General features: G+C 51.4%; 6 protein-coding genes across 6 annotated transcripts; 3 read left to right on the forward strand and 3 right to left on the reverse strand.

The window, feature by feature from the left end:
• Window positions 1–10,793: 10,793 nt before the first annotated feature.
• Window positions 10,794–11,186, reverse strand: LOC149278971 (histone H2A type 2-B). Its single transcript, XM_089501600.1, has one exon. The coding sequence runs from the start codon at window positions 11,184–11,186 to the stop codon at window positions 10,794–10,796; it is 393 nt and encodes a 130-aa protein (XP_089357726.1).
• Window positions 11,187–11,522: 336 nt separating this feature from the next.
• LOC149278972 (histone H2B 1.1-like) lies at window positions 11,523–11,903 on the forward strand. The gene has a single exon (XM_089501552.1). It carries the CDS (start codon window positions 11,523–11,525, stop codon window positions 11,901–11,903), a length of 381 nt encoding a protein of 126 aa, XP_089357678.1.
• A 2,052-nt stretch (window positions 11,904–13,955) lies between these two features.
• LOC149278973 (histone H3-like) lies at window positions 13,956–14,726 on the forward strand. Its single transcript, XM_089501582.1, has 2 exons — window positions 13,956–14,352; window positions 14,632–14,726. The coding sequence occupies exons 1-2, from the start codon at window positions 13,956–13,958 to the stop codon at window positions 14,724–14,726; spliced, it is 492 nt and encodes a 163-aa protein (XP_089357708.1).
• Window positions 14,727–14,840: 114 nt separating this feature from the next.
• Window positions 14,841–15,467, reverse strand: LOC149278974 (histone H1.01-like). The gene has a single exon (XM_089501597.1). It carries the CDS (start codon window positions 15,465–15,467, stop codon window positions 14,841–14,843), a length of 627 nt encoding a protein of 208 aa, XP_089357723.1.
• A 14,671-nt stretch (window positions 15,468–30,138) lies between these two features.
• Window positions 30,139–33,235, reverse strand: LOC149278975 (histone H2A type 2-B-like). The gene is made up of 2 exons (XM_089501583.1): window positions 32,847–33,235; window positions 30,139–30,274 (listed from the first exon to the last, which is right to left on the reverse strand). The coding sequence occupies exons 1-2, from the start codon at window positions 33,233–33,235 to the stop codon at window positions 30,139–30,141; spliced, it is 525 nt and encodes a 174-aa protein (XP_089357709.1).
• A 350-nt stretch (window positions 33,236–33,585) lies between these two features.
• Window positions 33,586–33,966, forward strand: LOC149278976 (histone H2B 1.1-like). Its single transcript, XM_089501553.1, has one exon. The coding sequence runs from the start codon at window positions 33,586–33,588 to the stop codon at window positions 33,964–33,966; it is 381 nt and encodes a 126-aa protein (XP_089357679.1).
• The last annotated feature ends 36,343 nt before the right edge of the window (window positions 33,967–70,309 follow it).

Raw genomic sequence — 70,309 nt, forward strand, 5'->3', positions numbered from 1 at the left:
CATAGGTTGGAGGCTTGGGCTGGGATGTGGCAGATGAGGTTCAACACAGATAAATGTAAGGTTATGCACATAGGGAAGAAAAATCCAGGCTGGGAATATGTATTAAATGGGAAAACACTGGGGATGACTGACATGGAAAAGGACTTAGGAGTTTTAGTTAACAGTAAATTTACCTGTAGCGACCAGTGTCAGGCAGCTGCTGCTAAGGCAAATAAAATCATGGGGTGCATCAAAAGGGGCATAGATGCCCACGACAAGGAAATAATTCTACCACTGTACAAGTCACTAGTCAGACCACACATGGAATACTGTGTACAGTACTGGGCACCAGTGTACAAGAAAGATATAGTGGAGCTGGAGAGGGTTCAAAGACAGGCAACCAGAGTAATAAGGGGAATGGGAGGACTACAGTACCCAGAAAGATTATCAGAATTAGGGTTATTTAGTTTGGAAAAAAGACGGCTTAGGGGGGATTTAATAACTATGTATAAATATATAAGGGGACAGTACAGAGATCACTCCCAGGACTGTATCTATAACAAGGGGACATCCTCTACGGCTGGAGGAAAGAAGGTTTCTACACCAGCACAGACGGGGGTTCTTTACAGTAAGAGCGGTGAGATTATGGAACTCTCTGCCAGAGGAAGTGGTAATGGCAAACTCAATAAAAGAGTTCAAAAGGAGCCTGGACGTGTTTCTTGAAAGCAATAATATTACAAGTTATGGATATTAGATTAATAGGGACAGAACGTTGATCCAGGGATTTATTCTGATTGCCATATTTGGAGTCGGGAAGGAATTTTCCCCCTGGTATGGGGCAATTGGCATCTGCTTCATAAGGGTTTTTTTGCCTTCCTCTGGATCAACACAGTAGGGACACAATATGTATATAGGTTGAACTTGATGGACTTTGGTCTTTTTTCAACCTTATGAACTATGTTACTATGTTACTATGTACGGGAGTAACTGCGAAAACCTCCACCACCACCTGATGTTGACCCTGGGCCAGAGGACACCAACAGACACCACTGTCGCAACATACTTCACACCACCTGATGATGGCCCTGGGCCGGAGGGTGTCAACAGACACCACCTTCGCCCCAGGGACAACATACTCCACCACCAAATGATGTTGGCCCTGGAATGAAGGGCGCCAAGAAACACCACCGTCCCCTCAGAGACAACATACTCCACCACCACCTGATGTTTACCCTGGGCCGGAGGGCATCAACAGACACCACCTGTGACGGGACCGACCTGTACCCCAACTGGGTACCCCCGCCAAACGTTGCTTCCTCCTGACGGGACATCAACAAGTAACCCCTTCAGCGCCGGGCACAACCAGCGTTGTAGATAGAAGGGGGGACGTCGCTGCACTGTAGCTGCATTGGCACTGTGGCTATCCGAAGCTTAGCTACACAGCGAGGCTACAGCCCACCCCAAACATCAGGCAACACTCATGTTGAGGTGAAAACAGGACTAATTTATTAAAACCAAAGACAGATCATGTGATATTTGTCTTGCCCCTTTTCTTACTTGTGTATATATAGCTCTAATTACCATGGCGGGAAGGAAGTAATTAGGTCGAATCCTGCAACACAATATCCGGGGGAAGGACAGAATGACATGAGACATAAATAATTACATTAATTGGGGACGTAGACGTGGAATGACGAAAGACATATAATTGGCTTAAAAGAGACAATGGCCAGGACACAGGGATAACAGGAGCTCACAGGATTAACAGCTATCTGTTATGTAATTGATAATTAGGTATGCAGCAGTGACACCTAGTCATACCTACAGGGGGTCTTAAGACAACGGCTAACACACATTAACAGGGGAAACACTTCACACCTATACAATTAACAATGCACAAACAATCAGCCTTCTTCCTACCACAGGATGTCCAGCTGACGTTACAGTTCTGAGACTCTGAGTGCTAAAACATGGGGTACATCAGCAGACTGAACCCCTGTATCCACACACAGAAGTCTCTACAAGGCCCGGGCCCATAGTCGATAGGGAGGAGGCTGGCTCTCAGGCCTCTCCAGGGACCCCAGTGATGGAGGGTTCTGTCACACCACCGTCGTCTCAGAGACAACATACTCCACCACCACCTGATGTTGACCCTGGGCCAGAGGGTGTCTGCAGAAACCACCGTTGCCCCAAGGACAACATACTCCACCACCACCTGATGTTGACCCTGGGCCGGAGAGCGTCAACAGACAACATACTTCACCCCCACCTGATGTTGACCCTGTTCCGGAGGGTGTCAACAGACACCACCATCGCAACATACTTCACACCACCTGATTTTGGCCCTGGGCCGGAGGGTGTCAACAGACACCACCGCCGCTTCAGGGGCAAATACTCCACCCCCACCTGATGTTGACCCTGGGCCAGAGGGCATCAACAGACACCACCGTCACCTCAGGGGCAACATACTCCACCCCCTCCTGATGTTGACCCTGGGCCGGACAACGGCAAGAGACACCACCGTCACCACAGAGGCAACATACTCCACCATCACCCTATGTTGACCCTGGGCCGGAGGGCATCAACAGACACCACCGTCACATCAGGGGCAACATACTCCACCCCCACCTGATGTTGACCCTGGGCCGGACAACGGCAAGAGACACCACCGTCGCCTCAGGGGCAAATACTACACCCCCACCGGATGTTGACCCTGTGCCAGAGGGTGTCAGCAGACACCACCGTCGCCCCTGGGACAACATACTCCACCACCACCTGATGTTGACCCTGGGCCTGAGAGTGCCAACAGACAACATACTCCAACCCCACCTGATGTTGATCCTGTTCCGGAGGGTGTCATCAGACACCCCCGTCTCCTCACGGGCAAAATACTCCACCACCACCTGATGTTGGGGACAGACACCACCTTCACCCCAGGGACAACATACCCCACCACCACTTGATGTTGGCCCTGGGATGAAGGGCGCAAAGAGACACCACCGTCGCCTCAGAGACAACATACTCCACCACCACCTGATGTTGACACTGGGCCGGAGGGCATCAACAGGACGAGACATTGTAGAGGACGGATATGCAGAAGCGCCCATGCCATGGCAGGCCTTGTAGAAACCATCAGTCCAAGAAGTCGCATGATAAGCCGTAGACTGGAAAGACGTCTGGAAAGAATCAAGCTGGTAAGGCTGATAATGTTCTGAATTTTGTTCTCCGGCAGAAAAATCTTCTGGAATTATTGTCCTGAAGGGAGAAGTCGCTCTTGGCGGAGAGGGAGAACCTGAGGTCCCTGGTCGGTCCGTCACACCGACACTAGCGGAGCAGGGCTCACGAGCTGGTCCAGTGACCCTAGCTTCACGGCACCGCAGCCCGCTGAGGCCTAGCTGAGTACAGTGCCGTAATTGTCCTGAAAAGGACAATTAGTGATCCAGCGGGTCCCTGAAGCATTAGACGAAACTAACGTTCCATGGAAGTAACAGACTTTTTTGGGGAAACACACAGGCTTATATACAGGTTAGGTGATAAAAAGGTCATAAATCAGGCACACATCTTCCCTCCCTGCCCAGACGGTCCGGCACCACGCTTAGGCAACCGAGCCTCGCAATATCCGTAGGGACCCCGAGCGGCAGCAAATCGAAGTTTCCCCGGGACAGCCGGCATTTGTACGATAGCCGCACCGCCTGATCGCCACCAGTGACAAGGGATCCCCAGTCTCTGCGGGGGTGTCTGGGCTACGAGAGCCGAAGTCCATGGGTAGGGCAGGAGATACATGGATGAGGTAGGACGGTAAGGGACAGCCGGCGTGGGTCCGATAGCCGCGCCGGGGCAGTTATGGTTAATGAGGGTCTTCAGGGTTAATTTAGGGGCAGTAATGGTTAATGGGGTGTTTAGGGTTAATTTAATGCTGAGGACTGAGGGTTAATTTAATAAAGTTAATTAAAGGTGCAGTTAGAGGTAAAACAATCTAAAGGTGGGCAATCTAAGGGGAATCTAAATCCTGGGGGCAGTGAAAATTATTAATGTATTTATTTATAAAAGTGTGGTGTCAGTGATATTCTCTGAATGGTTCGAATCTCTGAACGATTCTCTGCCTTCAGTGACATCGCTAGAGTAGGCAGGCAGGCAGGAGGGTTCATTGACCCTAATGAAAGGGGCAGGGACAATCGTTAGTTTGACTGCAGGGAGGGACTGGGGAAACACTAACTCCTATGAGTCACACTGAGTGACCCGAAGATTCGGATCATGAATCGGATCATTTCAATGAATGACTCGAAATGATCCGATTCACTTTACTGATCTGAACTTCGCATCACTACTTTGGGGTATATGAAGGGTTAATCCCTTCTTAGCAATTAAGCTTTCAGAGGCAAGGGAGATGTCTACAATGGAGCTACTCACGGGTCTCTCTCACAGTGATTATCAAATTCATTAATACGCTCCCCAGACCATTTGCCAGCTACACGATCATCACACAGCTGAGGGATTCCCCGGCTTCTGCCACTTTAATCTGCGGTAAACCACAATTTCCTATGCAATGCTGCCACCGTGTGGTCGCACTTGCCCACCCACCTTTCTTGAGAACCATATTTATCCATTTAAGTGCTGGCAGCTTTGCCTCGAATTTTATAGCAAGACAGGAGGCTTCGTATTTTGCATTAACCTTCTTTACTGTTAACCTCCAGCAGCAAAACAGTTAACAGAAACAATAAAAACAACCAATAAGAACACAGTAACAAGTCTATAAAAGTCTGCACATCTTGGCACTCCTCCTCTTTCTTTGCTGCTTAACCTCCAGGTGAGAACATTCCAGTATCTTCTATTTACATTACTTAGTTGTTTTTTTCTTATCGCCACTACCCTTATCCTTATTATTATTGTTTTTTATATTTCCATTACCTGCGCTTGTGTTTCTCGCGTTTGTTCCTCCTCCCTGCCCTGGTGCGTCGGCCTTTTGTTGGCCACGTGCCCCAGGGCTCCTTTACTCCCGGGCGGATCGCTGCCCGTGGGTTATTTATCTGCCTGCCGCGAGGTGGTTCTTCCCCTCGCGAGCGGTGTGCTGCCGCGTTTCAACCGCGCGGCGGCCCGCCATTTTCGGCTGCGTTCGTCCTCTTACCTGTGGCGGTTCGACTCCTTCCGTTGCGGCGGGCTCGCCCCCTGTGGCGGCTGGTCGTCCTTTCCGCGGCGGTTTTATTTTACCGCGCTCTGTCCCGCCTCTTGGCGCCGCAGTCCTCGCGGCTCTTTCGCCCCGCGGCCGGTCTCCGTCGCCGTGCCAGGGGAGCTCGGGCCGCGTTGCGGCCCATCTCGTCTCCATTCCGCGGCCTTCATTCTTGCCGTGGGACGTCCTATTTTTCTTTGAACGGCGGCCTCGTTCATCGCGGGGCCTCTGTTCCCGGTGTCCCGCGGCGTGGTGGCGGCTCTGGTGTTTTCCGGCGGCCTTCACCACGCTGCGCATCCTTTATTCATTATTTCTTTTGTATTTGGGCCTTGTCGGCCGCATTGTGTGCAAATTTTCTTTTCCTACAGGTGTAGCTTCACACCACAGATTTCTTTTAAAGTCGTTTTTCTTTTATTGTGGCCCAATACTCCCACGTTGGATTTTAACCCTTCAGTATTTCTGGGTGAACCCCCTGCTGCCTAGGGCCTCCTCATTGCCCTCTATTTGCCATAGGGTAACCCCCTTTCGGCCTTACGGTGACCCCACCGCTTATATCAAGGGTAAACCCCTGCGGTTATCATTTGTGGTGAACCCCACTCTGCCACCACGTTACGGACTGTATTCAGCCTCTCCCAGGGGTGACCCCCTGTTCAGCGCTTACTGCCATATTGGGTGAACCCCAGTTTACTGCCGACATCCGAACTCGGATTTTACTCACTCCTGTTATTTTTTGTGTTCCCATAGACACATTTGGAGTGCAATGGCTGACGAATCTCAAACTCAAATTCCTGCCGCTGTCCAAGCCTGGCTTCGCTCCGCCCTGGCTGCGTCTTTCCCTACTGCGTTGGAGGAACGCCATTCTGCTCGCCCTTCCTCGCCTCCCGCTTCCCCTGTTGAGGTGGAGGATTCTGACACTGGCGGCCTTGCATCCCCTGCGGCTACGGCAGTTTCTCACAAGCGCACTTGGGACGAATTGCCCTCCACATCTGGGAAGGGAAAAGCTCCGCTGAAGAAACCCCGCAGTTCAACCTTTCCTATGGTTTCCCCTACTGAAGACCTCACCGACTATGAGGTTCTAGATGAATATTGTGCTGGCTCCTCCGGTCCAGCCTCCCCATTGCGGAACCAGGACTTCGCTCCAGATCCTCCGAAGGTCTCTTTCAACCCGTCTCACGCTCCGGATCAACCTTTTGAGGTCACGGATGATCTGGGTACCCCGCTGTTCGACCCCAGGGCTCTGCGCCATCCTCGTTCCTCGGAATGGACACCATCTGCCCACATTGCAGAGTTCCTGAGGTTCTGGATTCGTCGCCCCCTGGATAAAGAGGTGCGCCAGAGGCTCCGCTCGGAATGTCCTAGACCCACGGTCCGGGACAAAGTTCTCAATACGCCCGAGTTTGATCAGACCTTTGTGACTTTTGTAACCAAGAATGGCAAAGACCCTCGTAAGGGCATTGAACTGGGCTTGCGCTCGGCACAGGATAAGCTCCTCGACGTAGCGGGCCCCTTGACCCAGGTGTTCCAAATGGCCGACGAGGCCATCTCTGACGGCTCTCCCCTGGATCCCCATCTGGTCCGTGACTGGACCCAGAGAGCTTTATGTTTGCTGGGCAACGCCAACTGTGCGATATCGTCTGAACGACGTAAGGCAGCCCTATTTAAATTGGATGCCAAGTTGGCCGAATTAGGTCCCAAGGAACTGGGCGCTGACGCCAAGGGTCTACTCTTCGGTGAGAAGTTCATCAAGGACCTCAGTCAGCACGTCAATCTGTTCACCTCGCTCAACAAGGCCCAGAGTAACATGAGACGTGTCTTTCGCACGGGAACTCGTTTTTCCCCCAGTGCTGGTCGGCAGAGGGGTCGTGCCGCCAGCAGAATGGCCTCGCTGGCCTCTAGACCCCGCTTTCCAGACGCCTCCACCACCTACCGTTCCCAGTTTCGAGTCCCATTCTCCAGAGGTGGATACCGAGGCAGAGGCTACACGTCCACCAGAGGAAGATCAGCCTCAGGTAAGACTGATTCATATATTTCCTCATATTCCTGTCGGGGGTCGGCTCGCCCATTTTTTCCATGCTTGGTCTCGCCTTACGTCAGATCCCTGGGTCCTTCAAACTGTAGTGGGTTTTCGTCTGGAGTTCCTTTCCACTCCTTGTCAGAGTTCTCCACCTCCACTCCCCAGGTTGTCTCTCGATGCGGCCTCCTTGGTCCACGCCGAGCTCTCTTCCCTTCTATGGAAGGGTGCCATAGAACGGGCGCTCTCCCCTCCGTGTTTCGTCAGCAATATCTTCCTGGTGCGCAAGAAATCGGGGGAGTTCCGCCCCGTCATCAACCTTCGGTCTCTCAACAGACATGTGATGTATCGTCACTTCAAGATGGAGGGTATTCATCTCCTCCGCGACCTGCTAAGGGAGAACGACTGGTTCTCCCGCCTCGACCTCAAGGATGCCTACCTTTCTGTCCCTATCCATCTCGACGATCGGAGATTTCTTCAATTTCGCTGGCAAGGCCTCCTCTGGCAATTCACCTGCCTTCCGTTCGGACTCAGCTCCGCCCCATGGTGCTTCACCAAACTCCTGAAGCCCGTCATGGAGTTCCTTCGAGCGCGCGGGATTCGCTCCATAATTTACTTGGACGACATCCTTCTCATGGCCCAGGACGTCGAGTCCCTTCGTCGCGATACCTACCTTGCGGTTCATCTGCTTCAGGACTTGGGCTTCGTTATCAACGAGGCCAAGTCGGTCTTGGTTCCGACGCAGTCTATCCAGTTCCTCGGTTTTTCTCTCGACTCGGTGGCGGCGGTCCTCAGGCTCCCTCGCGACAAGGTCCTGGTCATAAAGAAGGAGATTCGCAGGCTCCTTCGTGGCGGCCTGGTTTCTCTTCGAAATCTCGCCAGAGTCATTGGCTTGCTCTCGGCTTCCATTCAGGCCATCTTTCCGGGCCCGCTCCACTACAGGGCCCTCCAGCGACTGAAGACGCGGCATCTTCGCGAGTCGGCCTCCTACGACGCGATGATCTCCTTGTCAGACGATGCTCGGCTGGAGCTCCACTGGTGGTTGGTCCACATGGATGCGTGGAACGGTCGTGCCATTTTCGGGTCAAGCCCGGATTTCGTCCTGGACTCGGACGCAAGCCTCTCTGGTTGGGGGGCCGTTTGCGGCGACGTGGCTACCGGGGGTCCGTGGACTTCGGAGGAACGCGACCTTCATATCAACTGTTTGGAGCTCATCGCGGGCTCGTTCGCGGTTCGCAGTTTCCTGAAGGGGGTTACTCACTGTTCCCTAGTGTTGCGCATGGACAACGTCTCCGCCGTCCGCTACATCAACAGGCTGGGGGGCTCGAGATCCAGGCTCCTCACAGAGCTCACCAAGCAGCTCTATCAGTTCTGCCTGGACAACCACTTGTCCATCTGCGCGGAGTACCTGCCGGGCAAGGAGAACCTCGTGGCCGCATTGGAGGGACGTGAGCGATTGGCATCTCCTTCCAAGCGTGTTCCACTCTCTCCACCTTTGTCGCGGTCCCCTCCATCTGGATCTGTTCGCGTCCAGAGCGAATTGTCAGACAGACGCGTTCTTCAGTTGGCTCCCGGATCCGCTATCCTTGGCGGTAGATGCCTTCCTGCAGTCGTGGCCGCTCCAGGGAGCGTATGCCTTTCCCCCGTTCAACATGATCCTCCGGACTCTCCACTCCGTCAGGCGTCAGGGTGTCTCAATCCTTTTGATAGCACCCCTGTGGAGGACACAGCCGTGGTTCCCGTTGCTTCTGGAACTGTCGTGTGCGGATCCCCTGATCCTTCCCTCGTCTTGGGATCTGCTTCGGGATCCGGAGGGGAACCCTCACCCTCTCATCCTCGAGGATCGGTTGACTCTCGTGGCCTGGTCGGTTTCCGGGGATCCTGGCATGTGCCGGGCTTATCGGAGTCGGCTCGAGATCTGCTCTGGGGATCCTGGGCTCCGGGTACCAGACGGTCCTACCTCCAGGCTTGGCATGCCTGGGGTAGCTGGTGTTTGGCTCGACACCTTGATCCCCTTACAGCTCCTGTGACGGCGGTTCTTAATTTTTTGGCCCATCTTTTTTCCCTGGGTCGGTCTTACCGCACCATTAACTTGTTTCGTTCGGCCATCTCGGCAGCTCACGTTCCGGTTCAGGGCTTGGGTGTCGGTAAGGATCCAGCGGTCTGCCGTCTTCTCAGAGGTGTTCGTCTTTCTAGGCCCCCTAGGCCTCGTTATGAGTCCTTTTGGGATGTCTCCCGGGTGCTTTGTTTTTTGGAGAGTTGGCCGGACAACGACGGTTTGTCCTTTCGCCAGCTTTCCGCCAAGACTGCTCTGTTGTTGTGCCTCGTCTCTTTCCGTCGGGTGTCTGACGTTCGGGCTTTTGATGTATCCTCGTTTGTTTTTTCTCCTGACGGGGTATCGGTCTCCGTTTTTCGTAGAACTAAATCCAGTTCTACTTCTGTCTCTTACCCTTATTTTCCTGACCGGCCGCGCCTTTGCGTGGCTCGCTGTGTTCAGGCTTATTTGGCCCGTTCGGCCCCGTTTCGGTCTTCCTCTTCTGGTCCGTTTTTCATCTCCTACGTGCGTCCTTTTCGGCCTGTCTCTGTTCCCACTCTCTCCAGGTGGATCCGGTGGATTCTCGTTTTGGCCGGTATTGATAGTTCCTTTGGGGCTCATTCGGTCCGCGGTGCCGCTGCCTCCGCGGCTTTCTCCGCGGGCTGTTCCCTTTCCGACCTTTTGTCAGCGGCGGATTGGTCACGGGAATCTACTTTTCGGACTTTTTATTTTCGGGCCCCGGCTCACGCCGCTTTGGCGTTGGTTTCGGGGCGTTAAAATTGCAAAATACGAAGCCTCCTGTCTTGCTATAAAATTAGGGATTAATCTAGCCTTGGTGCAGTATTAATCTAAATTTTATTAAAGACAGGAGGCGAGTATTTTCCCGCCCTGCCCTCCCCTGCAGTCTTGGGGTTTTGTTGGGGGGTTGTTGTCGGGCTGTTGTTAGTATATTGTCTCATTACCGTGCCTGGTGTTTTTTCTGTCATGTTTGGCTTATGGTTGCATGGTACTTTCACGATTCTTTGTTTTTCCAGGTCGTCCTCCGGTTGTCTGAGGTTTTTGACGCTGCTGTGGTTCTTCTCAGCGTGGTTTTGTGTTCCTGAGTTCTTCCGGGCTGTTCCTGACTGTCGGTTCAGCTTCTGCGCAAAGAAAGAGGAGGAGTGCCAAGATGTGCAGACTTTTATAGACTTGTTACTGTGTTCTTATTGGTTGTTTTTATTGTTTCTGTTAACTGTTTTGCTGCTGGAGGTTAACAGTAAAGAAGGTTAATGCAAAATACTCGCCTCCTGTCTTTAATAAAATTTAGATTAATACTGCACCAAGGCTAGATTAATCCCTAATTTTAACCCAGAAACGGCCGGGGGGTGAGGGGTGGGGCGGTAGGGTGTATGATGTAACCTGTATGAATGGTGTTTAGCCACCGTTAAGCTCACCAACTAAACATCGGGCTGGAAAACTGCAGTGGAAAGCAGTTGCCTTTAAAGAAGTTTGCAGTATGTTTATAGCAAGACAGATATAGCTTGTTCCAGAGATTATGGGTGGCTCTGAAAAGAGCCTTTGGTGGTGCTGGCTAATTGCCCTGCGGTTACCGATTACTGCACTCACTTGCTCTTGGCAGGTTTGTGGCTCTCTGTCTTCTTGGGCAAGAGCACCGCCTGGATGTTGGGTAGAACACCTCCCTGAGCAATGGTGACCCCGCCGAGCAGCTTATTGAGCTCCTCGTCGTTACGAACGGCGAGCTGCAGGTGGCGAGGAATGATACGGGTCTTTTTGTTGTCGCGTGCAGCGTTACCAGCCAACTCCAGTATCTCAGCAGTCAGATACTCCAACACCGCTGCCAGATACACGGGTGCGCCGGCGCCTACTCTCTCGGCATAATTACCCTTGCGAAGAAGCCTATGCACACGGCCGACAGGGAACTGCAGACCAGCACGGGAAGAACGTGTCTTTGCCTTAGCGCGAACCTTTCCACCTTGTTTTCCTCTGCCAGACATGCTTTCGCTCGACAACCGACCACACGAACAAGTGAATAAGAAGTATGTTACAAAGAAACACCGCTCATTTACCCCCCCCCCGTGACGCTATTCGTCACTGATTGGTTCCTTTCCAAAACAGCCAATCGGGTGGAAATAGTCTGAGACACCAATCGGTGTAGGCACTGCGTTTCATGGGCGGCCGCATCTTCTCACGTGACAACCTCATCGAATCGGACGCGAGACAGCAGAACGGCCTTATTTGCATGCGGTGCCTATAAAGGGAAGGGCCCGGCGCAGTAATTTCAGTGTTAATCATGTTCTCTTGAATTGCGTGCGAAAACGAAAGCAGACGCGATGCCTGATCCAGCGAAATCTGCGCCTGCTCCGAAGAAAGGCTCTAAGAAAGCTGTTACGAAGACCCAGAAAAAAGATGGGAAGAAGCGCAAGAAGAGCAGAAAGGAAAGCTACGCGATTTATGTCTACAAGGTACTGAAGCAGGTGCATCCCGACACTGGCATTTCCTCCAAGGCCATGGGCATCATGAACTCGTTTGTCAATGACATCTTTGAGCGCATTGCCGGGGAAGCTTCACGCCTAGCCCATTACAACAAGCGCTCCACCATCACTTCTCGGGAGATTCAGACTGCTGTACGCCTCCTTCTTCCTGGAGAGCTGGCCAAGCACGCTGTGTCAGAGGGCACCAAGGCTGTTACCAAGTACACCAGCGCCAAGTAAAGTTCTCGTTCTCTCACTTTTTTAAACAAAGGCTCTTTTGAGAGCCACCCACATCGTCCATCTCAGAGCTATGTAACTGATCTAGCGCTTTTGTCGGGGACATGCTAGCTCTGGGAAGAGCATTGAAATGTGCTTCTCACGCCTCCAGGTTAGCTGGGGTATCCAGACTGTGTCACGAATCACGTTCTCCAAAAACACTTTGAGCACACCGCGAGTCTCCTCATAGATCAGCCCAGAGATACGCTTTACGCCTCCTCTGTGACGGCACCGACCTGTACTCTGACTGGGTATTCCAGCTAATTGCTGATTTCTCCTGCTGGGATGCCGGAGATTAACCCCTTCACCGCCAGACAGAACCAGCGTTGCAGAGAGAAGGGGCTGCTTTATCACTGTGGCTAGCCGAAGATGAGCTACATCGTGGGTCTGTTGTCCTGAAAAGGACAATGCGTGATCCTGGCAGAGGACACAGCTCTTCAGGAACCTCGGTGGCGCTGTAGTATACGGGCTTTCCCCAATAATACATAACTCGGTAGTGTCGTGGGCAGGACATGTGGCACACGGACAGGATAACACATAAGGGGACGACAAAGGCATAATAAAATTCACCCACATACCGGGACATACAGAATACAGATAACTACCACAGACGGCACCTATTAAACCTGGGCCGTCCCGGCCCCCATTCAAGCGAGCCCCGCGCAAGCCTTTGGAGTACACCAGCTGCCGATCCCAGCACATGTTCTGCAAACGGGCCCAACTCCCAGCATTCCGATCCTGCCAGTAGCTCAATCTATAGCCAGACCCAGCCACTGTTCAGCTGGTTATTTCAAGGTGTGCATAGAAAAGCACGGGCAGACACGGGGACAACATGATCATAGCCTAAGAGAGGGTGTGGGTGGCTCTGAAAAGAGCCGTTGGGTGTTTCAGGGTCACGAGTCAACAAGCTTAACCTCCGAAACCGTACAGAGTACGGCCTTGGCGTTTCAAGGCATACACCACGTCCATAGCGGTAACGGTTTTCCTCTTGGCATGCTCAGTATAAGTGACTGCGTCACGAATCACGTTCTCCAAAAACACTTTGAGCACACCGCGAGTCTCCTCATAGATCAGCCCAGAGATACGCTTTACACCTCCTCTGCGAGCCAAACGGCGGATAGCAGGCTTGGTGATACCCTGGATGTTATCCCGAAGCACCTTCCTGTGCCTCTTTGCGCCACCTTTCCCGAGTCCCTTACCTCCTTTGCCACGGCCAGACATGATCACGCCTACTTCACGAGTTCCACAGCACAACACTCGCTGACGGCCAGCCCGCTTTCTTTTATACGTACTCGACGGACCTGATAGGGAACCGCACCATGATGCCTCAAGGGGGCGTTGCTATTTGAATATATGCTTCACGTTGGTTGGCTGGAGAAGCTCCCAAGCGTGCCTCAGACACCGATTGGCTATTTAGGAATATCAAAGGAAACCGGATATGAACAATTCAAACCAACCTCCTTTGCGCCACTCCCTACACCAAGCCCGCATCTGCTTTCAAAGATGCCTAGCCTTTATTAATCAAACCTCTCTACTGCATCAAGTACCTTAAGCTTCTGCCTCCCTCACCTCCACGTGATCGCTTTCGACGATCCCTCATTTACCACTAGGTGGCAGCATATCGCTGTAAATAAACGCCAAACGGCGGCCAAGATAAAGGCGGGCTTTTAGCTGTCGCCATATCGCTGTTAACGGTCAGCCAGTACACAGTTTCACTAGGTAGGAGGCTGAACAAAAGAGAGGAGAAGAAATAAATAAAAAAAGAACCGCAGCTAACGAATACATGACCGATTCGAGCATTTAATTTAAATAAATTTAAAAAAGATAACGCTCCACACCGAAGTCTCTTGATCAAAGGCTGGCTTTTTCAAACCATCGTCCTAGCCTATGAAAAAGAGGGGCGTGATTACGCGTATCCAATCACATTTACCGCTACCCTATAAAGGGGTTGAGTTGGCCACAGAATCGTTACAGTTACGTTGTATTTGTCGGTGAATCGTATCCGCACGCGTCAGTATGGCTCGCACCAAGCAGACAGCCCGTAAGTCCACCGGAGGAAAGGCTCCCCGGAAGCAGCTGGCGACCAAAGCTGCGAGGAAAAGCGCTCCGGCTACCGGGGGCGTGAAGAAGCCACATCGCTACCGCCCGGGCACCGTAGCTCTAAGAGAAATCCGTCGTTACCAGAAGTCTACGGAGTTGCTTATCCGAAAACTGCCTTTCCAGCGGCTGGTCCGTGAGATTGCTCAAGACTTCAAAACCGATCTACGTTTCCAGAGTTCTGCTGTCATGGCTCTCCAGGAAGCCAGCGAGGCTTACCTGGTGGGGCTTTTCGAAGACACCAATTTGTGCGCTATTCACGCTAAGCGGGTTACTATCATGCCAAAAGACATTCAGCTGGCTCGCAGGATCAGAGGTGAACGTGCCTAAGTAAACGCTGTGTGGGCGAACGCGATCTCCCCACAGCCCCCACAAAGGCTCTTTTAAGAGCCACCACATTGTCACTCAAACGAGCTTGTTTCCCTTCGCATGCACGAAATTAACCCTGTTGTTCGCGCCCAAGCTTGAAACATCTCACACAATTATCCCACTACCGAACGAGCCGTTGAGCGGCCGAGTCCCCGGCTGGACATAACGAGTAACGGCAAAGCACAATCTTTAAGCCCACCCCTTATCTCTATTCTGTTACGGACAGGGCTCCGAGCGAGAGCGCTGGCCGAATATGTCAATCTACGCACAAGTATGGGGCTAGGCTTTCAGCGGGAGGCCCACATAGCCGCGGCCGGGTGATTATCTGCTTTTTTCCTTTTTCGGAGGATATGATGGTTCTGAAAAGAACCTTTTGTGAAGAAATAAGTGGGAAAGCACACACCAGAGGCGCTCCAAAACCCATGCCCCCCCTCCTCATTTTTTCGAGGCTGCCTTTTTAGCCTTGGGCTTTGCGGGGCTTTTGACCGCCTTGGGCTTTGCGGGGCTTTTGACTGCCTTGGGCTTTGTGACCTTCTTAGCTGGGCTCTTGCCAGCTTTCTTCGCCTTAATCTTTGGCTTCTTGGGACTCTTGGCAGCGGCCGACGGTTTCTTGATCTTTTTCGGGCTTTTCTTCACTCCTGCAGGGGCTTTCTTGGGAGACTTCTTAGGGGTTACTTTTTTAGGCTTTACGGGAGTTTCCTTCTTCTTTGATGTCTTCTCTCTGCTCTCCGGCTGCTTCTTGTTCAGCTTGAAAGAGCCAGAGGCACCGCTTCCTTTCAGCTGGATCAGGGTCTCTTTAGACACCAGACCCTTGAGAGCGAGCTTCAGGCGGCTGTTATTCTTTTCTACGTCGTAGCCGCCAGCAGCGAGTGCTTTTTTAAGAGCTGCGAGAGACACTCCGCTGCGCTCCTTGGACGCAGAGACTGCTTTCACAATAAGCTCGGAGACACTGGGACCGGACTTCACAGAACGGCTTTTTGCAGCTGCCGGTTTCTTCGGCTGTTTCTTCTTGGCAGAGGTTTCTGCCGGCGGAGGCGCCGGGGAAGGAGCTGTCTCGGCCATCTCAATGCCTGGATCCCGCCACGAAAGAGTTGCAATCGCACGTAAACACGGGGTTAAACCGCCAGAAGTTTGGCTTTTATAGACGAGCTGCCGCACATTCATTGGTTCATGAGCGGTAGCCTGCGAGTCTATGATTGGACGCCGTTTCTGAAACCTCCCCATGCTGCCGGGGCATCGCTGGATTTGCATTCAGGGGAAGAGGGGGGGGGTGGAAAGGAAAATATACTTACCGTTTGCGCGTAAACGTCTCATCACACTTCTAATTCAAAGCAGTTGAATTTCCTACACCAAGCAGCCCCCACCCCCCCCGGAAAAAAAAAAAAACTGCCAGGGAACAGCACCCAAGAGGTGTGAAATAATAAATAAATAAAATAATGAATACAGATAATTAATAAAATAAATTATTTCATTTCACCTATTAAATATTAATTTACCCTTAAACTTAATCTATAAATTTATATAACCCAATCATTAATTATTATTAATTATTATATTAAGAATAGCCTAATATTTATACATTAAAGAATAACATTACAAATGATGAATATTTTTAACTAATAATAATCAATTAAATAATTTAAAATAAATTGTATTTCTACTGTTAGTGTCTGGCTGCCTGCCGGTCTTAGGACTCGTAGTTGACAGGAGTTTACTTAGGGGTTATTTATTATTAACATATTATATTATTTATTTATTATTCAAAATAATAAAAGTAATTATTAAGATTAGGTTTTGTCTTATCAGGACGTTTTATGTGCGAGAGTGTGTTTGTGTGTATTAGCGCGTGAGCATACGTCAGTGAGGAAAGGGTTATGCGTGAGAATGTGTTTGTGTGCATGCACCACTGCGTATTAATGATGTATATACTATTTCTTTAAATAATAACAGGAAAGATCCTTGTGAATTGTTTGTTTGTGTGTGTGTGTGTGAACTCTGTAAAACACAGCTTTACATCTATGATCATATAGACTGACCTCTGTATAGTAACACACAGCCTGACTTCTATACAAAACCCCCTGACCTCTGTATAGTAACACACAGACTGACTTATGACTATACGTTAATATTGGGGGCCCAGAGCAGCAGACTAGCGTGTCCCCCTCCCCCTGCCCTGTAATCAGCCCTTCGAAGCCTGTATTTTTGTGACAGGGGGAGCCGGCACCAGACTTACTGAAGAGGGCGGGGCTTCCTCTTCAGCAGCCGGCACCAATACGGAGACAGGGGAGGGACAATCTAGCCGTCTACTACCTCTCTCATTCTCCTAGCCCCTCCCCCGAGTGTCTGTTTGGATCAACCCCTTCCTTTCTTGTGTCTTCTGGAGATCCCAGATCTGCTCAAGGCAAGAAAAAGTTGGAGGAGGGAGAGAGCGGATGGACGTGAAATTACATTTTTAATATATTTTTTAAATAACATTTTAAATTGATTCCTGCCTTGACTAGGGAGCCGAGTCCCGCTCCTTAGGTATTTAGTTTCTTGTTGTTCTTGTTGAGTACTTTGATGGTTTTGGCAGCAGTCCCGGTGTCCTTGTTGCGGTTTGGCAGCAGTCCCGGTGTTCTTGTTGCGGTTTGGCAGCAGTCCCGGTGTTCTTGTTGCGTTTTGGCAGCAGTCCCGGTGTATTGATTGGTTGCGGTTTGGCAGCTGTCCAGGCGTTCATTGACTTGGTTTTGTGATAAATGAATGCCGGCGAGGAGAGGGTGCCGAACGTTCCTTTAATTGTCACGTAACAGGAGGGGACGCTTCTCCGTGCGGATTGAGAAAGCTCACACAGCTCCCTGACTGCGACTCGGATGATTGACTGCCACGCGGGGGCCACTCTCCCACAGCTTCCTGATGGCCACTCGGCCCCCCCCCTCCAGAAGGCCACTCGGGGGCCCCCCTCCAGAAGGCCACTCGGGGGCCCCCACCCACAGCTTCCAGACTGCCATTTGGGGGCCCATATCCCAATGATTCCAGGGGGCCACCCGGGGGCCCCCTCCAAACGGCCAATGGGGGAACCCCCTCAAATTGCTTCCGGACTGCCACTCGGGGCCCCCCTCCCAAGGATTCCAGACTGCCACTTGGGGGCCCCCCTCCCACAGCTTCCGGACTGCCACTTGGGGGCCCCTTCTCACCGCTTCCTGGCCTCATAATGTGTATTTATACCAGCAATGTATTATATATATAAATAAAGTTAGTTCCATTTATATGTGATGGCTCAGAGTAGTAGTATTGTTCGATAAATAAATTACACTGACATACTATATACGGTGCTGCAGAGTATGTTAATGTATTCTGTTACAGTATTATATAATTGTGGCATATTTGTTACATTGTGCATTCTATTTGATAATGTCATATATATATATTCATTGTCGCTTCCCAATGTTATTTCTTTGATTTACTGTAAAAGTTATGCCATAGTTAGTAAAGGCAGACAGATGCCCAGACTCTTCTTTAATTCTGTGATCAGGCCCCAGTTACCCCTGCATTCCTGTGAAAATATGTTGTCGTTCCATGTCAGTAATGTCACAGAGCTGGCTAGTACGACCGACTACCTCCGCTGACTTGTGCTCCCTTAGCCTTGGCAACACTCCCTTCCCAGATTCCCCAGTCACTAGCAGTGTAGGGTATATAAAAATGAAGAACACTTTATTTTTTACACACATGGCTAGATATAGCCAGCAAAGCGAACATTAACATAAACAGTCAGGTATTGGATTACAACGGCTACAGAACCGGCCCCCTTAATCTGGGTAATTTGGACTCCCAGGGGCAATAGGGCCATTAAAGTGATTAACAATACAATGGGGTCTCCACGTCCACTATATATTATTGGCCAAAGAAAAGAATGGTTTGGCCGGTGTCAGACAATTCTTGCGTGAAAAGAGTTAAAATGCTAGCGTGTTAAATGTCCATGGGTTTTCTAGTGTTTTTTTTTAAAATGTATGATTTGATGGGTGAATTGAATTGGCCGGGTTCAACAATGTCCCAAATAACACGGGGGGCAGTGACCACACGTCACATTTCCAATTTGAAAAATGCACACCTCTCAAATGTGGCCTTTTAACCCCCCAGACGAGGACAACAGTCCCACTCGCCAGGGCAGGGAGGCAGGGTCCATAATCTGTGGGTAGCAGGCCTGCGTTCGGTCCTCTCAAGGGGCCCCAGTGATGGACCCTTCCGTCACACACTCCATCACACTGTTGAGGTGTAAATATACTAAGTATGCATATGCAAGTATGCAAGAGTTCAGACTTTGGAAATTGAGAAACAATTTCTTTTTAGTGCCTGGATTAACTAGCAAATCCGGCAACACTGAAATCTGGTACAGAAAAAGATAGTAAATATTTTAGTTATCCCACCGCTGCCACCACATATGTCACGGTCAGGACTACTTGCCAAGCTGTGACGGTGTGGAGGGTGTGGGCATGAACAGAGCCGGCCTTAGGTGTTCCGGCGCCCTGTGCAAACTACTCCTCTGGCGCCCCCCCTCTGCCCCTTAAAACTACCCCCCTCTGTCCCTTAAAACTACCCCCCCTGTCCCTTCAAACTACCCCCAACTCTGCCCCTTCAAACTACCCCCCTGTGCCTTCAAACTACCCCCCTCTGCCCCTTCAAACTACCCCCCCTCTGCCCCTTCAAAAACTACCCCTTCAAACTACCCCCCCTGCCCCTTCCTTCAAACTATCCCCCCCGCTCTCCCTACTTCTCCTTATCCTAACTTACCTTGAGGAGTCCTGCCGGCATTTCATAGTGAGCGCCGGAATAGTCCGGCGCTCAACATGAGATGCCGGCACCGCAACGGAGTCACGGAGAGTAAGGGGCGTCGAGTGGTTGCTGAGAACTTCACGAGCGACCGCTCGGCGCCCCTGCCCGGGACATAAATGAAAACATTGTTGGTTTTTTTAACTTTATTTAACATCCTCCATGTTAAATAAAGTAAAAAAAAACTTAATTTAACATGGAGGATGTTAAATAAAAAACAACAACAAAAAAAACCAACTATGTTTTCATTTAGGTGCAGAGGGGGCGGCAGCGGACCCCGCGGCGGCATCGGAGGAGGACCCCGCGGCGGCGTAGGAGGACTCCGCGGCGCCCCCTGGAGTGTGGCGCCCTGTGCGGTCGCACAGGTCGCACACCCCAAAGGCCGGCCCTGGGGAGGAAGTGGTTAATAGCACCAGTCCTCTGTATTTACTATCTTCACCACTTAACAAGGCATCAGTTATACCAAATGTGACGGGACCGACCTGTACCCCGACTGGGTACTCCCGCCAAACGTTGCTTCCTCCTGACGGGACACCAACAAGTAACCCCTTCAGCACTGGGCATAACCAGCGTTGTAGATAGAAGGGGGGCTTCGCTGCACCGGAGCTCCCTTGGCACTGTGGCTAGCCGAAGCTTAGCTACACAGTGTGGTTATTGTCCTGAAAAGGACAATACAGGATCATATCAGCCCACCCCAAGCATCAGGCAACACTCATGTTGAGGTGAAAACAGGAACTCTCTTTATTTGGGAACACAGGGGTATTTAAACAGTACAAGGGATTGAGTTACGTCCAATAGACACACAAGGGAATTGCGTCCAATAGACACAAGGGAATTGCGTCCAATAAACACAAGGGAATTACATCCTGCCCTCCTTTGCATATGACTGAGTATTAGCACTCAGCCCAGTAGGGGGTCTCTACTGTAGTCTGTGTAAGGAGGGAGGGGGCAGGACATGTGGCACCTGGACAGGGTAGCAAACAAGGGGAACAAAAGCACACACCATAATAACAACATATACTGGGAAATGCAGGTATCACAAACAAGAACTATCACAGACGGCACCGATTAACCCGGGGCCGTCACACCAAATGAACCCCCAAATCCTGCCTTTATCCCCTCAGGTAGTCTGCCACCACTCACGATTTTGATACCGGATTTGTGAGAAATCCGAACTAGAACATTTATCTCTCTCTATATATATCAACTCACCACGTATTTGCCCGAATATAGGCCGCACTCCCCCCCCCCTTTAAGTCTTTAAAGTGGGGGTGCGGCCTATATTCGGGGTCTAGCGCCCGACGCCCGGGACATGCGTCCCGTTATGATACAGATCCCCCGCAGCGGTGCAGGGGACCTGCATTCTACTCTCTGATACGCTCAGACAGCCTCCCCTGCCGGAGGTTGTTTATGCTCGCGTCGCCGCAGCCGGTGAACATCTGTGTGATGTACGTTAACAATCTTCCTTTCCGGTACTTCCCGCGGCGGAGGGGGTAGAGTGGCAGCAAATCTCGGGAAGGGGGGGATAGAGTGGCAGCATATCTCGGGGGTGGCAGAATTTTTTTTCTTTAAAAAAGCACCAAATTTTTAGGGTGCGACCAATACGGTATATATCCTCTAGAACTTAATAACAATACGGTAACGTGTTATCCTCTCTTAGGGTTTGTGGATATCTATACTAGAGCCAGAGCCGGCCTTAGGTGTTCTGGCCCCTGTGCGGACTACTCCTCTGATGGCCCCCCATCCCCCAAAAAGAAAGGAAACTCCCCTTTCTCACTATCTATCCCCTCTCCCCCTTTATCACTATCTACCACCTCTGCCCCATCTCACTATCAACCACCTCTGGCTCTGGCTTCACAGCTGAGCGCTAGAATATGACATCATATTTTGGTGCTCAGCATGAAACGCCGGCACCGGACGGAGTCACGGAGAGTGAGGGGCACCGAGCGGTTGCTGAAAACTTCACGAGCGACGCTCGGCACCCCTGCCCAGGACTTAAATTAAAACATTGGGGAGGTTTTTTGTTGTTAAATATGTTAAATAAAGTTAAAAACTGTATTTAACATGGAGGATGTTAAATAAAGTTAAAAAAAAAACAAACAAACTAAAAAAACAATGGTTTAATTTAAGTCCCGGCCGCACAGGTCGTACACCCCTAAGGCCGGCCCTGACTAGAGCCCAAAGACAGACTTGGATTATGAATATTTTAATAACAAAAAGACAAAGATTACACAGTGCCACAATTACAAAAAAACAAGACGTACAAAAGAAAAACAAAATGGCAAACAGTTCTTAAAACGATGGGACTTAAACACAGGACCCTCACTCACGGGTTTCTTCAATAAGCCGGCCTGTGGGTACTCGTTAAGTCCAGATGGTTTCTTATGATGTTGTTCCGATCAGAGTTTATCGTGAAGTTCTGCTTTGAGGTCGCTGCATTGCCCCTAAATCAGATTCTGTTTCAAGAAAACATCCCTCTGACCACATGGCCAATTAGATGACACCTTTTCCAAGAATTGGTTCCCATCTTTGATGTGCCAATAAGTTATGGTGGGGTAAAGGTGATGGAAAACCCCTCCACTTAAGATAGGAATGGAATTCCTACGACTAAGGATCCTTATCAGTTAGGCCATGAATCACCACAGGGGTCCTGGGAAGATGACACCTCTTGCCAGATCAGATATGGAGGGCATGTACAAAGAAACTGATTTAGATCAACATTGCTAACACAAAGGAATTAACCACCTCTGCTGGATTATCCTTCCATGTATCCACTACATTATATGAGTTAATCATGACAGCTACACTTCCGTATACTAGAGTGATGACGAGGTTCCTGATAGGCTGTATTTCCTGTTAATCCAAGTCTATGTCCGGTGACTATGGGCAAAGGGAAGCAACGTCTGGCGGGTGTACCTAACCTGTTTATAAGCCCGTGTGTTTCCCAAATAAAGAGTCCCCGTTTTGCCTCACTACGAGTCTCGTCTTGCTATTTAGTTAAGCCTCGGTGCTGCCCTTATCAGGGCCACCGAGCCCCGCAATGGCCGTACCACATTAAACCGGTGTTTTCGGGGGTGATCCTGAAGGAGCGGCGGCGATCCCCGGGTGCCGATAGCTCGGGGTCCTGAGTATATCCTGTCCAAAAGGTTAGGCGATCAGTCGAAGGGACCCCGAGCGGCAGCAGTTCAAAGTTTCCGTGACGGACCGTGACGGACCGTGAGATACCCCACGGGTGGTGGGGGCACGGACCAGGGGTGGTTCGGGGAAGAGGCCTCCTATGGATTACCGGCTGCTGGGGCTGCCAGGAGAGCAGAGATCAGCCGGCGTGGTAATCGAGGTTGGTAACTTGTTTCTGGCTCTTCATCAAGGTATCAGCTACATCTTTAGAGAGACCTTGTGACGGAACGTCCTGTGCCCCAGACTGGACACATCCGCCAGCCAGCTCCTTCCCTCTCCCAGTCAGCGGACACGCTGTGGCTGTCCGAAGAAAGCAGTCACAGACCAGCACTTCCCTCAATCATGAGACAGGACTTCATGCTTTGAGGTTAAAACAGAACTCTCCTTTTATTACACACAGAATTTATATACAATCTCAATTCAATGAGCACCGAACCCAACCCCCAATCCCATCAGCCATATCCCATCACAAATCCCATCAGCCACATCCCATCACAAATCCCATCAGTTTCCAGGGGATGTATCGGGTGAGAAGATTAAGAGATACAATGGGTTTCCCCCACCTGTGTTATCCCCCCTGTAGTGCAGGTGCCGCCTGGGCAGACAGGGCTGTGCTGGCTGATTAAGAGCCCCAGCTGGATTACAGGATCGTCTCTTTGAAGGTTGGAGCTGCAGCTACATTCAAACAGGTTACAAATAAATAGAATAATAATAACTAGACTTGGGCACCAGGGGGCTCTTCGTGTTCGTCTTCGTGCTCGTCTTCGGCAAAAAAAACAACTTCGTATTCCGCGAATATTCGCCTGGTCCTGTCTTCTCTTCGGCCGAATATTCGCGGACATTCTTCGTGTTCGGGTTTTCTTCGTTTTCCCCGGTTAAGGGGTTAAAACGGGGTTAAAGCCGCTCTGGCGCCAGGAGTTTAAATGTCCATATGAGCAACTCTATTGGCAGTCAGAAGTGGGCTCGTCTGCCATTGGTTGATGGCAGACGAGCCCCCTGCTGGCGACCAACAGGGTCGCTCGTACAGACTGTTAAACTCCTGGTGCCGTAATTGTCCGGCAGATCCCGCTGGTCTCCCTGTTCTATCATTTATTAACTGATAGAACAGGGAGACCAGTGGGATGTGCCGGGTAAGTTGCAGCATTGGGATTTTAAAAGTCTGTACAGACTTTTAGGCTCCTGGTGCTGTAACTTACCCGGCACATCCCACTGGTCTCCCTGTTCTATCAGTTAAATGTCCGTACGAGCGACCAATAAAGTCGTTCGTACGGACATTTAACTGATAGAACAGGGAGACCAGCGGGATGTGCCGGGTAAGTTGCAGCATTGGGGTTTTAAAAGTCTGCACGAGCGACTCTGTTGGTCGCTCGTGCAGACTTTTAAAACCCCAATGCTGCTACTTACCCGGCACATCCCACTGGTCTCCCTCCTTGTTCTATTAATTAAATGTCCGTACGAGTGAACAATAAAGTCGCTCGTACGGACATTTAACTAATTGAACAGGGAGGGAGATCAGTGGCATCGGCAGGGTAAGTTGCAGCATTGGGGTTTTAAAACCCCAATGCTGCAATTTACCCTGCCGACGCCACTGGTCTCCCTCCCTATTCAATTAGTTAGTATGTGCCGGGTTCAATGTCCGTACGAGCGACCAATAAAGTCGCTCATACGGACATTTAACTAATTGAACAGGGAGGGAGATCAGTGGCATCGGCAGGGTAAGTTGCAGCATTGGGGTTTTAAAACCTCAATGCTGCAACTTACCCGGCACATCCCACTGGTCTCCCTCCTTGTTCAATTAATTAAATGTCCGTACGAGCGACCAATAAAGTCCAATTGGTTGATGCCAGAGGAGGTCCCTGTAGGCGACCAATAGGCTCATTCGCACTGCCCTGTAACTCTTCGTGGCGTGTGTCTTCGTCTTCGCCTACGTTTTACCGCCGCCGTCTTCTCTTCGGCGTGTCTTCGGAACGAACACGAAAACGCACTCTTCGTGTTCGTTTCCATGTTCGCCCGAAGACGAATGCACAAGTCTAATAATAACAGTGAAGATGAGACATGGTTCTTCACAGACCTGCCTGAATTAAAGTCTCCCTTTCAGGAGCCAAACTGAAAGACTGAAACAGGCGGGATTTGGGTGGAGGACAGGCCGCTGCTGGAGCAGGTCTGGTTTGATCTCCAACCTTAGAGGGCTCTCTATGGACAGACGAATCAACTCCGGGTACCAAATCCTTTTGGGCCAGTCGGGAGCTATCAGAATCACCCGACATCTGTCCCAGGCGATGAGAGGAAGAGGGGGAAAGATATAACCCAGATCGAAGGCCCAAACATGAGAAAAGGCATCCAGAGCTAAGGGATGGCCTGCTGCTGACAGAGAATAAAACAGAGGGAGTTTCTTGTTGGCTGTAGTAGCCATGAGGTCGATCTCTGGAACTCCCCAGATCTTCGTGATCTGATGAAATGTCGCATAGCTCAGGCTCCACTCTCCTTGAAGAACAGAAGTTCTGCTTAGGAAATCTGCAGTGACGTTCTCCTTTCCATGGATGAAGACGGCCGAAAGGTGAGAAAGATGAAATTTGCCCCACTTCCCGATCTTCTGACGAAGACTTCCTAACTGAAGACTTCTCGTGCCACCTTGTTTGTTCAGGAAAGCCACTACCGTGCGATTGTCCGACAGAATTCTTACCGCTTTCCCTCGTAGCCTGGACTGCCATGAGAGGAGAGCTTTCCAAACTACCCGAAGTTCCAGCATATTGATTTGAAGATGGCGCTCGTGGTTGGACCAAAAACCTTGACGGAATTCTTTGTCCATCGTAGCTCCCCAACCGGATAAACTGGCGTCCGTGGAAACGACTGTCCAAGAGGGCTCGGTCCAGACCAGACCTGAACCCAGCCTTTTCGCCTGAAGCCACCATCTGAGGGAAGAACGGACGCTGGGAGGAAGAGAGACCTTCCTTGAAAGTGCCGGAACGGATCGATTCCATGACTTCAGGATGAGACATTGTAGAGGACGGATATGCAGAAGCGCCCATGCCACGGCAGGCCTTGTAGAAACCATCAGTCCAAGTAGTCACATGAGAAGCCGTAGACTGGAAAGACGTCTGGAAAGAATCAAGCTGGTAAGGCTGATAATGTTCTGAATTTTGTTCTCCGGCAGAAAAATCTTTTGACACGTAGTGTCCAGGATAAACCCCAGGCAGGGAATTATTCTGGTGGGAAGCAGGTGGGATTTTCGAAAATTGACAATCCATCCCAAATCCTGAAGCATGGAAACAGTCCTGTGAATCTGTTGAGACTCAGCTGATAGAAGCCAGTCGTCTAGGTATGGGACTACCTTGATTATTTCCTGAGGAAAGCCACGACCCCTGATAGTAGTTTCGTAAAACTACTACTCGGTGCTGAAGCGAGACCGAAAGGAAGGGTCTGGAACTGGAAATGACGAATCCCTGATGTAGACGGAATGGCCACCCGAAGGAACCTCTGAGAATCTTGCTTGTTGGGAACATGGAGATAGGCGTCTTGAAGATCGAGAGTAGCCAGGAAATCCCCTTCGGAAAGAAGTTCCACGGTGGATTTGATAGATTCCATCCTGAACTTCCTGGAACTCACTAATTGATTTAGAAACTTGAGGTCTATGATAAGCCTGAAGTCTCCTGATGGTTTGGGAACCACGAAGATGTGGGAGTAAACACCTCTTCCTCTTTGGGCAGCAGGCACTGGGATAAGTACTTGTTTCTTGACAAAATCCTGCACCAGATCCAAAAGCGCCTTTCTCCTGGAAGGATCCGCGGGAGGTGTAGACATCATAAAACGCTCTGGGGGAGTGCTGACAAGCTCCAGACCGTACCCTCTGGAAATGATCCCCAGGGTCCAAAGGTCTGGACAAACAAGAGCCCAAAGGTGGAAAAAAAATTCTCAGCCTGCCCCCTACCGCACAACTCCTGGCGTCAAGGTCTCTTAGCGGCTCCATCTTCATGTTTAGATGGGAAGGGTCTGCCCCTACCACGAAACCGAGCCTGGGGTCGGAATCTTGACCTCTGGAGGACCTGAACGAACAATTTGGACGAAAACGAGGTAAGGGTTTACGTTTAGGCAAGAAGTACTTATCCCCAGTAGCCTTTTCCAATAAAGTTTCCAGCTCTTTCCCAAACAGATCTTTGCCAGAAAAGGGAATCCCGCACAAATGTGTCACATAAAAAAATCAGCAGCGCTCTTCACATCTGAGATGCCACGGAGGATATTCTCTTCTCCTGCACCACTTAGGATATCATCTTCAATTTGTTGAAGCCATAAGCGCATAGTCCTAGCTACTGAGGCTGCTGCAATGCCTTGCCTAAAGATAGCTGCTGAGGCTTCAAAAGATCTCTTAGCTGCCCCTTCTGCCTTCCTATCCATGGGATCCGATGCCACTGGAGCATCAACTTTGGGAGTTGAATGAACAGAGCTCAGATAAATCGTCTGGAAAAGGGAAGAGTCTGGACACCCTTTTAGAGGTAGTTCTAAAAGAGCCTTCTTTCCGGAGCCTTCCACTGGTCAGTGATCAGGGCCGGCCCGACAATGGAGCCGAGTGGGAGGGAGGGAGGGAGAGGAAGGGTAGATAATGGGGGGGGGGGGCAGGGACGTAGAGAGAGGAAGGGTAGATAAGGGGAGGGGGGGGCGGCATTTTAAAATTCGCCCTAGGCGGCATTTTGCCTTGGGCCAGCCCTGTCAGTGATTATAGATTTTAAGGTTTCATGAATAGGAAAAACCTTAGGTTTCTTAAAGGAGCCCTGGTTTGTCTTTTGGCTGCTCTTCTTCCAGATCCAGAACAGCCCTTACAGCAGTAACCAGCTTGTTTACTTCTTCTGCTGGAAAGAAGAAGGATTCTTCCGATAGTTCCCCATCTTCTAGGGATTTGGGATCTTACATCTGCCATTCCTTTTCAGAATCTGAAGTGTAAGGATCCTGACCAGAGGGCCGGAACCCAGGCCGAGGGTCTAGGCTGAGGTAAAGAAAACATAACAGAGGTTTTAATCTGCTGAAACGTGGACTGAAGCTCAGCCTTCATCCATTCCTTGAATTCTGAAATGGACTCCTCTCTGGCTTTGAGGCAGGATGAGCAAAATTTCCTAGAGGCGTCAGACATTGTAGCCTTGCAGTTTTTACAGGCAAAATGTTTCGTCTTGGATGCAGCCTTCCTAGGTGCTGGTGATTCTTCAGGGAGGTCTGGCTTATCTAGTGACATCCTGATAATAAAGGATAGGAGAAGGTTAAAACAAAAAGAAAAAACAAACGCAGACAAATTCCCATAGACTCATAACCTACTTGGGTTAAGAGGCAGAAAACACCAGAACAGAAAATCTCAGGAAGCCAGGACTCTTCATCAGAAGAAAACTACAAACTAAAAGCAGTACAAGCTAATAAAAAACCTTACCAAACCAAGGGAAAAAGGTCCAGAAAACCGCCAAAAAACCTTCTCTGACCTGAGAGCTGCTTACAGATCTGCCCCCTTCCTGACCTCAGATGCCTCCTGGCAGACTGAGATGAAACCGGAAGCACGCCACCGCAAAGATCAGACGCTTCCTGTCTGAAATCGTCGGCAGACTGAAGCAGAGTCCCGGCGTTCTGCTTCCAGTTAGCCCGCCCAAGGGCTGCTAAAGGTAAGTAGGCTAGAGTCCTACCGAGGACCCTGAGTGAAGGAGCCTTTCCCTGCTCCGGTAAACAGGATCCTACCGAGGACCGGACCAGAGAGGGCTAAAATGGCCGAGAAACGCTTGCCCGCTACCCAAAGCGGGACTGCAGCGCTGGACAGGAGAGCTCTGCCACGAGCTCTGAAAACAACAAATGGGGGATGTACCTACACGGATAGGGCAGGAAAGAACTGTGGGTAAAAGGGAGGTTCTGGGGGTTTAAATCTTCCCTGCCCTATTCGGATAGACGGAGCTATCTCCTATGCTACCGGGAGTAACAAGGGAAATTTATCCTCACTCTCGTGGACTATGCCACCCGTTACCCCCCTAGATTTGCTTAGAGAGCACTGGCAGGGACCGAAGGGCCGACCATAGTAGAGTATGTGTTGGACATGGTCCAGGAAAACCTTCAAGTGGCGCAAGGTTGGCAGAAACGGTGGTACGACCGGACCGCCCCGGAGCCGCGCCTTTGAAGTAGGGCAGAAGGTCCTAGCGCTGAAACGATCCCGTCAGGATAAGCTGCAGGTGGTGTGGCAGGGATCGTATCGGGTGGTGAAGCAACTGTGCAACACCACCTACATGGTAGCTAAATGTGCAGACAGAAGGATCCAGCGAACCTTCCGTGTGAACATGTTGAAAGCCTACCAGGAGCGTCCCGAGGAAGTAGCAGTTATTTGCACCCCGGCGATAGATGACCCTGAGGGATTACCGTTGCCCCAGGTAACGTCGGGGACGAGGGAACCTGGCACGATATAGTTAGCGGTGCAGTTAGGGGAATTCCAGAAGGCCCAAGTTCACCAGCTGTTAGACCAGAGAGGCGGCTTACTCTCTGCCCTCCCCGGATGCACCACCGCGTGGAGACTCCAGGGCAGACCCCGTTACGCCAAGCGGTGTACCGAGTTCCTGAGTCTGTCCGAGAAGGGATGTTAATGGAGATTAGGGAGATGCTCGATCTGAGAGTGATTGAGCCGTCCGAGAGCCCCTTGGCTTTTCCGGTAGTCCTAGTGCCTAAGAGAGATGGGACGACCCGGTTCTGTGTAGACTACCGCAGGCTCAATGACCGGACTGTGACTGACACGTACCCCATGCCCCGAGTAGATGATTTGTTACACCACATCTCTCGTGGTAAGAGAGATCGGCCTTCATCACCCCATTGGGACTATACCAATTTAGGGTAATGCAGTTTGGGTTGAAGAACGCTCCGGCGACGTTCCAAAGGATGATAGATTGACTCCTCGATGGCCTCCAGGACTATGCTTGCGCGTTGCAATCGGAGTTAGCCACCTAACCAAAGAAACAGCCCTAAGCCGACCCGTTGGGGTCTAGCCGGGTCTGTCACTGGAAACAAAGGGGGGAGTAATGTGATGGTTCCTAGAGTCACCCTACCCCTCAGTTAATGTTATCCAGTGACATGAAACTCTTTAATGTGTTATTAATAAAAATGTATATTATTGCCTTATTTTGTAAAAGTTTGCACACGGCACACTAAGGTCTGAGAGATAATCTAATAAAGATAATGTGTGCTCTTTATCTCCAAGATTTAGTGGTGCCGGTTGCCTATAGATTGCGGGGAATTATTGTCCTGAAGGGAGAAGTCGCTCTTGGTGGAGAGGGAGAACCTGAGGTCCCTGGTCGGTCCGTCACACCGACACTAGCGGAGCAGGGCTCACGAGCTGGTCCGGTGACCCTAGCTTCACGGCACCGCAGCCCGCCGAGGCGTAGCTGAGTACAGTGCCGTAATTGTCCTGAAAATGACAATTAGTAATCCAGCGGGTCCCTGAAGCATTAGACGAAACTAACGTTCCAGTGAAGTAACAGACTTTATTGGGGAAACACACAGGCTTATATACAGGTTAGGTGATAAAAAGGTCATAAATCAGGCACACATCTTCCCTCCCTGCCCAGACGGTCCGGCGCCACGCTTAGGCAACCGAGCCCCGCAATATCCGTAGGGACCCCGAGCGGCAGCAAATCGACGTTTCCCCGGGACAGCCGGCATTTGTACGATAGCCGCACCGCCTGATCGCCACCTCTCTAGCGGCTCCAGTGACAAGGGATCCCCAGTATCTGCGAGGGTGTCTGGGCTACGAGAGCCGAAGTCCATGGGTAGAGCAGGTGATACATGGATGAGGTAGGACGGGAAGGGGAGCCGAGCGGCAGTAGGTTGACGCTTCCCCCGGGATGGACCGCGGGACAGCCGGCGTGGGTCCGATAGCCGCGCTGGGGCAGTTATGGTTAATGAGGGTATTTAGGGGCAGTAATGGTTAATGGGATGTTTAGGGTTAATTTAATGCTGAGGACTGAGGGGTTAATTTAATAAAGTTAACTAAAGGTGCAGTTAGAGGTAAAGCAATCTAAAGGTGGACAATCTAAGGGGAATCTAAATCCTGGGGGCAGTGAAAATTATTAATGTATTTATTTATATAAGTGTGGTGTCAGTGATATTCTCTGAATGGTTTGAATCTCTGAACGATTCTCTGCCTTCAGTGACATCGCTAGAGTAGGCAGGCAGGCAGGAGGGTTCATTGACCCTAATGAAAGGGGCGGGGCCAATCGTTAGTTTGACTGCAGGGAGGGACTGGGCAAAAGATTCGGATCATGAATCGGATCATTTCAATGAACGACTCGAAATGATCCGATTCACTTTACTGATCCGAACTTCGTATCACTACTTTGGGGTATATGAAGGGTTAATTCCTTCTTAGCAATTAAGCTTTCAGAGGCAAGGGAGATGTCTACAATGGAGCTACTCACGGGTCTCAGAGTGATTATCAAATTCATTAATTTGCTCCCCAGACCATTGCCAGCTACACGATCATCACAGCTGAGTAGTGATGTCCGGATCATGAACGAATCGTTCATTTGATCCGGTTCTTTTTAGTGATCCGGATGAGTCGGTTCACTAGACTGAACGATTCGTTTGTAGCGGTTCAGTCTGTGAATCATCATGCAGCTGTAACCTGATCCTAGAGCTGTGAGTCATCTGCAGAGCACTCTGGGGTCAGGTTACAGCTCATTAATTCTCACAGGAACGATGACTCATAGAGTCAGAGATTCGTTCAAAGAGTCGAATGATCCGAAGAGTCGAATGAACCGAAGAGTCGAATGAACCGAAGAGTCGAATGAACCGAAGAGTCGAATGAACCGAAGAGTCGAATGATTCGAATCTTACAGGGATCCGGATCTTACAAGGATCCGAATCTTACAGAGATTCGAATCATTCAGAGAAAATCACTGATACCATACTTTTATAAATAAATACATTAATAATGTTCACACTGCCCCCAGGATTTAGATTCCCCTGAGTTTGCCCCCCTTTACCTATAACTGCACCTACAGTTAACTTTATTAAATTAATTAAATTAACCCTCAATCATCAGCATAAAATTAACCCTTATACCCCATCAACCATAACTGCCCCTGAAATTAACCGTAAAGATCCCATTAACCATAACGGCCCCTGAAATTAACCCTAAAGACCCCATTAACCACAACGGCCCCTGAAATTAACCCTAAATACTCCATTAACCATAACTGCCCCTAAATTAATTGCATGTACTCCAGATAAATTACCTAATAAATTGGTATGGTTGATGGGGTCTTTAGTGTTAATTTGGGGGCAGTTATGCTTAATGGGGTGTTTAAGGATAATTTAGGGGCAGTTATGCTTAATGGGGTCTTTAGTGTTAATTTAGGGGCAGTTATGCTTAATGGGGTGTTTAGGGTTAATTTGGGGGCAGTTATGGTTAATAGGGTGTTAAGGGTTAATTTTAGGGGCAGTCATGGTTGATGGGGTGTTAAGGGTTAATTTTAGGGCAGTCATGGTTGATGGGGTGTTTAGGGTTAATTTAATGGTGAGGGTTAATTTAATTAATTTAATAAAGTTAGCTTAAGGTGCAGTTGCAGGTAAAGGGGAATGTAAATCCTGGGGGCAGTGATTATGAATGTATTATTTATAACAGTATGGTGACATTCTCTGAATGATTACAATGCCAATGAAGGCAGAGAGTCGTTCAAAGATCCGGATCTTACAATGATCCGGATCTTACAATGATCCGGATCTTACAATGATCCGGATCTTACAGTGATCCGGATCTTACAGTGATCCGGATCTTACAGTGATCCGGATCACTGTAAGATTCGGATCCCTGTAAGATCCGAATCTTTGAACGACTCTCTGCCTTCATTGACATCACTGGAGGCAGGGGGGAGGATTCATAATGAAAGGGGCGGGGCCAATCGTTAGTGTGCCTGCACGGAGTTACTGGAAAACAGTAACTCCGTGCAGACACACTGAGTGATCCGAAGATCCGGATCATGAATCGGATCATTTCAGTGAACGAATCGAAATGATCCGATTCACTTTAATGATCCGAACTTCCCATCACTACAGCTGAGGGATTCCCCGGCTTCTGCCACTTTAATTTGCGGTAAACCACAATTTCCTATGCAATGCTGCCACCGTGTGGTCGCACTTGCCCACCCACCTTTCTTGAGAATCATATTTATCCATTTAAGTGCTGGCAGCTTTGCCTCGAATTTTAACCCTGAAACGGACAGGGGGGGTAGGGTGTATGATGTAGCCTGTATGAATGGTGTTTAGCCACCGTTAAGCTCAGCAACTAAACATCGGGCTGAACATCTGCAATGGAAAGCAGTTGCCTTTAAAGACGTTTGCAGCAAGTTTATAGCAAGGGAAGATATAGCTTGTTCCAGAGATTATGGGTGGCTCTGAAAAGAGCCTTTGGTGGTGTTGGCTAATTGCCCTGCGGTTACCGATTACTGCACTCACTTGCTCTTGGCAGGTTTGTGGCTCTCTGTCTTCTTGGGCAAGAGCACCGCCTGGATGTTGGGTAGAACACCTCCCTGAGCAATGGTGACCCCGCCGAGCAGCTTATTGAGCTCCTCGTCGTTACGAACGGCGAGCTGCAGGTGGCGAGGAATGATACGGGTCTTTTTGTTGTCGCGTGCAGCGTTACCAGCCAACTCCAGTATCTCAGCAGTCAGATACTCCAACACCGCTGCCAGATACACGGGTGCGCCGGCGCCTACTCTCTCGGCATAATTACCCTTGCGAAGAAGCCTATGCACACGGCCGACAGGGAACTGCAGACCAGCACGGGAAGAACGCGTCTTCGCCTTAGCGCGAACCTTTCCACCTTGTTTTCCTCTGCCAGACATGCTTTCGCTCGACAACCGACCACGCAGCAAAGCGATTAAGAAGCACGTAACAAAGAAACGCCGCTCACTTACCCAGCTATTTGTAGCTTCCCCCCGTGACGCTATTCGTCACTGATTGGTTCCTTTCCAAAACAGCCAATCGGGTGGAAAGAGTCTGAGACACCAATCGGTGTAGGCACTGCGGTTCATGGGCGGCCGCATCTTCTCACGTGACAACCTCATCGAATCGGACGCGAGACAGTAGAACGGCCTTATTTGCATGCGGTGCCTATAAAGGGAAGGGCCCGGCGCAGTAATTTCAGTGTTAATCACGTTCTTTTGAATTGCGTGCGGAAACGAAAGCAGACACGATGCCTGATCCAGCGAAATCTGCGCCTGCTCCGAAGAAAGGCTCTAAGAAAGCTGTTACGAAGACCCAGAAAAAAGATGGGAAGAAGCGCAAGAAGAGCAGAAAGGAAAGCTACGCGATTTATGTGTACAAGGTACTGAAGCAGGTGCATCCCGACACTGGCATTTCCTCCAAGGCCATGGGCATCATGAACTCGTTTGTCAATGACATCTTTGAGCGCATTGCCGGGGAAGCTTCACGCCTAGCCCACTACAACAAGCGTTCCACCATCACTTCTCGGGAGATTCAGACTGCTGTACGCCTCCTCCTTCCTGGAGAGCTGGCCAAGCACGCTGTGTCAGAGGGCACCAAGGCTGTTACCAAATACACCAGCGCCAAGTAAAGTTCTCCTCGTTCTCTCACTTTATAAACAAAGGCTCTTTTGAGAGCCACCCACATGGTCCGTCTCAGAGCTATGTAAATGATCTAGCCCCTTTTGTCGGACTGCTAGGTCTGGGAAGAGCATTTGTGAGCATTGACAGGTGCTCCTCACTCCACCAGGTAAGCTGGGGTATCGTGCCCATCGACCAGACTGCTTGGGAAGAGAAGCCCAAGGTAAAGGGGCTCCTGTGATGGCAACGACCTTTTCTCCTGCTGGGACCCAAGAGATTAACCCCTTCACCGCCAGACAGAACCAGCGTTGCAGAGAAGAAGGGGCTGCTTTACCACTGCGGCTAGCCGAAGCTGAGCTACATCGTGGGGCTATTGACTAAGCCATGACGCGGTAGTGTCGTGGGTAGGACAAGTGGCACACGGACAGGATAAGACATGAGGGGACGACAAAGGCATATTCAAAATCACACACATACTGGGACATACAGAATTAAGATACACACCAGACGGAACCTACTAACCCCGGGCCGGCCCCCATTCAAGCCAGCCTTTGGAGGACACTAGCTGCCGATCCCAGCACATGTTCTGCAAACGGGCCCAACTCTCAGCACTCTGATCCTGCTAGTAACTCACTCTATAGCCAGACCCAGCCACTATTAAGCTGGTTATTTCAAGGTGTGCATAGAAAACCGCGGGCCGACACGGGGACAACATGATCATAGCCTAAGAGAGGGTGTGGGTGGCTCTGAAAAGAGCCGTTGGGTGTTCCAGTGACGAGTTAACAAGCTTACCCTCCGAAACCGTACAGAGTACGGCCTTGGCGTTTCAAGGCATACACCACGTCCATAGCGGTAACGGTTTTCCTCTTGGCATGCTCAGTATAAGTGACTGCGTCACGAATCACGTTCTCCAAAAACACTTTGAGCACACCGCGGGTCTCCTCATAGATCAGCCCAGAGATACGCTTTACACCTCCTCTGCGAGCCAAACGGCGGATAGCAGGCTTGGTGATACCCTGGATGTTATCCCGAAGCACCTTCCTGTGCCTCTTTGCGCCACCTTTTCCGAGTCCCTTACCTCCTTTGCCGCGGCCAGACATGATAAAGTTTTCTCCACGATTTCTACAGCACAATACTCGCCTACAGCCGACCAGCTTTCTTTTATGCGTACTGGACGGACCTGATGGGGAACTGCACCATAATGCCTCAAGGGGGCGTTGCTTTTTTTTCATATATGCTTCACGTTGGTTGGCTGGAGAAGCTTACAAGTGTGCCTCAGACACCGATTGGCTATTTAGGAATATCAAAAGCCTGCCCGCGGGAGATCGCTTTCGACGATTCCTCATTTACCACTAGGTGGCAGCATATCACTGTAAATAAACGCCAAACGGCGGCCAAGATAAAGGCGGCTTTTAGCTGTCGCCGTATCGCTGTTAACGGTCAGCCAGTACACAGTTTCACTAGGTAGGAGGCTGAACAAAAGAGAGGAGAAGAAATAAATAAAAAAAGAACCGCAGCTAACGAATAAATGACCGATTCGAGCATTTAATTTAAAAAAAAAAAAAAAAAGATAACTCTCCACACCGAAGTCTCTTGATCAAAGGCTGGCTTTTTCAAACCATCGTCCTAGCCTATGAAAAAGAGGGGCGTGATTAAGCGTATCCAATCACATTTACCTCTACTCTATAAAGGGCTTGAGTTGGCCACTAGTGATGGGAAGTTCGGATCATTAAAGTGAATCGGATCATTTCGATTCGTTCACTGAAATGATCCGATTCATGATCCGGATCTTCGGATCACTCAGTGTGCCTGCACGGAGTTACTGTTTTCCAGTAACTCCGTGCAGGCACACTAACGATTGGCCCCGCCCCTTTCATTATGAATCCTCCCCCCTGCCTCCAGTGATGTCAATGAAGGCAGAGAGTCGTTCAAAGATTCGGATCTTACAGGGATCCGAATCTTACAGTGATCCGGATCACTGTAAGATCCGGATCATTGTAAGATCCGGATCATTGTAAGATCCGGATCATTGTAAGATCCGGATCTTTGAATGACTCTCTGCCTTCATTGGCATTGTAATCATTCAGAGAATGTCACCATACTGTTATAAATAATACATTCATAATCACTGCCCCCAGGATTTACATTCCCCTTTACCTGCAACTGCACCTTAAGCTAACTTTATTAAATTAATTAAATTAACCCTCACCATTAAATTAACCCTAAACACCCCATCAACCATGACTGCCCTAAAATTAACCCTTAACACCCCATCAACCATGACTGCCCCTAAAATTAACCCTTAACACCCCATTAAGCATAACTGCCCCCAAATTAACCCTAAACACCCCATTAAGCATAACTGCCCCCAAATTAACCCTAAACACCTCATTAAGCATAAATGCCCCTAAATTAACACTAAAAACCCCATTAAGCATAACTGCCCCCAAATTAACCCTAAACACCTCATTAAGCATAACTGCCCCTAAATTAACACTAAAGACCCATTAAGCATAACTGCCCCCAAATTAACCCTAAACACCTCATTAAGCATAACTGCCCCTAAATTAACACTAAAGACCCCATTAAGCATAACTGCCCCTAAATTATCCTTAAACACCCCATTAAGCATAACTGCCCCTAAATTAACACTAAAGACCCCATTAAGCATAACTGCCCCTAAATTATCCTTAAACACCCCATTAAGCATAACTGCCCCCAAATTAACACTAAAGACCCCATCAACCATACCAATTTATTAGGTAATTTATCTGGAGTACATGCAATTAATTTAGGGGCAGTTATGGTTAATGGAGTATTTAGGGTTAATTTCAGGGGCCGTTGTGGTTAATGGGGTCTTTAGGGTTAATTTCAGGGGCCGTTATGGTTAATGGGATCTTTACGGTTAATTTCAGGGGCAGTTATGGTTGATGGGGTATAAGGGTTAATTTATTAGGTGTCGCACATCCGGCAGTAATGTCACTGACCCGGATGTGGTTCAGTCCCCCAAGGCTAATGACACACCAAGTTGTTACAGGAGATCGGGCAGCAGAAAGCCAGCGACGCTGGCTTCTGCTGCCAGGGGGGGGGTCCAGGCTGTCAGCGGCAGGGATGTGTTCCTGTACGTCTATAGGGGATTGAAGGGGTTAACAAACAATTGTTCACATAGTTTACATGAACTAACATTTACTGGTAAAACTTTATTCCGGCTTATATTCAGGCTTTTTCTTTTTTTCATAAGTTAATATTCAGATTTTGGGGGGTCGTCTTATAATCAGGGTCGCCGGGAACACTGCGGAAGTGCGCCATCTAGTGGTGGTACCAGCCAACGCACCTGAAATCAATTATGGGCGCCACACGCTCTACGGCGCGGCTGATGACGTGAGTGTTTCCTGTTCTATTTAAACCTCATTTGTTTGCCTTATCTTTGCCCGTTCTAAGCGTTATTTAGCGTTGGGTGTGCTATATTCTCGTTCGACTTGATCTCTGCCTTGTGTACCGACCTCTTGCCTGTTTATACGACCACGATTCTTCTCTGCCTGCCTACGAACCCGGACCTGTTTACCGTTTTTGCACCTGATCTACCTGCCCTGACCTCGGATTGTTTTTGACCTTGCTGCTTGCTGTTGCCCTCAACCTCGGACTGTGTTCTGGACTTTCTTTCGCTGTGCTTACCTGCATTGTTGGATCCCTCGTCTACCTGACCGTAACAGGGGGCCACTCTCCCACAGCTTCCTGATGGCCACTCGGGGGCCCCCCCTACAGACGGCCACTCGGGGCCCCCTTCAATCGGCCACTCTGGGGCCTCCTTCCACAGCTTCCGGACTGCCACTCAGGGGCCTCTCTCCAAATGGCCACTCAGGGGGCCCCCCTCCCACAGCTTCCAGACTGCCACTCGTGGGGCCCCTCCAGACGGCCACATGGGGGCCCCCCTCCAGATGGCCACTCGGGGGCCCCCCTCCAAACTGCCACTCGGGGCCCCTCTCTAAACGGCCACTCGGGGGTCCCCTCCTACAGCTTCCAGACTTCCCCTCAGGGGCCCCCTCCCACAGCTTCCTGATGGCCGCTCGGGGGGCCCCCTGCAAACGGCCACTCAGGGGCCCACTCCCACAGCTTCCAGACTGCCACTCAGGGCCCCCCTCCCACAGCTTCCGGACTTCCACTCAGGGTCCCCCCCCTCCCACAGCTTCCTGGCCTCATAATGTGTATTTATACCAGCAATGTATTTATATATATATATATATATATAAATAAAATTAATTTCATTTATATGTGATGTAGATCAGAGTAGTAGTATTGTTCGACCACTCCATAATGGATGACAAATTACACTGAAATACTATATACAGTGCTGCAGAGTATGTTGCTTTTCAATAAAGGTTAATGTATTCTGTTAAAGTTTTATATAATTCTGGCATATTTATTATATTTGTATTCCTGTGAAAATATGTTGTCGTTCCATGTCAGTAATGTCACAGAGCTGGCTAGTACGACCGACTACCTCCGCTGACTTGTGCTCCCTTAGCCTTGGACAACACTCCCTTCCCAGATTCCCCAGTCACTAGCAGTGTAGAGTATATAAAAATGAAGAACACTTTATTTTTTACACACATGGCTAGATATAGACAGCAAAGTGAACATTAACATAAACAATCAGGTATTGGATTACAACGGCTACAGAACCGCCCCCTTAATCTGGTTAATTTGGACTCCCAGGGGCAATAGGGTCATTAAAGTGATTAACAATACAATGGGGTCCCCCCTCCACTAAAAAAAATGGTTTGGCCGGGGTACCAGCCAGGACACTGGAACTCAGGTACACCTCCTGTTCCTTCCAAGACAGAGAAAATAGTGGGCTGTTCTCAGTCAGAGAGAGGCCGTATCCTCCACCCTGCATTTATCTCACAGTGCAGCGTTAAACCTGGGGCACCTGTGTTAATAGGACCAGCAGGTAACGCATTAGTCACTGGGATAAACTGCTCTTTCTAATCTCCTGCATACATAGATGCCGTCTTTCACCCTGTCACAATATATATACACCTGTGTATGTATATATGTGTGTATATAGAAAGCCTATAGAAATATATATTTATTGGTAACAGCAAGCTGTAGATATAATAAAGATCATTTAAAGAAGAGACCTTTATGTACTTTATTGGATCCACATGAAAGAAACCCCCTTGTTTGTGTAATAATATAACACATTAATGGGGGTGACATTTATAATTATGATTAAAGAAAACACAATTCCATCAGACTTCCATTTTAAGCTATAGGTGAAGATTCTGTCTGTGCCTAGTGGTGATGTCACAATGACATGTGAAGCCATGATGTCACAATGGGGCACAGACTTTATAAACACAACATTCTGAGAGTAAGACAGACACATGGATACTCACAGGTAAGTCACATCACCCTGAACTTAAGGCTGGGGAGTCAATGAAGGTTTAAGGTCATAGAGCAAGAGAAAAATGTGCCGGCTCCTCTCACCTTTTATTTGTACATACCTCCCCTTTCTTTGTATTTTCTTTTGACTGCTAGTAGAAGTATTATTAAACACTCATCTACAGACACCAGACAAGCCAGAAGGCTTGCTTTTCCCTCAGAAATCTCATGGTGCTTTCACAACCACAAGGGATTCTGGGTAGGCACATGCAAATAAGGTGAACTTTTGACTGCTGAATCTCACTTCCAAGGCAGCTGCTTTTTGGGCAAGAAATTCAAATTTTGATATTTGTGAGCCTCTATATTTATAGAACTGCCGGTAGATCAGCCGTGCCCCTGTGTAACATTATTGTCTATGGAGAACCAAAACCCTGAATTCATTGATTGTATCTTTGTTTACAGAGTTGCCCGTGTATCACACGACGTACAAAGCGTCAGCGACGATTTTACTCACCTTGGTGAAGTAGAAGCCAAAGACAACATTATGTCAGAGATGACAAACAGAGACGTGGAGGGAAATATCCCAGCGTTCTTACAGGAAGTAGCTGAAGCTCCTGAACAGCTAAAGCCAATACTTGTGAGGTTCCGTCCAACCCCAACCCCGTTCTTGGATCCCGAGGCGAGGAAATATCTGAAAAGGCAGGAGAAGCTGATTCACTCGAGTCTGCCGCTTCTGGTCCAGAACTCTTTAACCCCTTAAGGACCGGGCTCATTTTTTCTTTTTGTACCCTGTGGGACCGAGGCTGTTTTAATACTTTTGTGGTGCTTGTGTTCAGCTGTAATTTTCTCCTCACCCATTTAGTATACCCACATAAGTTATATATTGTTTTTTTTCAGGAGAAGATGGGGTTTCTTCAGATACCATTATTTTGATCATATCTTATTTACTAGAAAAAAAAATAAAAAAAACATGGTGAAAAATTGAAAAAAAACACATTTTATGACTTTTATTTGAAAAATCTTTTACTCACCTAAAAAAGCAAGTAAAAACTAGCTAAATAGATTCTACTACTTGTCCTGAGTTTAGAAATACCCAATGTTTTTATGTTTTTTTTGCTGTTTTTTGTAAGTTATAGGGCAATAAGTACAAGCAGCGTTTTATGATTTCCAAACCTTTTTTAACAAATCTGGTCAGTCTGCCTCCATCTCCTCTTTGGAACATCTTTGAAGCCGGTTAACTCAATTTAACCCTGTCAAACCATATATTTTTGAAAACTAGACACCCCAGGGTATTTCAAATGCTGTTATTTTAACCCTTTCCATGCAACAGTTATACAACCACACTTTGTCAAACTTTGTAATAGTAATTTTTTTAATTTTTTCACACAAATTGTACTTTAGTTATAGATATACAGGTCCTGGTATATGTCAGTGTCAAACAACACCCCAATGTGTGTTCAGGAACATCTCCCGAGTACAGCGATACCCCACATGCATGGGTTTGTTAGATTGTTTGGCTGGTAAAAGGCTACTTTTGAGGCAACACAGACTTTTAGCATCTGGTCATTCTGCCTCCATCTCCTCTTTGGAACATCTTTGAAGCCGGTTAACTCAGTTTAACCCATTCAAACCATATATTTTTAAAAACTAAACACCCCAGGGTATTTCAAATGCTGTTATTTTAACCCTTTCCATGCACCCATTATACAACCACACTTTGTCAAACTTTGTAATAGTAATTTTATTTTTTCACACAAATTGTACTTTAGTTATAGATATACAGGTTCTGGTATATGTCAGTGTCAAACAACACCCCAATGTGTGTTCAGGAACATCTCCTGAGTGCAGTGATACCCCACATGCATGGATTTGTCGTGTTGTTTGAGATTTAAAATGCCACATTTGGGAAGTGCGCTTTTATTCTCCATTTTGGTCAGTCTGTACCTATACCCTATTTTTGAGCTCGGCCACTCCAATTTACCCCATCAGCCATTTTTTTTTATATTAGACACCCCTTGGGTATTTGAAGTGCTTTTATTTTAACTCTTTGTTGAGATTTTTGAGAAATTTTAGCACTTGCTCAAAATAATAAACTTTATTTTTTTATTTTATTTTTTTTAATACTTTTTTAATATTTTTTTTTTTACACATTTTGCTGGTACTGGATCCATCCAGAGGTAAGTGTTTGGTGTCGCTGGATGCCTCCTGATCGAGGCATTCCAGCGACACCATTTAAGTTTAGGAGGTGATCGTTGATCGCCTCCTTAACACTTTTAAAAGGGGCGTCCGCCGCCATACATGTTGACGCCCCGGGGAGGGGCCAGACATGGCCCCCAATGCCGATCTCGGCGTTACTGAATGCCTCGACATCGAGGCATTACAGCAACGCCGTTTAAGCGAAGAAAGTGATCGTTGATCACTTTCTAAGCTTACTTAATTTTTTGACGGTTCAGGACCGTCAAAGGTCGTTAAGTGACCGTTTTTTCCGTGACGGTCCTGAACCGGCAAAGGTCGTTAAGGGGTTAAAGGCAACTGTACTGCTCGTTGAAATGCCTTCCCCTCCAGCAACTTGTTCCATCATCAGAGAACCACTCAACCCCAACAATGAACGCCTACGGGAGAGACTGGAGACCCTCTGCCAACGAAAACTTTCCCAGCAGAGTGGGAAGGAATTTAGGCATATATCATCCAGAGGTAAACCTGTTATATCGCAGCAGCCTACCCCTCTGGAGGAACATCTTCAAAATCTCCCTACAGAAGGCTCAACGAGCTCAGACAGCAGTGAATCTTCAAGCAAGTCTTCACAGGCAGAACTACTGACAACTTCCCCGTCTTCTCAAACCGGTGACTCGTCACCCACCCTGACATCCAGACTCCTGCTTGGTCTGAAGAACACCATGATGATGATGTACAGCTGCTGCTGCACTTTTGGATCATCAAACAGTACTGATTGTTCAGAGGAAGATGGATCTTGAGAACAGACAGATGAAAAATATCTACCCTGTGCATGTTTCATTTTGGTTGTTGTATTCTGCTGAGAGGCTGTTCCAGTCATCCACTCAGTAATCCAGAACCATCCAAAGCACAGAAAGTATGGCAGTTTTTCTGGATTTTCTGCCACTATTTACACTGCTATGTATATCTGTTAATAAACTGTAAATAGCATTTAATATTCTGTTATGTGTGTTTGTAGTGCAGCGATAGCTTCACAGAACTGCCACCCCACCCAATAGCTGTGCCTTTTCCTGCCCTGCTCCAGGCACTCGCCCTCTGTCTCTTCAGACATCCCAGACACTTCAGGTCCTTATCTTATTCGTCCTGACTCAAATATACAGAAAATAATTAGTCGCCACCCGCCTCATCACTCCAAGTGTCTCTTTGTCCCCTCCTTCACTGCGCCACATCTTTCTTTTCTTTTCACATGTAGTTCACGTATAGATCATATAAACAACACGTGGAAACACAGCATTGCAGGCATAGATAAAATGAATAAGACATACAAACCCTATTTGAAGGCAGGGGCGTACCAAGAGTATTTGGCACCTGGGGCAGATCCTGCATCTGAGACTGGGGTAGAAACTCACAAAATCTGCCCATTAACCCTGAGACTGGGGAAACTGTCCTGGGTTAAAACCATTTAAGCCAGTACTGTAAGACTGGGATAAAAACCCAAAGAAACTGCCCATTTATCCATAAACTATTAGACTGGGGTAAAAACTGTGGGAATCCGTGCATTCACCCCATATTCTTATAAAGTAAAAACCTGCAGAATCTAACAATTCACCCGAGACTCAGAGACTGGGGTAAAAAACCCTGATAATCCACTAAATTTAACTCAAGACTCTGAGACCTCAGCATACCAAGACAGTTTATACAATGCTATGCTGGGAAGTTTGGGGAAGGCCCTTTTCTGTTCCAGCCTGACTGTGCCCCAGCGCACAAGGCAAGGTCCATGAAGACATGGTTGGTTGAGTTTGGTGTGGAAGACCTTGACCGGCCCAAACAGAGCCAGGTCCTCAATCCCATTGAGCATTTTTGGAGCTTGGAGATTGCAAGACAGACCTTCCTGTCCAACGTCAGCGCCTGACCTCACAAATACTCTACTGGATGAATGGGCAAAAACTCCCACAGAAACTCCCCAAAATCTTAGAGCGGAAGCTGTTATGGCTGCAAAAGGGGGGGGGGCTTTCTTTCCTTGCATGAAAATTTGGTTAAGTTGGAAGACTTTGCAGCCAAGTGGAACATACTGTATTTGCTCAATTATAAGCTCTCCCTAAAATCCCTGCCACTCTGTTTCCCCCCCGAGATGTGCCCGCCTCCTCTAGACTTACCAGCGCAGACTCCCGGAGTCCCGGGTGCCTTGCGGGGCCGGCAGGGGACATCTATTCTACGCAGAACGGTATACTGTTCTGCACTGGTAAGGAGGATTGTTAAAGCTTACCGCGCAGGCGTTCACCGGCGAGAGTAAACAACCTCCGCTGCCGGCATGTCTGCAAGATGTGCTTTAACAATCTCCCTTGCCGGGACTCCTCCCGTGGGAATTCCCAGCAAGGGAGATTGTTAAAGCACACCGAGCAGACGTGCCGGCAGCGGGGGTTTACGCGCATCGCCGCTCCCGGTGAACGTCTGCGCGATGCACTTAGACAACCTCCCGTGCCGGCACTCCCCCCCGTGGAAAGTGCCGGCAGGGGAGGCTGTCTGAGCGTATCGAAGAGTAGGATGCAGGTCCCCTGCACCGCTGCGGGGCATCTGTATCCTAACCGTGCCAGACCTCGAGCTCCCTAATGTTGGGCTAGTTAGAGGGAGGTCGTGATCTCCCCAACCAGCCCTGATCATCGGGCGCCCGCTGATCAGGGCTAGTTGGGGAGATCACGATCTTGCACCTACCTCGGCGCGGCCCTGAAGACCGGCCCACGGGAGGCGGCTTCTCCGCTCGCCCCTCCCCTAGAGATTCGTGATTCTCCAGTCCGGCTCCGTAAGTTTCAGTACTCAGCGTATAAGACGATCCCCGACTTTTGATTAGATTTTCACGGGTTAAAAAGTCGTCTTATACGCCGGAAAATACAGTAATAAAAACTATGATTGAGAAAAATGAGTGTCTTGTTTTTATTTCCTTTATTTTGCCAACCGGCCCTCAGTTATGCACATCTGCCCCCCTAAATATGCCTTATACCCCCCTTATATGCTACTCTGCCTCCCGATATCCCTTATACACCCCTATAAATCTCTGCCTCCCCAATATACCACTCTGCCTCCCTGATATGCATTTTAACCCCTATATGCCACTCTGCCTCCAGAAATCCTTTAAACCCCCCATATGTCACACTATAACCCCCCCCCGGCGACTTACCAGTGCATCCTTAGACTTGTCCTTCGTACTTCAGATTCCCTGGTGTCTAGTAGGGGCAGCCAGTGGGCGTATGCACTGTGCATAGATAACCCCTGCTGCTACTCTCTGGTACTTCCACCCTGGCTTCTACTACTGAGCACCAGAAGGTCATGTGACGCCCGTGCTCTGTCATAGAAGCCATGCACAGACATCCACGGGCTGCCAGAAAGGAGGATCTAGGTCCCCTGCAGCGCTGCGGGGAATCTGGATCTCAGTCTTGTAGTCAGACCTCTATTTGAGGTCTGATTAGAAGACGACCTTGAATATAAGACAAGGGGTTTTTTTTCACAGCATATGCTCTGAAACAACCTTGTCTTATAATCGAGCAAATACGGTAATATTGACAAGTGCATTGTTATGCATTCGGGGGGAAATAAATGTGCACATTTTACATTAATAGGTATGTGTTCAATGACAGGATGCTGCTGCAACAGCCAGCAAGATATTGGCATAGTTTATAAAGAGAGACATCCACGAATTGGAAATCACCTTAATGTAGGGGTTTTACCTGGATTAATAACACCACCCCGGGTACCACTCACGCAGGGGGTGATACCACGGCACACACCTGCTTCTGTGTCCCTGTCTCCTTTTCCGCAGGTCCTCTTCTATTTCATCCGTCTTCTTCAGTGTCCTCTTTCTTCGCCTGCTTCTTTATGAACCAGTCCTCAGAGAACTTCTGTAAAAGAAAAGAGCCTCCGATAAAGGAGACAGGGACACGGAAGTGGTCGGCAGCAAAGGTAGGGAGACATCGAGAGAGCATCAGAACGGAGCCGTAGCTAGCTCCTTTTGCGCCTGAGGCAGGAACAGAAGACTGAACAGAAAAATAAAGATAATAATATTAGAACAGATTTATAAAGATAAGAAACTTAGCATGATCTACTTATATGTGACAAATTGCAATCATCACCACTTGCATACAAAATGAAGTAAGGTAAATAAGGTATTGGAAAAAATACAAATTTACACAAAAATGATCTTAGTATTAATCGGTATTTATTAAGATTGTATACAATCTTTAAGTTGAAGAATTAAAGTGATTTTCATGGTAATTCATACCCCAGAGATGTAACCATGTTGAATACTAAAAAGAATGATAACTTTCATTCACATTATAATTGAGTAACGAGTGTTCACAGAGGGTTATCCCTTTTATGAGAAGCTACACTATATGGACACAAGTACCGGGACACCTGACCGTTATACAGACAGGGACTCTTATGACGTTGCATTCTAAATACATAGACGTTAATAAGTAGCCGATCCTCCCATTTGCAGTTATAACAGCTTCCACTCTTCCGAGAAGGCTTTAAACAGGATTTTGGAGAGTCCAAGTTTTGGGAGCCAGTCATTCCGGATTAGAAAGCGGCCTTTCCAAACTGTTCCCGCAAAGTTGGAAGCATAGCATTGTCCAAAATGTCCTGGTATGTCCCCTTCAGCTCACAAATTCTCTACTGGATGACAATTCCTACAGAAACTCACAAAAACAAAAAAAGAAAGCAGATGAACCCCAAGGGACACGGCCACTGAGACTTCTATGATACATTGAAGGAACCATCTAACCATCGTCAAACATGCGGTCACACACACCCATGCACACAGGAACATATCCAAACACTTAAAAAACATACACACACATGCACATACTAACACACACCCAATAATATACCCAAAAACATTCCCGCACTAATATACCCAGACACATGCCCACCATAACACCCCTGTCACACCTATCCCAACTCACTCCTATCACACACAGGCATCAAGTATCAGGCCCATCATACCGAGCTATTAAACATTACACATCACTCCCAGACAGCTTCTTTCCTCCTCCTTCTTCTTACCTTGAGCAGAGCTAGAAACTCCAGAAGATGCAAAACGGGACGAGCGGTAGCAGGCCAGGAACGGAAAGGAAGGGGCGTGTCAAGACAGAGACATTCGGGGGAGTGGCTGGAAGAATGAGAGAGTTGGTTGATGGCAAGATAGTCCCCTCCCCCCCCCCCCCCCCCCCCCCCCCCCTGTCTCTCTATTGGTGCTGGCTGCTGCAGGGAAGCTCCGCGATTTTGAGTAAGCTTGTTGACGGCTTGTTCCCCGTCACAAAAGCAGTGACGCAACATGAGCAGGGCCAGTTCCGCGGCCACAGATACACACTAACATATCCAAGGAAACATGTTCACTCACTAACATACCCAGACACAAACATACACACTAACATATCCAAGGAAACATGTTCACTCACTAACATACACACTAACATATCCAAGGAAACATGTTCACTCACTAACATACACACTAACATATCCAAGGAAACATGTTCACTCACTAACATACCCAGACACAAACACTAACATACACAGATACACACTAACGTATCCAAGGAAACATGTTCACTCACTAACATACCCAAACACTAACATACACAGATACACATGTTCATTAAAATACCAGCATACAATAACATACTCAGACCCACACACTTATACTAATATATCCAACACACCCAGACAAACATGCTAACATAGCCACTCTGACACTTACATAGCCACCCAGACAGACACTTACATAGCCACCCAGACACTTACATAGCCACCCAGACACTTACATAGCCACTCTGACACTTACATAGCCACCCAGACATAACATAGCCACTCTGACACTGACAGACACTTACAGAACCAGATACGCACTAATCTACCCAGACACTAATATACCAAATCAGACACACTAACCTACCCACTTATTCACACTCCCAAACCAAGACACACACTCCATCAACTAAAGCGCTTCACTCACTGCGAAGCCTCAGCATGACGATATGTGACCCGCTAGGCCCCGCCTCCCTAAGAAAATGAAAGAGGTAAGTCTACCGGATCCGCCAACCACTTTGGGACGGCGTAGTGCCGCCCGGGGGTCCCGTGGACAGGCCGGTCTTGCTTCTGGATCGCCGCCTGTTACATAGAGAATAAAGATCTTCCCAACCGGCTCTGCTTACTCGGGAGTAGGCGGACTCGCCCGGCGCGGAGGAGGCGCCCCCCAGGCTGAGGGCGCACTAGACCAGAGCCTACCTTGCCTGTAAGTAGCGCCGGCCCTGTGTCCGGCTTACTTTTTAGGTATACATCCTAGACGCCATAAAGTCAAAAAGAATAATTATGGAGGAAGTAAGCATGTCTTTAACTGTGTGAGATTTTTTTATATTAAGATGAGCTGATGCACCGAAATGAAAATTCTGGACTGAACCCGAAACATCAGGAGTCACTTGGCCGAAATATTACACTCTGCGACCAACGCGCAGGTAAGCAGCCCAGCCCCTGCGGATGATTATTTTCTGCCTTTTTTTTGTATTTCAGCATTTTGCCGATAATGCCCTTTTTGGCCGATATATTTCAGCCACCGATATATCGGTGCATCCCTAGAGTGAATGGTGCTGTCACCCAATTATGTAACACTATACTATTGTACTTCATCTGACCTATACATGGCCATTTTTCCAGTGTTCTGTCGTAGAAAACATTTAATAATTTTACATTAGCTTCAGCTCATTGGATAATAAACATAATGTTGAAGCTCCCAGGAGAGCTGCTGCTTAATGGGATGGTTACCAGAAATTCTCTGATCGCCGCAACTGACCACTTACAATATGGAGAACACAGCATCCACATACCAATTATATATATATATATAAATATATATATATATATATATTTATTTATGCACATTATACACACACACACATATATATATATATCTATATATAATTTCCGAGAGTCAGGTAGCTTGCTTGATGCATAATTATGTTTAAGCAGAGCAGTAGTGTTGCCCAAAATCTCCGTTATGGAGTCCTTCCATGTTGATATCCTATTTTCTATCTAAATGGCGTTGTCTTGAAACATGTTATTTTAAGGTGTGTAAAAGTATAGCTCACTTATGTGCACTCATATTATAGGCCAATTAAACAATTTTGTTCATAATTTGAGTCAGTGATACTCTGTATCAAAGGGTGGAGGGTCCTATATTTCTCCCTTGCTCCTAAATGCAGCCATACCAAACAAACCATTATAGATATGGCCACACACTCCCTAAAAATAAACGTAATAATGAATTGGCCAATGCTTTATTCAAACTATTATTCATCTCAACTGAAAACAAGCAGTATAACTCAACAAAGTGTCAGCCATCAGGAAATTCCTATAGATGTATGTTTCAAGCCTTCATTTTCTAAAGTCTCGAACTCTCTTATAAACTGCCTGGAGGCCCCATCTTCTCATATTATTTAAGCAGAATCTAAATTATCTCTGTCCATAATAGATAAAGAATATAGTTTGGCTCGAATACCAGTGTTATGCAATATTTTCAGATGGTGAGAACAGTGAATGATGTCATAGACACTGCTGATGACATTGTGATGTCACAATAGAAGCTTGCCTTCTATAAATTCTCCCTGCACACTCGGCTCCCTCTCAGATGCACACTCTGCTCCCTCTCAGATGCACTCTCTGCTCCCTCTCAGATGCACTCTCTGCTCCCTCTCAGATGCACATGGATATAGGATGAAGAATTGGTGATTTCAAACAAATACAGGTCTGACGTTTTATTTTCTTCATGGGAACTTTCTATTTTAAAGGGATAACAGCAATGGAAACTATAAGCCACACAAGTGTTGGCTGAGGTTGGACTTCCAGTGTAGGAGCAGGATTGGGCTTAACACGCGGCTGGAGGATAGAATGTCTGTAAATCTTGATGCACATTCTCACTTAATGGTTAAAGTTTATTATATCTTATTGGTGATTTAAAGGGTTTTTATTAAGGGGGCTTTTATTGGACTGTTATATACACTTTTTCTTTTGCACAAATAGATGGCAATTACCGTATTTGCGGGAGTCCGGTAGCTTGCTTCACGCATGGATATGCGGCCATATAAATATATTCTGGTAAGAAGAGCAGTAGTGTTGCTCAAAATCTCTGTCCACAATAGATAAAGAATATAGTTTGGTTCAAATACCAGTGTTATGCAATATTTTCAGATGGTGAGAACAGTGAATGATGTCATAGACACTACTGATGACATTGTGATGTCACAATAGAAGCTTGCCTTCTCCCTGCACACTCTGCTCCCTCAGATGCACACTCCGCTCCCTACAATGCACAATCCGCTCCCTACGATGCACAATCCGCTCCCTCAGATGCACATGGATATAGGATGAAGAATTGGTGACTTCAAACAAATACAGGTCTGACGTTTTATTTTCTTCATGGGAACTTTCTGTTTTAAAGGGATAACAGCAATGAAGACTGTCAGCTACATAAGTGTTGACTCAGGTTGGACTCCATATGTAGGGGCAGGATTGGGCTTATCTCTCTAATGTCTATAATTCCTGATGCACATTCTCACTTGATGGTAAAAGTTTATTATCCGGTGGTGATGGAGTATGTTGCCCAGAGGCGACGATGGTGCCTGGCGCCCTCCGGTCCAGGGTCAACATCTGGTGGTGGAGGAGTATGTTATCTGTGAGGCGACTGTCGAGTCTCTTGGCGCCGGTCGGACCAGGGTCAACATCAGTTGGTGATGGAGTATGTCGCGCCCGAGGTGACGGTGGAGTCTGTTGGCGCCCTCTGGCCCAGGGTCAACATCAGGTGGTGGTGGAGTATATTACCCCTCAGTCCACGGTGGTGTCTGTTGACACCCTCCGGAACAGGGTCAACATCAGGTGGGGGTGGAGTATGTTGTCTGTTGCTGCTTTCAGGCCCAGGGACAACATCAGGTGAGGGTGCAGTATTTGCCCCTGAGGCGACGGTGGTGTCTGTTGATGCCCTCCGGCCCAGGGTCAACTTCAGGTGGTGGTGGCGTATGTTGTCTCTGAGGCGACGGTGGTGTCTCTTGGCGCCCTTCATCCCAGGGCCAACATCAGGTGGTGGTGGTGGAGTATGTTGTCCCTGGGGCGACGGTGGTGTCTGTCCCCAACATCAGGTGGTGGTGGAGTATTTTGCCCGTGAGGCGACGGTGGTGTCTGTGGACACCCTCCGGAACAAGGTCAACATCAGGTGGGGGTGGAGTATGTTGTCTGTTGGCACTCTCAGGCCCAGGGTCAACATCCGGTGGGGGTGGAGTATTTGCCCCTGTGGCGACGGTGGTGTCTGTTGATGCCCTCCAGCCCAGTGCCAACATCAGGTGGTGTGAAGTATGTTGTGATGGTGGTGTCTGTTGGCGCTGTCTGGCCAAGGGTCAACATCAGGTGATGGTGGAGTATGTTGCCTCTGTGGCGACGGTGGTGTCTGTTGGCGCCCTCTGGCCCAGGGTCAACATCAGGTGGTGGTGGAGTATGTTGCCCCTGAGGCGACAGTGGTGTCTGTTGATGCCCTCCGGCCCAGGGTCAACATCAGGTGGTGTGAAGTATGTTGTGATGGTGGTGTCTGTTGGCGCTGTCTGGCCAAGGGTCAACATCAGGTGATGGTGGAGTATGTTGCCCCTGAGGCGATGGTGGTGTCTGTTGACACCCTCCGGCCCAGGGCCAACATCAGGTGGTGTGAAGTATGTTGAAACGGTGGTGTCTGTTGGTGCCCTCTGGCCCAGGGTCAACATCAGGTGGTGGTGGAGTATGTTGTCCCTGGGGCGACGGTGGTGTCTCTTGACACCCTCCGGCACAGGGTCAACATCCGGTGGTGGTGGAGTATGTTGTCCCTGGGGCGACAGTGGTGTCTCTTGACACCCTCCGGCACAGGGTCAACATCCGGTGGTGGTGGAGTATGTTGTCCCTGGGGCGACGGTGGTGTCTGTTGACACACTCCGGCCCAGGGTCAACATCAGGTGGGGATGGAGTGTGTTGCCCCTGAGGCGACGGTGGTGTCTCTTGGCGCCCTTCATCCCAGGGCCGACATCAGGTGGTGGTGGAGTATGTTGTCCCTGGGGCGACGGTGGTGTCTGTTGACACCCTCCGGAACAGGGTCAACATCAGGTGGGGTGGAGTATGTTGTCTGTTGGCGCCCTTCATCCCAGGACCAACATCAGGTGGTGGTGTGGAGTATGTTGTCCCTGGGGCGACGGTGGTGTCTGCTGACACCCTCTGGCCCAGGGTCAACATCAGGTGGGGGTGGAGTATGTTGCCCCTGAGGCAACGGTGGTGTCTGTTGACACCCTCCAGCCCAGTGCCAACATCAGGTGTGGTGAAGTATGTTGCGACGATGGTGTCTTTTGGCGCCCTCTGCCCCAGGGTCAACATCAGGTGGTGGTGGAGTTTGTTGTCTCTGATGCGACGGTGGTGTCTCTTGGCGCCCTTCATCCCTGGGCCAACATCAGGTGGTGGTGGTGGAGTATGTTGTCCCTGGGGCGACGGTGGTGTCTGTCCCCAACATCAGGTGGTGGTAGAGTATTTTGCCCGTTAAGAGACGGTGGTGTCTGTGGACACCCTCCGGAACAGGGTCAATATCAGGTGGGGGTGGAGTATGTTGTCCCTGGGGCGACGGTGGTGTCTGCTGACACCCTCCGGCACACGGTCAACATCCGGTAAGGGTGCAGTATTTGCCCCTGAGGCGACGGTGGTGTCTGTTGATGCCCTCCGGCCCAGGGTCAACATCAGGTGGTGGTGGAGTATGTTGCCCCTGAGGCGACGGTGGTGCCTGTTGATGCCATCTGGCCCAGGGTTAACATCAGGTGGTGGTGGAGTATGTTGTCTCTGTGGCAACGGTGGTGTCTCTTAGCGCCCTTCATCCCTGGGCCAACATCAGGTGGTGGTGGAGTATGTTGTCCCTGGGGCGACGGTGGTGTCTGTCCCCAACATCAGGTGGTGGTGGTGTATTTTGCCCGTGAGGCGACGGTGGTGTCTGTTGACACCCTCTGAACAGGGTCAACATCAGGTGGGGGTGGAGTATGTTGTCTGTTGGCGCTCTCAGGCCCAGGGTCAACATCAGGTGAGGGTGGAGTATGTTGTCCTTGGGGCGACGGTGGTGTCTGCTGACACCCTCCGGCACAGGGTCAACATCCGGTAAGGATGCAGTATTTGCCCATGAGGCGACGGTGGTGTCTGTTGATGCCCTCCGGCCCAGGGTCAACATCAGGTGGGGGTAGAGTATGTTGCCCCTGAGGAGACGGTGGTGCCTGTTGATACCATCTGGCCCAGGGTTAACATCAGGTGGTGGTGGAGTATGTTGTCTCTGTGGCAACAGTGGTGTCTCTTGGCGCCCTTCATCCCTGGGCCAACATCAGGTGGTGGTGGAGTATGTTGTCCCTGGGGCGACGGTGGTGTCTGTCCCCAACATCAGGTGGTGGTGGAGTATTTTGCCCTTGAGGCGACGGTGGTGTCTATTGACACCCTCCGGAACAGGGTCTACATCAGGTGGGGGTGGAGTATGTTGTCCCTGGGGCGACGGTGATGTCTGCTGACACCCTCCGGCACAGGGTCCACGTCCGGTGGGGGTGCAGTATGTTGCCCCTGAGGCGATGGTGGTGTCTGTTGATGCCATCCGGTCCAGGGTCAGCATCAGGTGGTGGTGGAGTATGTTGTCTCTGTGGCGACGGTGGTGTCTCTTGGCGCCCTTCATCCCTGGGCCAACATCAGGTGGTGGTGGAGTATGTTGTCCCTGGGGTGACGGTGGTGTCTGTCCCCAACATCAGGTGGTGGTGGAGTATTTTGCCCGTGAGGCGACGGTGGTGTCTGTTGACACCCTCCGGAACAGGGTCAACATCAGGTGGGGGTGGACTATGTTGTCTGTTGCCGCTCTCAGGCCCAGGGTCAACATCAGGTGAGGGTGGAGAATGTTGTCCCTGGGGCGACGGTGGTGTCTGCTGACACCCTCCGGCACAGGGTCAACATCCAGTGGGGGTGGAGTATTTGCCCCTGAGGCGACGGTGGTGTCTGTTGATGCCCTCTGGCCCAGTATCAACTTGAGGTGGTGGTGGAGTGTGTTGTCTCTGAGGCGACGGTGGTGTCTCTTGGCGCCCTTCATCCCAGGGCCAACATCAGGTGGTGGTGGAGTATGTTGTCCCTGGGGCGACGGTGGTATCTGTCCCCAACTTCAGGTGGTGGTGTAGTATTTTGCCCGTGAGGCGACGGTGGTGTCTGTTGACACCCTCCGGAACAGGGTCAACATCAGGTGGGGTTGGAGTATGTTGTCTGTTGGCGCTCTCAGGCCCAGGGTCAACATCAGGTGAGGGTGGAGTATGTTGTCCCTGGGGTGACGGTGGTGTCTGCTGACACCCTCCGGCACAGGATCAACATCCGGTGGGGGTGGAGTATTTGCCCCTGTGGCGACGGTGGTGTCTGTTGACACCCTCCGGCCCAGGGCCAACATCAGGTGGTGTGAAGTATGTTGCAACGGTGGTGTCTGTTGGCGCCCTCTGGCCCAGGGTCAACATCAGGTGGTGGTGGAGTATGTTGCCTCTGAGGCGACGGTGGTGTCTGTTGGCGCCCTCTGGCCCAGGGTCAACATCAGGTGGAGGTGAAGTATGTTGTCCCTGGGGCGACGGTGGTGTCTGTTGACACCCTCCGGAAAAGGGTCAACATTAGTTGGTGGTGGAGTATTTTGCGCCCGAGGCGTCGGTGGTGTCTGTTGGCGCCCTTCATCCCAGGGCCGACATCAGGTGGTGGTAGAGTATGCTGTCTGTTGGCGCTCTCAGGCCCAGGGTCAACATCATGTGAGGGTGGAGTGTGTTGCCCCTGAGGCGGCGGTGGTGTCTCTTGGTGCCCTTCATCCCAGGGCCGACATCAGGTGGTGGTTGAGTATGTTGTCTCTGGGGCGGCGGCGGTGTCTGTTGACACCCTCCGGAACAGGGTCAACATCAGGTGGGGTGAAGTATGTTGTCTGTTGGCGCTCTCAGGCCCAGGGTCAACATCATGTGCGGGTGGAGTATGTTGTCCCTGGGGCGACGGTGGTGTCTGCTGACACCCTCCGGCCCAGGATCAACATCAGTTGGGGGTGGAGTGTGTTGCCCCTGAGGCGACGGTGGTGTCTCTTGGCGCCCTTCATCCCAGGGCCGACATCAGGTGGTGGTGTAGTGTGTCGTCTCTGGGGCGACGGTGGTGTCTGTTGATACCCTCCGGAACAGGGTCAACATCAGGTGGGGTGCAGTATGTTGTCTGTTGGCACTCTCAGGCCCAGTGTCAACATCATGTGAGGGTGGAGTGTGTTGCCCCTGAGGCGACGGTGGTGTCTGTTGGCGCCCTTCATCCCAGGGCCGACATCATGTGGTGGTGGAGTATGTTGTCTCTGGGGCGACGGTGGTGTCTGTTGACACCCTCCGGAACAGGGTCAACATCAGGTGGTGTGAAGTATGTTGCAACGGTGGTGTCTGTTGGCGCCCTCTGGCCCAGGGTCAACATCAGGTGGTGGTGGAGTATGTTGCCTCTGAGGCGACGGTGGTGTCTGTTGGCGCTCTCCGGCCCAGGGTGAACATCAGGTGGAGGTGGAGTATGTTGTCCCTGGGGCGACGGTGGTGTCTGTTGACACCCTCCGGAAAAGGTTCAACATTAGTTGGTGGTGGAGTATTTTGCGCCCGAGGCGACGGTGGTGTCTGTTGACACGCTCCGGCCCTCGGTCAACATAATGTACTGGTGATGTCTCTTGGCATCCAAGCAACGGTGGTGTCTGTTGGCGCCCTCCGGCCCAGGGTCAACATCAGGTGGTGGTGGAGTATGTTGTCCCCGGGGCGACGGTGGTGTCTGTTGACACCATCCGGCCCAGGGTCAACATCAGGTGGGGGTGGAGTGTGTTGCCCCTGAGGCGACGGTGGTGTCTCTTGGCGCCCTTCATCCCAGGGCCGACATCAGGTGGTGGTGGAGTATGTTGTCTCTGAGGGGACGGTGGTGTTTCTTGGCGCCCTTCATCCCAGGGTCAACATCAGGTGGGGGTGGAGTATGTTGCCCCTGAAGTGACGGTGGTGTCTGTTGACACCCTCCAGCCCAGTGCCAACATCAGGTGGTGTGAAGTATGTTGCGACGATGGTGTCTTTTGGCGCCCTCTGCCCCAGGGTCAACATCAGGTGGTGGTGGAGTATGTTGTCTCTGAGGCGACGGTGGTGTCTCTTGGCGCCCTTCATCCCTGGGCCAACATCAGGTGGTGGTGGTGGAGTATGTTGTCCCCGGGGCGATGGTGGTGTCTGTCCCCAACATCAGGTGGTGGTAGAGTATTTTGCCCGTTAAGCGACGGTGGTGTCTGTGGACACCCTCCGGAACAGGGTCAACATCAGGTGGGGGTGGAGTATGTTGTCTGTTGGCGCTCTCAGGCCCAGGGTCAACATCAGTTGAGGGTGGAGTATGTTGCCCCTTGTCCCTGAGTATGTTGGTGTCTGCTGACACCCAGGGTCAACATCATCCGGTAAGGGTGCAGTATTTGCCCCTGAGGCGACGGTGGTGTCTGTTGATGCCCTCCGGCCCAGGGTCAACATCAGGTGGGGGTGGAGTATGTTGCCCCTTGCCCCTGAGGCGACGGTGGTGCCTGTTGATACCATCTGGCCCAGGGTTAACATCAGGTGGTGGTGGAGTATGTTGTTTCTGTGGCAACGGTGGTGTCTCTTAGCGCCCTTCATCCCTGGGCCAACATCAGGTGGTGGTGGAGTATGTTGTCCCTGGGGCGACGGTGGTGTCTGTCCCCAAGATCAGGTGGTGGTGGAGTATTTTGCCCGTGAGGCGACGGTGGTGTCTGTTGACACCCTCTGAACAGGGTCAACATCAGGTGGGGGTGGAGTATGTTGTCTGTTGGCGCTCTCAGGCCCAGGGTCAACATCAGGTGGGGGTGGAGTATGTTGTCTGTTGGCGCTCTCAGGCCCAGGGTCAACATCAGGTGAGGGTGGAGTATGTTGTCCCTGGGGCGACGGTGGTGTCTCTTGGGGCCCTTCATCCCAGTGCCAACATCAGGTGGTGGTGGAGTATGTTGTCCCTGGGGCGACGGTGGTGTCTGTCCCCAACATCAGGTGGTGGTTGTGTATTTTGCCCTTGAGGCGACGGTGGTGTCTGCTGACACCCTCCGGAACAGGGTCAACATCAGATGGGGGTGGAGTATGTTGTCCCTGGGGCGACGGTGGTGTCTGCTGACACCCTCCGACACAGGGTCAACATCCGGTGGGGGTGCAGTATTTGCCCCTGAGGCGACGGTGGTGTCTGTTGATGCCATCCGGTCCAGGGTCAACATCAGGTGGTGGTGGAGTATGTTGCCCCTGAGGCGACGGTGGTGTCTGTTGATGCCATCCGGTCCAGGGTCAACATCAGGTGGTGGTGGAGTATGTTGTCTCTGTGGCGACGGCGGTGTCTCCTGGCGCCCTTCATCCCTGGGCCAACATCAGGTGGTGGTGGAGTATGTTGTCCCTGGGGCGACGGTGGTGTCTGTCCCCAACATCAGGTGGTTGTGGAGTATTTTGCCCGTGAGGCGACGGTGGTGTCTGTTGACACCCTCCGGAACAGGGTCAACATCAGTTGAGGGTGGAGTATGTTGTCCCTGGGGCGACGGTGGTGTCTGCTGACACCCTCCGGCACAGGGTCAACATCCGGTGGGGGTGGAGTATTTGCCCCTGAGGCGACGGTGGTGTCTGTTCATGCCCTCTGGCCCAGGGTCAACTTCAGGTGGTGGTGGAGTATGTTGTCTCTGAGGCGACGGTGGTGTCCCTTGGCGCCCTTCATCCCTGATCCAACATCAGGTGGTGGTGGAGTATGTTGTCTCTTGGGGGACGGTGGTGTTTCTTGGCACCCTTCATCCCAGGGCCAACATCAGGTGGTGGTGGAGTATGTTGTCCCTGGGGCGACGGTGGTGTCTGTTGACACCCTCCGGCCCAGGGTCAACATCAGGTGCGGGTGGAGTATGTTGCCCCTGAGGCGACAGTGGGGTCTGTTGATGCCCTCAGGCCCAGGGTCAACATCAGGTGGTGGTGGAGTATGTTGTCTCTGAGACGACGGTCGTGTCTCTTGGCGCCCTTCATCCCAGGCCCAACATCAGGTGGTGGTGGTGGAGTATGTTGTCCCTGGGGTGACGGTGGTGTCTGTCCCCAACATCAGGTGGTGGTGGAGTATTTTGCCCGTGAGGCGACGGTGCTGTCTGTTGACACCCTCCGGAACAGGGTCAACATCAGGTGCGGGTGGAGTATGTTGTCCCTGGGGAGACAGTGGTGTCTGATGACACCCTCCGGCACAGGGTCAGCATCCGGTGGGGGTGGAGTATTTGCCCCTGAGGCAACGGTGGTGTCTCTTGATGCCCTCCGGCCCAGGGTCAACATCAGGTGGTGGTGGAGTATGTTGTCTCTGAGGGGACGGTGGTGTTTCTTGGCGCCCTTCATCCCAGGGCCAACATCAGGTGGTGGTGGAGTATGTTGTCCCTGGGGCGACGTTGGTGTCTGCTGACACCCTCTGGCACATGGTCAACATCCGGTAAGGGTGCAGTATTTGCCCCTGAGGCGACGGTGGTGTCTGTTGATGCCCTCCGGCCCAGGGTCAACATCAGGTGAGGGTGGAGTATGTTGTCCCTGGGGCGACGGTGGTGTCTGTTGACACCCTCTGGAACAGGGTCAACATCGGGGTGGTGGAGTATGTTGTCCTTGAGGCGACGGTGGTATCTGTTGCCGCCCTCCGGCCCAGGTTCAACTTTAGGTGGTGGCCGAGTATATTGCGCCCTAGGCGACGGTGGTGTCTGTTGATGCCCTCTGGCCCAGTGTCAACTTCAGGTGGTGGTGGAGTATGTTGTCTCTGAGGCGACGGTGGTGTCTCTTGGCGCCCTTCATCCCTGGGCCAACATCAGGTGGTAGTGGTGGAGTATGTTGTCCCTGGGGCGACGGTGGTGTCTGTCCCCAACATCAGGTGGTGGTAGAGTATTTTGCCCGTTAAGCGACGGTGGTGTCTGTGGAACAGGGTCAATATCAGGTGGGGGTGGAGTATGTTGTCTGTTGGCGCTCTCAGGCCCAGGGTCAACATCAGGTGAGGGTGGAGTATGTTGTCCCTGGGGCGACGGTGGTGTCTGCTGACACCCTCCGGCATATGGTCAACATCCGGTAAGGGTGCAGTATTTGCCCCTGAGGCGACGGTGGTGTCTGTTGATGCCCTCCGGCCCAGGGTCAACATCAGGTGGTGGTGGAGTATGTTGTTTCTGTGGCAACGGTGTTGTCTCTTAGCGCCCTTCATCCCTGGGCCAACATCAGGTGGTGGTGGAGTATGTTGTCCCTGGGGCGACGGTGGTATCTGTCCCCAACTTCAGGTGGTGGTGTAGTATTTTGCCCGTGAGGCGACGGTGGTGTCTGTTGACACCCTCCGGAACAGGGTCAACATCAGGTGGGGTTGGAGTATGTTGTCTGTTGGCGCTCTCAGGCCCAGGGTCAACATCAGGTGAGGGTGGAGTATGTTGTCCCTGGGGCGACGGTGGTGTCTGCTGACACCCTCCGGCACAGGATCAACATCCGGTGGGGGTGGAGTATTTGCCCCTGAGGCGATGGTGGTGTCTGTTGACACCCTCCGGCCCAGGGCCAACATCAGGTGGTGTGAAGTATGTTGAGACGGTGGTGTCTGTTGGCGCCCTCTGGCCCAGGGTCAACATCAGGTGGTGGTGGAGTATGTTGTCCCTGGGGCGACGGTGGTGTCTCTTGACACCCTCCGGCACAGGGTCAACATCCGGTGGGGGTGGAGTATGTTGTCTGTTGGCGCTCTCAGGCCCAGGGTCAACATCAGGTGAGGGTGGAGTATGTTGTCCCTGGGGCGACGGTGGTGTCTCTTGGGGCCCTTCATCCCAGGGCCAACATCAGGTGGTGGTGGAGTATGTTGCCCCTGGGGCGACGGTGGTGTCTGTCCCCAACATCAGGTGGTGGTGGAGTATTTTGCCCGTGAGGCGACGATGGTGTCTGCTTACACCCTCCGGAACAGGGTCAACATCAGGTGTGGGTGGAGTATGTTGTCCCTGGGGCGACGGTGGTGTCTGCTGACACCCTCCGGCACAGGGTCAACATCCGGTGGGGGTGCAGTATTTGCCCTTGAGGCGACGGTGGTGTCTGTTGATACCATCCGGCCCAGGGTCAACATCAGGTGGTGGTGGAGTATGTTGCCCCTGAGGCGACGGTGGTGTCTGTTGATACCATCCGGTCCAGGGTCAACATCAGGTGGTGGTGGAGTATGTTGTCTCTGTGGCGATGGTGGTGTCTCTTGGCGCCCTTCATCCCTGGGCCAACATCAGGTGGTGGTGGAGTATGTTGTCCCTGGGGCAACGGTGGTGTCTGTCCCCAACATCAGGTGGTGGTGGAGTATTTTGCCCGTGAGGCGACGGTGGTGTCTGTTGACACCCTCCGGAACAGGGTCAACATCAGGTGGGGGTGGAGTATGTTGTCTGTTGCCGCTCTCAGGCCCATGGTCAACATCAGGTGAGGGTGGAGTATGTTGTCCCTGGGGCGACGGTGGTGTCTGCTGACACCCTCCGGCACAGGGTCAACATCCGGTGGGTGTGGAGTATTTGCCCCTGAGGCGACAGTGGTGTCTTTTGATGCCCTCTGGCCCAGGGTCAACTTCAGGTGGTGGTGGAGTATGTTGTCTCTGAGGCGACGATGGTGTCTCTTGGCGCCCTTCATCCCAGGGCCAACATCAGGTGGTGGTGGAGTATGTTGTCCCTGGGGCGACGGTGGTGTCTGTCCCCAACATCAGGTGGTGGTGGAGTAGTTTGCCCGTGAGTTGACGGTGGTGTCTGTTGACACCCTCTGGAACAGGGTCAACATCTGGTGGGGGTGGAGTATTTTGCCCGTGAGGCGACGGTGGTGTCTGTTGACACCCTCTGGAACAGGGTCAACATCGGGGTGGTGGAGTATGTTGTCCTTGTGGCGACGGTGGTATCTGTTGCCGCCCTCCGGCCCAGGTCCAACTTTAGGTGGTGGCCGAGTATATTGCGCCCTAGGCGACGGTGGTGTCTGTTGATGCCCTCTGGCCCAGTGTCAACTTCAGGTGGTGGTGGAGTATGTTGTCTCTGAGGCGACGGTGGTGTCTCTTGGCGCCCTTCATCCCAGGGCCAACATCAGGTGGTGGTGGAGTATGTTGTCCCTGGGGCGACGGTGGTGTCTGCTGACACCCTCCAGCACACGGTCAACATCCGGTAAGGGTGCAGTATTTGCCCCTGAGGCGACGGTGGTGTCTGTTGACACCCTCCAACCCAGTGCCAACATCAGGTGGTGTGAAGTATGTTGCGACGATGGTGTCTTTTGGCGCCCTCTGCCCCAGGGTCAACATCAGGTGGTGGTGGAGTATGTTGTCTCTGAGGCGACGGTGGTGTCTCTTGGCGCCCTTCATCCCTGGGCCAACATCAGGTGGTGGTGGTGGAGTATGGTGTCTGTCCCCAACATCAGGTGGTTGTAGAGTATTTTGCCCGTTAAGCGACGGTGGTGTCTGTGGACACCCTCCGGAACAGGGTCAATATCAGGTGGGGGTGGAGTATGTTGTCTGTTGGCGCTCTCAGGCCAAGGGTCAACATCAGGTGGGGGTGGAGTATGTTGTCCCTGGGGCGACGGTGGTGTCTGCTGACACCCTCCGGCACAGGATCAACATCCGGCGGGGGTGGAGTATTTGCCCCTGTGGCGACGGTGGTGTCTGTTGACACCCTCCGGCCCAGGGCCAACATCAGGTGGTGTGAAGTATGTTGCAACGGTGGTGTCTGTTGGCGCCCTCTGGCCCAGGGTCAACATCAGGTGGTGGTGGAGTATGTTGCCTCTGAGGCGACGGTGGTATCTGTTGGCGCTCTCCGGCCCAGGGTGAACATCAGGTGGAGGTGGAGTATGTTGTCCCTGGGGCGACGGTGGTGTCTGCTGACACCCTCTGGCACAGGGTCAACATCCGGTAAGGGTGCAGTATTTGCCCCTGAGGCGACAGTGGTTTCTGTTGATACCATCTGGCCCAGGGTTAACATCAGGTGGTGGTGGAGTATGTTGTCTCTGTGGCAACGGTGGTGTCTCTTGGCGCCCTTCATCCCTGGGCCAACATCAGGTGGTGGTGGAGTATGTTGTCCCTGGGGCGACGGTGGTGTCTGCTGACACCCTCCGGCACAGGGTCAACATCCGGTAAGGGTGCAGTATTTGCCCCTGAGGCGACGGTGGTGTCTGTTGATACCATCTGGCCCAGGGTTAACATCAGGTGGTGGTGGAGTATGTTGTCTCTGTGGCAACGGTGGTGTCTCTTGGCGCCCTTCATCCTTGGGCCAACATCAGGTGGTGGTGGAGTATCTTGTCCCTGGGGCGACGGTGGTGTCTGTCCCCAACATCAGGTGGTGGTGGAGTATTTTGCCCGTGAGGCGACGGTGGTGTCTGTTGACACCCTCTGAACAGGGTCAACATCAGGTGGGGGTGGAGTATGTTGTCTCTGAGGTGACGGTGGTGTCTCTTGGCGCCCTTCATCCCAGGGCCGACATCAGGTGGTGGTGGAGTGTGTTGTCTCTGGGGCGACGGTGGTGTCTGTTGACACCCTCCGGAACAGGGTCAACATCAGGTGGGGGTGGAGTATGTTGTCTGTTGGCGCTCTCAGGCACAGGGTCAACATCAGGTGAGGGTGGAGTATGTTGTCCCTGGGGCGACGGTGGTGTCTGCTGACACCCTCCGGCACAGGATCAACATCCGGTGGGGGTGGAGTATTTGCCCCTGTGGCGACGGTGGTGTCTGTTGACACCCTCCGGCCCAGGGCCAACATCAGGTGGTGTGAAGTATGTTGCAACGGTGGTGTCTGTTGGCGCCCTCTGGCCCAGGGTCAACATCAGGTGATGGTGGAGTATGTTGTCTCTGAGGTGACGGTGGTGTTTCTTGGCGCCCTTCATCCCAGGACCAACATCAGGTGGTGGTGTGGAGTATGTTGTCCCTGGGGCGACGATGGTGTCTGCTGACACCCTCTGGCCCAGAGTCAACATCAGGTGGGGGTGGAGTATGTTGCCCCTGAGGCGACGGTGGTGTCTGTTGACACCCTCCAGCCCAGTGCCAACATCAGGTGGTGTGAAGTATGTTGCGACGATGGTGTCTTTTGGCGCCCAGGGTCAACATCAGGTGGTGGTGGAGTATGTTGTCTCTGGGGCGACGGTGGTGTCTCTTGGTGCCCTTCATCCCTGGGCCAAGATCAGGTGGTGGTGGTGGAGTATGTTGTCCCTGGGGCGACGGTGGTGTCTGTCCCCAACATCAGGTGGTGGTACAGTATTTTGCCCGTTAAGCGACGGTGGTGTCTGTGGACACCCAACGGAACAGGGTCAATATCAGGTGGGGGTGGAGTATGTTGTCTGTTGGCGCCCTCTGGCCCAGGGTCAACATCAGGTGATGGTGGATGTGACAGGGCCAGGCTAGCTGGCTCATGTGTCATATGAAGTTTAGCTGGGTCACGGAGCACTTTTGTGTCCGGTTCCGTATACCGTGACCCGGTAATATATTATATTGTGTATTATTGTGTAACCGGCCCAGAGACTGATGTGGCTTCAGCTCCAGCCTTCAAAGAGACGATCCTATAATCTGGCTGGGGCTCTTAATCAGCCAGCACAGCCCTGTCTGCCCAGACGGCACCCGCACTACAGGGGGGATAACACAGGTGGGGGAACCCATTGTATTCTGTAATCCCCTCTGATACATCCCCTGTATACTGATGGGATTTGTGATGGGATGTGGCTGATGGGATTGGGGGTTGGGTTCGGTACACATTGCATTGAGATTGTATATAAATTCTGTGTGTTTGTAATAAAGAGAGTTCTTCTTGGTTTACTACGAATGGTGGTCTGGATGATCCGTGGATAGCTGAGTGCTATCCGTACGAGGGACTGACTGGTGATTCCTCAGCCCTCAAACAGGGGGACCCAGCCTTGGGTACGGTGACCCTGTTACATTGGTTGGCAGCGGTGGGAAGAATCCCACGACTTGGGTGAAATCCAAACCACCAACTGGGATTGCAGACGAGAGGCACCAAGAGAGCTCCTGGAGGTTTGTAGCAAAGGAAAGGCTACTCTGATTGCGGACTGCAGAGAGATGGACCGGCACCAGGATGCCCCAGAGGAGAGCCTCGGACTGAGTGCTCTACAAAAGAACATTCTATGGCACTTATCCCTGTACCCAGGAGGGGCTACATCGGAGCAAGTGACGGCGGTGATTAAAATGTGTCACCAGGAACTGAGCCAGAGTGGGTCTGTATCTCCCAGACTAGGGGAACAGAACACCAAAATATCATACCAGGATATCCAACCCTTCCGAGAACCAGAGGGTGAGACAGACCGGGTTACAGCCGAGGTGTGTGAGCTGGAACACCAGCAATGGCAGTTAGAGTCTGCGCCTGCAGACTGGAGGGATGATTTCTCCCATCCCCACTTCGAATCATACTGGGCACAGTACTGGACAATGTGGGATATACGAGTTCCACTCCTGGGGGAGAACCCGTTGCCGGAGTGGGAAGACGAATTGAGGGGTCTCATATATGCAGAGCTCGACCTCCAGAGCCGCTACCAGGGATTCTCCCAGCAGTTAGCAGGTGAAGACCACAGCGACCCTCTGATGCTGTATTGCCCCGTCGACCCAGGACTGATATATGATGCCTTCCAATTTGACTCGTCCTTCGGAAGCCCCTGCCAGTACCGCAGGGATACAATCTGGGACAACCGTGCAGAAGTCCTGGTTTATGCTATTCCCCCCGAGCTGGAGGCTGTTATGGATTGCCTGGTCCAAGAGGAATGGCAGCTCGAGAGGGACTATAAAGAATTGCTGCGGAGAGTGGAGCTCCAGGAGTTACAAGGAGACTGGGAGCATGGTACTACAACTTGCGGGAGTGGGACCGAGGTCCTCCTCACCTACTCCATTGCCCCTGTCCTGGCGAGAAGAACCGAGTTCCTCGCCAGCAAGAAGAAGCGGAGGAGGAAGCCAAAAGCTCCGACCCAAGTCCCCACCAACAACCCTGGCTGCTCTACCCCGGCAGAAGAGATGACTGTCCCCACCGCCCGAGTAAGTGGCACAATCCCCCTCACCAAACCCCTAGCTATGCCCGTAGAAGCCAGTGCCCCAGACTGTCCCCCTGATTTTCCGAGTGTCCTGGAAGAAGCCCGGGTCACTGCCCCAGAGGTTGCCTATGAAGTCCCCGGTGACCCGGTAGAGGCACCGTTCCCCGACCTAGCGAGGGCGCCAGAGGGGCTGCCGAGTTCCCTGGGTCCTTTCAGTAGCCTGGCGCAGGCCCTGGTTCCTATCCCTGGTTCCCCAAGTGTCCTGGTAGAAGCCCAGGTCACTGTCCCAGAGTGTTCCTCTGACTCTCCCCGTGCCCAGGCAGAGGCACCTGTCCCAGAGAGAAAGATCGAGGGTCTACTTAACCCTCCCGGTGGTCCAGTATTGGCACCTGTCCCCTGGGTCCCCTGAGTACCCCGCAGAGCTGCTTAGCTCGCCCAATAACCCCGTAAGGGCACCTGTTCCTGTCCCAGAGTGTCCCCTAGGTCACTCCAGTGTCCCGGTAGAGGCCTCGCTTACTACCTCTACGTGTTTCCCTGGTTCTCCGAGTGCCCCCGGCCCGATCAGCAGGGCTTTCCTTCCATGCAACCGCCCTGGCTTGGCAGCTGCCCCAGACTCAGTTCCCAAGACTAGGGAGCAAGAGTCTCCAGGTGGCCCTGTTATCCCGGTGAGGGGGATAGCCATGTGCCCCCGGCTGAGCTGGGACCGCCCTCCAATTCACAGAGGACTACTAACTATCTTTTTGGGCAACCAGGGCCCTGGCCCACCTTCTCTGGATGCTTCTGACAAAGGGCACCATGAACTAAGGCCTGCACCTTTTGAACTTTGTCCACTCGGACAGCCTGCAGCAGACCCGTGTGGATCTGCCTGGTCTGCCGGACCGTTGGTCAAGGGGGAGATCTGTGACAGGGCCAGGCTAGCTGGCTCATGTGTCATATGAAGTTTAGCCGGGTCACGGAGCACTTTTGTGTCCGGTTCCGTATACCGTGACCCGGTAATATATTATATTGTGTAACCGGCCCAGAGACTGATGTGGCTTCAGCTCCATCCTTCAAAGAGACGATCCTATAATCTGGCTGGGGCTCTTAATCAGCCAGCACAGCCCTGTCTGCCCAGACGGCACCCGCACTACAGGGGGGATAACACAGGTGGGGGAACCCATTGTATTCTGTAATCCCCTCACCTGATACATCCCCTGTATACTGATGGGATTTGTGATGGGATGTGGCTGATGGGATTGGGGGTTGGGTTCGGTACACATTGCATTGAGATTGTATATAAGTTCTGTGTGTTTGTAATAAAGAGAGTTCTTCTTGGTTTACTACGAATGGTGGTCTGGATGATCCGTGGATAGCTGAGTGCTATCCGTACGAGGGACTGACTGGTGATTCCTCAGCCCTCAAACAGGGGGACCCAGCCTTGGGTACGGTGACCCTGTAACAGTGGAGTATGTTGTCTCTGAGGTGACGGTGGTGTCTCTTGGCGCCCTTCATCCCAGGGCCGACATCAGGTGGTGGTGGAGTGTGTTGTCTCTGGGGCGACGGTGGTGTCTGTTGACACCCTCCGGAACAGGGTCAACATCAGGTGGGGGTGGAGTATGTTGTCTGTTGGCGCTCTCAGGCACAGGGTCAACATCAGGTGAGGGTGGAGTATGTTGTCCCTGGGGCGACGGTGGTGTCTGTCCCCAACATCAGGTGGTGGTAGAGTATTTTGCCCGTTAAGCGACGGTGGTGTCTGTGGACACCCTCCGGAACAGGGTCAATATCAGGTGGGGGTGGAGTATGTTGTCTGTTGGCGCTCTCAGGCCCAGGGTCAACATCAGGTGGGGGTGGAGTATGTTGTCCCTGGGGCGACGGTGGTGTCTGCTGACACCCTCCGGCACAGTATCAACATCCGGTGGGGGTGGAGTATTTGCCCCTGTGGCGACGGTGGTGTCTGTTGACACCCTCCGGCCCAGGGCCAACATCAGGTGGTGTGAAGTATGTTGCAACGGTGGTGTCTGTTGGCGCCCTCTGGCCCAGGGTCAACATCAGGTGGTGGTGGAGTATGTTGCCTCTGAGGCGACGGTGGTGTCTGTTGGCGCTCTCCGGCCCAGGGTGAACATCAGGTGGAGGTGGAGTATGTTGTCCCTGGGGCGACGGTGGTGTCTGCTGACACCCTCTGGCACAGGGTCAACATCCGGTAAGGGTGCAGTATTTGCCCCTGAGGCGACAGTGGTGTCTGTTGATACCATCTGGCCCAGGGTTAACATCAGGTTGTGGTGGAGTATGTTGTCTCTGTGGCAACGGTGGTGTCTCTTGGCGCCCTTCATCCCTGGGCCAACATCAGGTGGTGGTGGAGTATGTTGTCCCTGGGCCGACGGTGGTGTCTGCTGACACCCTCCGGCACAGGGTCAACATCCGGTAAGGGTGCAGTATTTGCCCCTGAGGCGACAGTGGTGTCTGTTGATACCATCTGGCCCAGGGTTAACATCAGGTGGTGGTGGAGTATGTTGTCTCTGTGGCAACGGTGGTTTCTCTTGGCGCCCTTCATCCTTGGGCCAACATCAGGTGGTGGTGGAGTATGTTGTCCCTGGGGCGACGGTGGTGTCTGTCCCCAACATCAGGTGGTGGTGGAGTATTTTGCCCGTGAGGCAATGGTGGTGTCTGTTGACACCCTCTGAACAGGGTCAACATCAGGTGGGGGTGGAGTATGTTGTCTGTTGGCGCTCTCAGGCCCAGGGTCAACATCAGGTGGGGGTGGAGTATGTTGTCTGTTGGCGCTCTCAGGCCCAGGGTCAACATCAGGTGAGGGTGGAGTATGTTGTCCCTGGGGCGACGGTGGTGTCTCTTGGAGCCCTTCATCCCAGGGCCAACATCACGTGGTGGTGGAGTATGTTGCCCCTGGGGCGACGGTGGTGTCTGTCCCCAACATCAGGTGGTGGTGGAGTATTTTGCCCGTGAGGCGACGGTGGTGTCTGTTGACACCCTCCGGAACAGGGTCAACATCAGGTGGGGGTGGAGTATGTTGTCCCTGGGGCGACGGTGGTGTCTGCTGACACCCTCCGGCACAGGGTCAACATCCGGTGGGGGTGCAGTATTTGCCCTTGAGGCAACGGTGGTGTCTGTTGATACCATCCAGCCCAGGGTCAACATCAGGTGGTGGTGGAGTATGTTGCCCCTGAGGCGACGGTGGTGTCTGTTGATGCCATCCGGTCCAGGGTCAACATCAGGTGGTGGTGGAGTATGTTGTCTCTGTGGCGAAGGTGGTGTCTCTTGGCGCCCTTCATCCCTGGGCCAACATCAGGTGAGGGTGGAGTATGTTGTCCCTGGGGCGACGGTGGTGTCTGCTGACACCCTCCGGCACAGGGTCAACATCCGGTGGGGGTGGAGTATTTGCCCCTGAGGCGACAGTGGTGTCTGTTGATGCCCTCTGGCCCAGGGTCAACTTCAGGTGGTGGTGGAGTATGTTGTGTCTGAGGCGACAATGGTGTCTCTTGGCGCCCTTCATCCCAGGGCCAACATCAGGTGGTGGTGGAGTATGTTGTCCCTGGGGCGACGGTTGTGTCTGTCCCCAACATCAGGTGGTGGTGGAGTAGTTTGCCCGTGAGTTGACGGTGGTGTCTGTTGACACCCTCTGGAACAGGGTCAACATCCGGTGGGGGTGGAGTATTTTGCCCGTGAGGCGACGGTGGTGTCTGTTGACACCCTCTGGAACAGGGTCAACATCGGGGTGGTGGAGTATGTTGTCCTTGTGGCGACGGTGGTATCTGTTGCCGCCCTCCGGCCCATGTTCAACTTTAGGTGGTGGCCGAGTATATTGCGCCCTAGGCGACGGTGGTGTCTGTTGATGCCCTCTGGCCCAGTGTCAACTTCAGGTGGTGGTGGAGTATGTTGTCTCTGAGGCGACGGTGGTGTCTCTTGGCGCCCTTCATCCCAAGGCCAACATCAGGTGGTGGTGGAGTATGTTGTCCCTGGGGCGACGGTGGTGTCTGTCCCCAACTTCAGGTGGTGGTGGAGTATTTTGCCCGTGAGGCGACGGTGGTGTCTGTTGACACCCTCCGGAACAGGGTCAACATCATGTGGGGGTGGAGTATGTTGTCTGTTGGCGCTCTCAGGCCCAGGGTCAACATCAGGTGAGGGTGGAGTATGTTGTCCCTGGGGCGACGGTGGTGTCTGCTGACACCCTCCGGCACAGGATCAACATCCGGTGTGGGTGGAGTATTTGCCCCTGTGGCGACGGTGGTGTTTGTTGACACCCTCCGGCCCAGGGCCAACATCAGGTGGGGGTGGAGTATTTGCCCCTGTGGCGACGGTGGTGTCTGTTGGCGCTCTCCGGCCCAGGGTGAACATCAGGTGGAGGTGGAGTATGTTGTCCCTGGGGCGACGGTGGTGTCTGCTGACACCCTCTGGCACAGGGTCAACATCCGGTAAGGGTGCAGTATTTGCCCCTGAGGCGACAGTGGTGTCTGTTGATACCATCTGGCCCAGGGTTAACATCAGGTGGTGGTGGAGTATGTTGCCTCTGTGGCAACGGTGGTGTCTCTTGGCGCCGTTCATCCTTGGGCCAACATCAGGTGGTGGTGGAGTATCTTGTCCCTGGGGCGACGGTGGTGTCTGTCCCCAACATCAGGTGGTGGTGGAGTATTTTGCCCGTGAGGCGACGGTGGTGTCTGTTGACACCCTCTGAACAGGGTCAACATCAGGTGGGGGTGGAGTATGTTGTCTGTTGGCGCTCTCAGGCCCAGGGTCAACATCAGGTGGGGGTGGAGTATGTTGTCCCTGGGGCGACGGTGGTGTCTGCTGACACCCTCCGGCACAGGATCAACATCCGGTGGGGGTGGAGTATTTGCCCCTGTGGCGACGGTGGTGTCTGTTGACACCCTCCGGCCCAGGGCCAACATCAGGTGGTGTGAAGTATGTTGCAACGGTGGTGTCTGTTGGCGCCCTCTGGCCCAGGGTCAACATCAGGTGATGGTGGAGTATGTTGTCTCTGAGGTGACGGTGGTGTTTCTTGGCGCCCTTCATCCCAGGACCAACATCAGGTGGTGGTGTGGAGTATGTTGTCCCTGGGGCGACGATGGTGTCTGCTGACACCCTCTGGCCCAGAGTCAACATCAGGTGGGGGTGGAGTATGTTGCCCCTGAGGCGACGGTGGTGTCTGTTGACACCCTCCAGCCCAGTGCCAACATCAGGTGGTGTGAAGTATGTTGCGACGATGGTGTCTTTTGGCGCCCTCTGCCCCAGGGTCAACATCAGGTGGTGGTGGAGTATGTTGTCTCTGAGGCGACGGTGGTGTCTCTTGGCGCCCTTCATCCCTGGGCCAACATCAGGTGGTGGTGGTGGAGTATGTTGTCCCTGGGGCGACGGTGGTGTCTGTCCCCAACATCAGGTGGTGGTAGAGTATTTTGCCCGTTAAGCGACGGTGGTGTCTGTGGACACCCTCCGGAACAGGGTCAATATCAGGTGGGGGTGGAGTATGTTGTCTGTTGGCGCTCTCAGGCCCAGGGTCAACATCAGGTGGGGGTGGAGTATGTTGTCCCTGGGGCGACGGTGGTGTCTGCTGACACCCTCCGGCCCAGGGCCAACATCAGGTGGTGTGAAGTATGTTGCAACGGTGGTGTCTGTTGGCGCCCTCTGGCCCAGGGTCAACATCAGGTGGTGGTGGAGTATGTTGCCTCTGAGGCGACGGTGGTGTCTGTTGTGCTCTCCGGCCCAGGGTGAAC

Source organism: Sceloporus occidentalis, unplaced genomic scaffold (genome assembly GCF_023333645.1).
Source record: "Sceloporus occidentalis isolate IW3139 unplaced genomic scaffold, rSceOcc1.0.p SCAF_176, whole genome shotgun sequence".
Lineage (NCBI taxonomy): Eukaryota > Metazoa > Chordata > Lepidosauria > Squamata > Phrynosomatidae > Sceloporus > Sceloporus occidentalis.

What these genes read in the sequence shown, in the direction of transcription:
- LOC149278975 (XM_089501583.1), bottom strand. Translation starts at nt 33,235, where the DNA reads ATGTCTGGCAGAGGAAAACAAGGTGGAAAGGTTCGCGCTAAGGCGAAG. An exon ending in CACAAACCTGCCAAGAGCAA is followed by an intron (nt 30,275 to 32,846) that starts GTGAGTGCAGTA and finishes TAACTGCCCCAG; the next exon opens with CGCGGCTATCGGACCCACGC.
- LOC149278976 (XM_089501553.1), top strand. Translation starts at nt 33,586, where the DNA reads ATGCCTGATCCAGCGAAATCTGCGCCTGCTCCGAAGAAAGGCTCTAAG.
- LOC149278971 (XM_089501600.1), bottom strand. Translation starts at nt 11,186, where the DNA reads ATGTCTGGCAGAGGAAAACAAGGTGGAAAGGTTCGCGCTAAGGCAAAG.
- LOC149278974 (XM_089501597.1), bottom strand. Translation starts at nt 15,467, where the DNA reads ATGGCCGAGACAGCTCCTTCCCCGGCGCCTCCGCCGGCAGAAACCTCT.
- LOC149278972 (XM_089501552.1), top strand. Translation starts at nt 11,523, where the DNA reads ATGCCTGATCCAGCGAAATCTGCGCCTGCTCCGAAGAAAGGCTCTAAG.
- LOC149278973 (XM_089501582.1), top strand. Translation starts at nt 13,956, where the DNA reads ATGGCTCGCACCAAGCAGACAGCCCGTAAGTCCACCGGAGGAAAGGCT. An exon ending in GCTGGCTCGCAGGATCAGAG is followed by an intron (nt 14,353 to 14,631) that starts GTGAACGTGCCT and finishes TGTTACGGACAG; the next exon opens with GGCTCCGAGCGAGAGCGCTG.